Source organism: Varroa jacobsoni, unplaced genomic scaffold, assembly GCF_002532875.2.
Source record: "Varroa jacobsoni isolate VJ856 unplaced genomic scaffold, vjacob_1.0 contig02043, whole genome shotgun sequence".
Taxonomy (NCBI): Eukaryota; Metazoa; Arthropoda; class Arachnida; order Mesostigmata; family Varroidae; genus Varroa; species Varroa jacobsoni.
Window position 1 is genome coordinate 1 of NW_019214745.1, and position 63,946 is coordinate 63,946.

At 38.3% G+C, this 63,946-nt stretch overlaps 9 protein-coding genes, 1 long non-coding RNA gene and 1 other non-coding gene across 19 annotated transcripts; 5 read left to right on the forward strand and 6 right to left on the reverse strand.

Annotated features, from left to right (window-relative positions):
- Window positions 1-14: 14 nt before the first annotated feature.
- On the reverse strand, window positions 15-28,012 carry Sbf (SET domain binding factor). The gene is made up of 27 exons (XM_086973242.1): window positions 27,902-28,012; window positions 20,491-23,136; window positions 17,044-17,467; window positions 16,040-16,268; window positions 15,624-15,771; window positions 15,218-15,304; window positions 14,752-15,008; window positions 13,282-14,347; window positions 12,761-13,036; window positions 12,315-12,548; window positions 11,915-12,105; window positions 9,419-9,615; window positions 9,049-9,204; window positions 7,094-7,191; window positions 6,840-6,942; window positions 6,558-6,700; window positions 6,236-6,329; window positions 5,646-6,088; window positions 5,218-5,492; window positions 4,945-5,095; window positions 4,571-4,644; window positions 4,238-4,354; window positions 3,730-4,044; window positions 2,809-3,077; window positions 1,857-2,059; window positions 1,307-1,524; window positions 15-1,005 (listed from the first exon to the last, which is right to left on the reverse strand). The coding sequence occupies exons 3-27, from the start codon at window positions 17,174-17,176 to the stop codon at window positions 822-824; spliced, it is 5,661 nt and encodes a 1,886-aa protein (XP_086829368.1). The 5' UTR covers window positions 17,177-17,467; window positions 20,491-23,136; window positions 27,902-28,012; the 3' UTR covers window positions 15-821.
- On the forward strand, window positions 20,035-27,456 carry LOC111272344 (uncharacterized). Its single transcript, XM_022853756.2, has 3 exons — window positions 20,035-20,225; window positions 25,608-25,812; window positions 25,955-27,456. Exons 1-3 carry the CDS (start codon window positions 20,119-20,121, stop codon window positions 26,240-26,242), a joined length of 600 nt encoding a protein of 199 aa, XP_022709491.1. The 5' UTR covers window positions 20,035-20,118; the 3' UTR covers window positions 26,243-27,456.
- Window positions 28,013-28,077: 65 nt separating the features above from the next.
- RpS13 (ribosomal protein S13) lies at window positions 28,078-29,579 on the forward strand. 3 transcript variants are annotated; one of them, XM_022853757.2, is made up of 3 exons: window positions 28,078-28,166; window positions 28,716-28,956; window positions 29,339-29,579. In XM_022853757.2, exons 2-3 carry the CDS (start codon window positions 28,729-28,731, stop codon window positions 29,564-29,566), a joined length of 456 nt encoding a protein of 151 aa, XP_022709492.1. In that variant the 5' UTR covers window positions 28,078-28,166; window positions 28,716-28,728; the 3' UTR covers window positions 29,567-29,579. The 3 variants fall into 3 exon arrangements, with proteins under 3 accessions (XP_022709492.1, XP_022709493.1, XP_022709495.1); XM_022853758.2 differs by lacking the exon at window positions 28,078-28,166 and adding an exon at window positions 28,189-28,361; XM_022853760.2 differs by lacking the exon at window positions 28,078-28,166 and adding an exon at window positions 28,378-28,496.
- A 531-nt stretch (window positions 29,580-30,110) lies between these two features.
- Window positions 30,111-30,183, reverse strand: TRNAF-GAA (transfer RNA phenylalanine (anticodon GAA)). The gene has a single exon. It is a non-coding gene; the product is annotated as a tRNA-Phe (tRNA).
- Window positions 30,184-31,876: 1,693 nt separating this feature from the next.
- Window positions 31,877-34,436, reverse strand: mRpL55 (mitochondrial ribosomal protein L55). Its single transcript, XM_022853748.2, has 2 exons — window positions 34,228-34,436; window positions 31,877-32,416 (listed from the first exon to the last, which is right to left on the reverse strand). The coding sequence occupies exons 1-2, from the start codon at window positions 34,419-34,421 to the stop codon at window positions 32,227-32,229; spliced, it is 384 nt and encodes a 127-aa protein (XP_022709483.2). The 5' UTR covers window positions 34,422-34,436; the 3' UTR covers window positions 31,877-32,226.
- A 214-nt stretch (window positions 34,437-34,650) lies between these two features.
- ATPsynC (ATP synthase, subunit C) lies at window positions 34,651-35,608 on the forward strand. The gene has a single exon (XM_022853761.2). It carries the CDS (start codon window positions 34,785-34,787, stop codon window positions 35,211-35,213), a length of 429 nt encoding a protein of 142 aa, XP_022709496.1. The 5' UTR covers window positions 34,651-34,784; the 3' UTR covers window positions 35,214-35,608.
- Window positions 35,609-38,004: 2,396 nt separating this feature from the next.
- Window positions 38,005-46,639, reverse strand: Cbp80 (Nuclear cap-binding protein subunit 1). Its single transcript, XM_022853755.2, has 13 exons — window positions 46,435-46,639; window positions 45,624-45,715; window positions 44,716-44,816; window positions 42,973-43,237; window positions 42,274-42,465; window positions 41,564-41,779; window positions 41,102-41,236; window positions 40,654-40,856; window positions 40,046-40,437; window positions 39,474-39,807; window positions 39,099-39,308; window positions 38,761-38,872; window positions 38,005-38,460 (listed from the first exon to the last, which is right to left on the reverse strand). Exons 1-13 carry the CDS (start codon window positions 46,472-46,474, stop codon window positions 38,347-38,349), a joined length of 2,406 nt encoding a protein of 801 aa, XP_022709490.1. The 5' UTR covers window positions 46,475-46,639; the 3' UTR covers window positions 38,005-38,346.
- A 651-nt stretch (window positions 46,640-47,290) lies between these two features.
- Window positions 47,291-52,757, forward strand: eIF2Balpha (eukaryotic translation initiation factor 2B subunit alpha). The gene is made up of 7 exons (XM_022853749.2): window positions 47,291-47,618; window positions 49,684-49,769; window positions 50,594-50,678; window positions 51,031-51,150; window positions 51,319-51,549; window positions 52,064-52,183; window positions 52,483-52,757. The coding sequence occupies exons 1-7, from the start codon at window positions 47,484-47,486 to the stop codon at window positions 52,597-52,599; spliced, it is 894 nt and encodes a 297-aa protein (XP_022709484.1). The 5' UTR covers window positions 47,291-47,483; the 3' UTR covers window positions 52,600-52,757.
- A 635-nt stretch (window positions 52,758-53,392) lies between these two features.
- Window positions 53,393-57,244, reverse strand: ppl (glycine cleavage system H protein, mitochondrial). Of its 4 annotated transcripts, XM_086973238.1 has the most exons (7): window positions 57,089-57,243; window positions 56,813-56,992; window positions 56,088-56,431; window positions 55,753-55,976; window positions 54,979-55,165; window positions 54,158-54,314; window positions 53,393-53,572 (listed from the first exon to the last, which is right to left on the reverse strand). In XM_086973238.1, the coding sequence occupies exons 5-7, from the start codon at window positions 55,150-55,152 to the stop codon at window positions 53,475-53,477; spliced, it is 429 nt and encodes a 142-aa protein (XP_086829364.1). In that variant the 5' UTR covers window positions 55,153-55,165; window positions 55,753-55,976; window positions 56,088-56,431; window positions 56,813-56,992; window positions 57,089-57,243; the 3' UTR covers window positions 53,393-53,474. The 4 variants fall into 4 exon arrangements, with proteins under 4 accessions (XP_086829364.1, XP_022709487.1, XP_022709485.1 ...); XM_022853752.2 differs by lacking the exon at window positions 55,753-55,976 and having other exon boundaries at window positions 57,089-57,244; XM_022853750.2 differs by lacking the exons at window positions 55,753-55,976; window positions 56,088-56,431.
- A 286-nt stretch (window positions 57,245-57,530) lies between these two features.
- Window positions 57,531-62,778, forward strand: LOC111272341 (essential MCU regulator, mitochondrial). 4 transcript variants are annotated; one of them, XM_086973239.1, is made up of 4 exons: window positions 57,531-57,743; window positions 58,735-58,861; window positions 59,159-59,288; window positions 62,540-62,778. In XM_086973239.1, the coding sequence occupies exons 1-3, from the start codon at window positions 57,730-57,732 to the stop codon at window positions 59,270-59,272; spliced, it is 255 nt and encodes an 84-aa protein (XP_086829365.1). In that variant the 5' UTR covers window positions 57,531-57,729; the 3' UTR covers window positions 59,273-59,288; window positions 62,540-62,778. The 4 variants fall into 4 exon arrangements, with proteins under 4 accessions (XP_086829365.1, XP_022709489.1, XP_086829366.1 ...); XM_086973241.1 differs by lacking the exons at window positions 57,531-57,743; window positions 62,540-62,778 and adding exons at window positions 57,750-57,880; window positions 58,337-58,420 and having other exon boundaries at window positions 59,159-60,867; XM_022853754.2 differs by lacking the exon at window positions 62,540-62,778 and having other exon boundaries at window positions 59,159-60,867.
- Window positions 62,568-63,940, reverse strand: LOC111272342 (uncharacterized). Its single transcript, XR_015315706.1, has 2 exons — window positions 63,663-63,940; window positions 62,568-63,066 (listed from the first exon to the last, which is right to left on the reverse strand). It is a non-coding gene; the product is annotated as an uncharacterized LOC111272342 (long non-coding RNA).
- Between the last annotated feature and the right edge of the window lie 6 nt (window positions 63,941-63,946).

The window sequence follows — 63,946 nt, forward strand, 5'->3', positions numbered from 1 at the left end:
ATATATATATATGAGCGGTAGCTCGTATATATATATAGAAAACAATGCTGAATATAGATTAAACTATTGTAACACTACAAAGTTTTTTGTTTTCTTTTGCTACATGTACGGTGCAGCCCTTTGTATATCATTGCATTGAAGTGAATTGTGTGTTTGAAGCCGCAATAATAGTAACAGGAATATCTGTTATAATAATATTAAAGCATCTGTTTTCACGCTCTCGTTGTCTCCTTGCAGTTTCCCTGTACAGTTATATCTTGAACCACTACAAATTGACGGCTATAGTCCATTATATAGCCGGGCGGTTTGGCCAAAGTATACACTTTGGACATGTGCATGTTTGGTTGGTGCTTTAGAGAAAGTAGACCTCCTAAATGAGTAATAATGATGATACTAATAATGTTTGTGTCAAGCTTTCATCCCCACGCCGTTATGGGCTGTTAACAATACTAAACAAGAGTTTTATCCTTACATTTGAGTTGTACAAAAACATACAGGCGCCAAATACAAAGACATACCCATTTTTGTTTAATTAGTTGCTGGATCAATATGTTTACCTTTTTCATTGCATCAGAACTAAAAGTTTAACGCAAATGGTTAATAAGTGGCCCCTATTTAGATCTCCTCAAATCCGAGAAGATCAATTTCTTGAAGGATGTCCTCATAATCAGATTCGAAGTTGAGCCAATCAGTACCACTTTTTGTCACTTTATTCAGTTTCATCATTTTCGAGTTTTGTCTTTGACCGGCAGAATCACCTTTATCCTCTTGTGCTTGTACTCTGCTTCGACAGTAGCTCTTATTGTTGTTTAAATTTGTTCCTACTGAAGGCAAGCTTGTATCTTCTCGACCCACTCCTGAGCTTTCTTGTCGCTTTCCGCCATGAGGCCATAGTTTCGACTGCGGGTGCGAAGCTCGAACGTGTCGCCGTGCTGAACAACCGATAGAATTTCGCTCAGCTCCACAACGCCCTTGATTGCGGCATCCTCCTGTCCATCGTAATATCTGCAGACGATGCATATAGAAAAAAACGACCAAGTTACTTGTGGCACCGTATCAATTTTGCAAAATACAATCACCACTTCAGACATTATTATAGCAAGTATGAATATGGTTTAAACGCTTTTTTTTTTTTATCGAAGTCATTATCTACCGATTTTTTAGGTTACGAACCAAACTAAATGACAATGATTAACCCTTTTCATCTGATTACTATTGGACCTTGTAAAGATTTGCGTTGTGTGGTTGGTATTCCTATATATCTAGAAAAACGAAGGATTTTTTAGTAAAGTGGCTTAATGCCGACCTGAGTTGGTGTTTGGTGGAGTCCAAAACAAACCATCGCTGCTTCCATCCCTTGAGCAGCGCGCCACGTTTGCATAGGTAACCCTCGAAAGTTTTCGTCTCGATTATTCGCGATGTCAACTGATCGTACGCGGCGGTCGATTCCGTCAATGGAAGAATAGGCAACGCCGTAACGGCCGATGGTTGTGAGTGCCCCACCGAAACCTCTTTCTGTTTGAGCTTCAACAGCGCAACACATAACCAGAAATTAGACGACGTACAAGAATAGGAGCCCTTGTTAAGTGTACTACTTTATCGTTAGACGGCGCTAGATAATACGGGATAATGCCAACTTCTGAAAATTATTATCTAGTCAGTATCGAACCTGTTATTTGTGCAAGTACATTTTTGCATTTATTATTATTATGTGCAAAGAGTGATAGTAATCCAAGTAAATAATTGATTAGCTACACAGTTTATGATTTTGATAATGACTTCGTAGTCGACAAATAAGCGGCCGATAAAAAGGTGACAGCTGAAAGCTCGATATGATACCGGGCGTGCATAAGTACCTTGGTGCAATTTGTGGGCGCGAGATCATGACAACGATCGTGGCAGTTGTATCCACAGTCGAGGCACTTCATGCCGGGCTTAACAAGGCCCAACAGTAACTTCGAGCAGTGATCGCAGTATGTCGGTGTGCTATAGTAATGCCGTTCGAAGCGGTGCGCATGGCTACTAGTACTATTGAAAAAAGACTCCTTATTGCTTAGCCCTGCAACGCCCGTAACAATCAAAAGAAGAGCAAGATGAAGAAGTATTCGTAAGATTTCATGAACGTTCCTAATAAGCAATAATCTCTAAACTACGGATACCGATTAATGATCATGTAATGGTTAGCCAGATTTTCAGGACGATGTGTTGAAGGCTTTTAACGGAGTGACAATCATTTATCGGTTTCGTAATGCTTTCTTGTAAGATTAACACAACTTGAGTGCCACTATGAAAGATCATTGTAAAGAGCAGCAAGAGATTTTTTCCCTCATTTCGTACACCGAGGCTAAATCGATCTATTTTTGGGAGTCTGGGGTGAAACTATTAGCGTTCGGCCTAAGGAAAGCAGCCATATTACGTGACATTGTGATACGCACCGTCTGTTTTTCTATAACCTCTAGTAAGTTTGTCTCTGGTACTGAAGCTTAATGTTACTTCGGTAATGGCCGCAAGCTACATTGACAGGTTTCAATTGAAGCTCACCTTTGTAAATGAACCGTGCGGCAGGATGTAAAACAACTGTATTCAAACAGATTGTCAATTTTGTATCAATTAGTAAAAAATAAAATTTTAAATAAAAATAAAGTAAATATGAAAAAAATTAAAAGCAAGACGAAGCATGCCGGTGTGTAAGTGTAATGTCAGCTTGTGTATTGGTAGATTCATTTTTGTTTGACAGTCTTAATTATATAATTTTTTGGCGAGCTGCCAAGTAGTACATCTAGATATTATATCTATCTGTACGCTCACCTCGAACTAGTACATCGACTTTGCGTACGATCGACGCCCCGAGATCCATCGCAGATGGGCTGAGTAAACCGCGAATGGCGCCCCTTCCGCCCGGACCGGATGATACTACTTCGGGTCCTTGCGATCCCAGAAAAGGAAGATTTTGCGCTTCTAAACGATTCCAGACAACTTTCCATCTCTGTGGACTTCGTGACAGTTCCAGCTCTGCTCGTCGGAGTTCATCCAATAGCAGAGGAAAAGCCGCTTCGTCTTGGACGTTATGGTTGTATCTATAGAAAGGTGATACAGTCATAACAATCAGTTGTATTCTAGGAAGAAATCCCAAGTGTTCTAGTTCTACAGTTGTAACTTTTATCCGAACATATTAAATATTCCAGTTATAATTCCAGGCGAGTAAGCAATCCGTAACCGTTTAAGTTGGTGTAAATAATTCGATTTTATCAGCTGACTATTTCTAGCAAATATTAGTTGCCGTTGCCAGCAATACGAAGGACCTCACAGTCGATACCACTTGCCTTAGTGTGCTTCTTTTAACACGTTAGCGCATTTGCAATTTACAAATAAGTTGCATTTTTTACCAAATGTATTTTGTAGAACGTTATCCATACTATGTTATACCCCCAACGTCATTTCTTTGCCATTATCCAAAACGTGTATTATCGTTTTATCCGTTGTTACCTAATAAACAGTGTCAATAAACTTATTAATATTAACGTATCTTTACCTAATAACTACTTTCTTGTACAAGATGTCACATGTTTGTAAAACGTGAATAATTAATTATTTGAGAACCACTAATTCAATAGGAGGTTTGCCACATCGTCACATATAATCGAGCCAGTTAATACGATATACAAGACTGTTTAGTTGTCTAAAGCTACCCCAAAACAGTAATGCTTTTCTAACAGACGACAGCCTCACCCGTTCATATTAATGCGTCTCTGATACTGTGAAGTCGATCCAGCAGGGTAATTCTGGCCTGCTTTGCCACCTCCTTGCCCACTTTGCTGATCTCCATCTGAACTGGCTTGCGAATTAGGCATATTTGCTGTGCCTTCGCGCTCTTCGGCAGCAGCCTGTTCGCTGTTGCTCTGAGAGCATTCGTTTTCTGCCAGAACGATTTCAAATTCATACGGCGACGCATGGGCAAGATGATCTTCGAGGTAATAGTCCCACACTTCAAGGTTCGCTAAATAGAATTGTGGCCGAAGTACCTCCTCATACTCTGCTACGTACCTAAGCAAAATTCAGCGCCAAGCCCCAAAATCAAATTATAGTAAAACAACTATATTAAAAACAAAAAGAGATAATAGGGTGTCTTTATCTATACCCTACTATAAATGCAGAGATAGAGATGCTTGACAAACTCTCATTATTAGGTACTGCTTCAAAACTCAATCACGTGCGCTTGTGTAACTCAATAATATACCAATAGTTGTGGAAGATAGGCGCATTGGAGTGCACCTTCTGGATATACTCAAAAACATCCGGCGCGTCAGAATCCACTTCAACCGACTGAGCTATCCCGCCATCGTAGATAAATGTTCTGGAAATCGTTTAAATATCGTTGTTTACATATGCCTCCATTACATGCTGTTTTTGCACTAACTAACCTTGCGAACAGACTACTGCAAATTTGTTTAAATCTATATTGCAGTAGTTTCACTTATAATCAACCTATAGTGAACAACTACTGTCCAAGGAACCCCTGTAAAAAGATGTATACGTGAATTTGCGCAAAATTTCTCCAAAACAATTTAACCTGAAGCGCGCCGAAACGCTGTGATAGGCGAGAAATCTCAGATAAAAATGGTTGAATTCGAACGACGTTGGATTCTGCAATATAAAGAAACAAACAATACTATTAAAGAACATTTGCTTTGATGACAGTGTAATGGCATATTGTTTACTCCATCTTGTAAAGTTGCTGCAGAGCTGTTGAGTGCTATTAAAGGTAAACGACTCATATATATATATATATATATATATACACGGAAAATCCTTTTTGTTTTTCTGCTATGATATGACCGAACATTAGACCTCTATTCACGCAGTTTTTTTTAATATTAAATGAAGGAGCCTTGTAATATTACGTAGAGAGTATATATAAGCATGTATATAAATATTCATACCAACCTGATTGAGCAACTGATGAACGCAATCAAGAAATTGCAAAAAGATAGGGGCATATCCAGACGTCGTCTGATTCAGGCCACCGCGTTGGGCAAACCGATGCCCAAATGCTAACCACTCCTTTTCGATTAGTGTCCAGAAGCCGTCTAGCGTTCTGAAAAGTGCAGAAACCGTAAAATCAATTAGGCGCCTGATGAACCTAGCTTTTATACAGCGTTTAGCGTTACTACAGTTCCATCAGTTGTACCCAAAAAATCCCTGAAGCAGCTAACCTACCGGTAGTGAGGGTCTAGGCAAAGTTGAATGAGAGAAGACAGCTGACATGTAACATCCCATCCCTCTTCGAGGCACAACATCGCCGATGCGCCTTCCTCATGTATAAGTTCTACCAACTGAGCGGAGTGGAACATTAGTTCTTGAATAAGCTGGAGCCACCCAGAGTCTTCCAGTCGTGTCATTAACCGACCTCCTCGATGACCTTGCCCGTCCGATTCACTCTCTGCTTGAGCTGGACACACAGCACTACATAGCTGCTTGAATGCCGCTCGAACCTACGGGGCAAAAATAACCCAACAGTAATGAAGTGACTGAAGACTTTTAAGGTACTCTCGGAACGAAATCTTATATATATATTTTTTTGCTGTGCCTCGTGTCTTATATATATAAGAGAGGTACCATAGCAAAAAATCAATTTAAGCACCTACTTTTGCTACTTCGAAGGTATCGACAGCAATGTACTCGGCATTGTAGGGGGGTTTGACACCGCGGCACTGGCTTTTCTCGCTGACAATGTACAGCGATGCACGACTGAAAAAACTACTGGCACTGCTAGTCTCGGCATCGTTACCCCCGCCGGATCCCGACAACATACTCGCTAGTGAGTGTCGGTCAGAAATACTCTCGCGATGTGGCGGTTGGCGGTAGGTCAGTGCTAGGGATTTAGCCCCACCGGACCATCGGTGCGGTCCGCTACGCGTGAACGAACCACCGCTCGAGAAGCCGGACGCTGTCAGGGTACCACCTCCGGAAGCCGTCATCGACTGACTTGCGCCAGCAATAATCGTGCCGACGTACTTTTCTTGCTCGATCCACATAGACGTCTCGCCTTGGGCACCCTGCGCACCGATGCGGTGTGCTAATCCCTTGCCTATGCGCAAAGCCGATAATATTCAAATTAAAACCAAATAAGATCGACGATTGATCCGTGAAACATGTACTTGATATTGAATTGTATACGACCTACGGTGAAAAATGAGGAAGGCAGGGAAGTGCAAGATAGAGGTCTCATTCTTACCATGCAATGCACTTCCGCGTAGCAGTAGTGCTTTGGTTCGTGGGTGCCTCCAGGTTACCACGGGGAAACGGCCATGTCTATAACATTTGGCCACCTAGAAAAACAGCAGGCGATATTACTAACAAAATTACATCAAATATAATTTAAAACTAGTTATTTGGAAGAGGAGCATTACCGTGCATTGCAGAAGAATACAGATATTTTGGCAAGAAACGATAGTCCACGATGCCGTTATTAGGTGCAGCTTAAATGTTTAGTTTGAGCTTCGAAATTATACGTTTTTTGATTGACCTATACACGTGCCATATGACTACCATTTTACCTTTTGTAACCGATCCGAATTTGCAGAAGATGGAACGACCACCAATGGCGGGTAGCTTTTGCAGAGTGTGTGAACATGCCCTATACTTAACAAGCCATTGTGACCTGTAAGCTGTAGACGCTGATAGTCCTTGTTTAGTGTTGCTGAAGCAGAGGGAGCAAAGGATAGTAACGCGATGTCTTCAAAGATAGCAAAAAAAGCCGTCTATGTCATAGGAAACATTTCCTAAAAATGTCGTCTTAGTAAAACGCAAAAAAGGTGGTATATATTTAACTTCTTTACCTTCCCAAGGGGCCATACTAAACGGACCCTCGTCAGGGAGAGTTGCGAGAATTGTCCGATCATTGGGTAACGTCTGCGTTAATGTTGCTGCATAATTTCGTCCCTGCAAGTAACCAAGCAATGAAATATGGCATGAACGATGCACACACTTTGATATCTGAGACTGTGGTCCTAACACGCCAATATTCGAAACGTTTATCTATGGTTTGCTACAGTTGTCCTAAATAATAAATAATCCATGAAATTGAATTTACCTTGGATAGTCCTGCCTTCACCGCTGTCTGAATAATTTTCTTCTTAAATCTCAGCGTATGATGCTTCTCTTTTAATTTCGAGACAACTGAAATTTGACCTGAACGCACAATACGAATATATATATATATAAAGATCGTTTCTGAATGTTCTCCTTTCCAAATATTAGGATTCCAGGAAACAGAAGTACACTTTCGAGACTTGCTCTACTTCGCCTGATTTTGCTGAGATCAAAGAGCTGCCGGAGACCGCAGGATATTTGTGCCGTGTATATGGTACGAACCATGACTGCGTTTAAGAACGCTGGTCGAAGATGGTTGGCAAATTTCAGTAAAGGCATCTTGGCACTACAGCTGTACGTCGGTCGGGTCAGCTATCTAAGGCTAAAGACTTTTTTGAATAAAGATGGTTGATGAAAAAACTTGGTAAATTAGGCGAGCAGACGAACTACACTATATCGACAAACATCTTCAATCTATGGAGCCTAATCAGAGCTTAGAAGCATTGGTACCCCATGAATTGAGCTAAGAGTACAAAGGCCACGGGTTTCTATACAGAATCGTAACTGCTGACGAGAAGTTTATACCGATATAAATCAAAGAAAGGTATAGGTACGTCTGTAAAGCAAGTTTAAGCCCAGAACCAAATTTTCATTATAAAAAGGCCATAATGCGCATTTCATTAAATGTTTTACACTGAAAAATGTTAAAGAAATTAAGGCTGTCAATGAGGATCTGTTTCAATTCAGCGAGGTTATGTAATAAAAACGACTCGATAGAAAAGGCAAACCCATCCTTCCGTACGATAATGGCAAGTCACACATGACAAAGTATGCCAAAGCTGTTCTGTAGCAACTGAGATGAGATATTCGTTCGTGTCTGATGTGTTCTCTGAACTTCGCATCTGCGGAATACTATTTATGTATGGAGGAAAGGTGCAGCTACATAAAGCAAAAACTCAATGGCCTACTTCGACTTTCGTAAGAAAGGGAACGTTAATTCAAAATGATAATATTATCAAAATATTAAAATATTTAGATGAAAATGGGTCAGGTAGTTAGTGTGCCTCAAATTACCGGATTTCTTCGTTAACCGTCGTCTCAAAGAGCGAAACTATTTCGCACCACTGTGTATTTTTTTAATCTTCCATGGGACTTCTGTTAAACGACAAAGGAACAAATATCTGTGACCTACGAACTACTGTATTTCAAGCCTATACTTCGAGTCGGATGGCATCAGTGCAAATTTTATAGAAGAACTGAAAACCGTAAGCAGCCTCAGTTCAATTCAGCCTAGTAAGAATGCTACGTCATGTTAAATTAAGGTAAATTACTAAAGATGATGTTGATAACTTGATTGGTAAAACGCATCGGTCATCATACTGCAAATAATAATAATCGCAGATCAAAATTCATCAGAACCAGCCATGAACGCGGTAGTTCTACAAGTTTCTAATCCAATTAGGAGGAATATTTTTGCTCTCTTCTTGAAATAAATGCCACTCGTGGATGTGTCAATACCTGGGCAAAAGCCGACCCCAAACTGTGCAGTAGAATTTCATGTCAACCTATGCTAGACGAATCATAATCTTTGACTTATCAACTTGCCATAAAGATATCGGTTCACTAACTTCCTTGTACGAAATCATTAGTGACCCGTATGGTCTCTTTATATAAAAGTTCATCGTGTGGGGGCTATATGGACCAGCAAGATAGATGTAGTCAACCGATACTTCGCCGTAAATGAATAAATTAAGGTCAGTTCGACTGGCCACACAGACAAGAGTCTTGGACAAATATAGTGGTACCTCTTTTTTTTCGTGGCAGCGGTATATATATATACACATATAATCCAATGCATGTTAGTTTCACATGAGCTGGAAATGCTTTTAAATAAGTGTTTGAATTATACATAACAATGTGTGCTGAGACAAGCGTCAGTTGAATACGATTTTTTACCCTTGGAGAGAGCGAAGAGTGGCGCCGTATGCCAGTGCTGCCTTAGCATTTCAATCGTCTCGATGCTGACCTCTAAATCTACAGCGATCTTCATAAGCTCGAATGAATGCGAGCGTAACTGTAGACCGTCGCTATGGCATTGCTCCATTTTCAGCTCTGTTAATGGTCAAAATCACAGTGAAATATAATCAATTAGTGTGTCATCATTATACACACATTATTAGAAGCCTATGAATATGTTGCATGTTTTTTGCTACTAATTTGAGTTTACTTCCGTTCATGATGTCCAGCGGTATTGTTGACTGATGCGAAAGTCTCAGAAATATCGTGCAGAGTGCATGCTGACCCTTAATAAACAATGACTGCATACCTTTTGGCAAAGTAAATTTTTTGTCTTTGCTGAGGCTGGCAATGGGAAAAGCTCGAATAACGGTATGTTCACATAGATAGGGATCAATTGGGGTTCCCTTGAACACTATACGGTAATTGGTCGCGAAGAGCGCACCCTCGGCCGGTATAAGCGGCATCACAAGGTCCTCCTGACGACCGTCTGGTATTAAATAGGCCCTAAACGACATACAAAGGGAACAAAAATTGTACATGTATGTTTACGTACATGTAATATAGAAGAGCTATTATAAATAAATAAAACTCGGCAGTCGTAATTTAAACAAATCGTCAGGAAAATATATCTTTGCGTACACCTAAACATTTTTAGATAAGCTTTTTTCATTCAAATATGAATTAGTCATCGATAAGGGTAACGCGATACGATCCTGAAATTCTACATCTAATCGTCTAAGAAACATTATATACCTTGATTAGTTACATTGAGCGGCCCATATAATTCATTCGCCATAGTATGCGTCTACGGTTTTTTACTATAAGGTATATGTTAATGCTTGAAATCAGTAAGACATGGCAGTGCAATATTACCCTTAGAAGACAATAGTGAAGAGTTTATAGTCGCTAAAGAGGATAGATATTCAGATTATTAGGTACGACATAAGACGATCTTAGGCTTGGAAGTATTGTTCACATTCCAATTTTAATTTAATAAAGCCCTAGCTTATAGATATAGCGTGTGTATGTAATACTTGTAGTAAAAAGCCCCTGGCCTCGTTCATCGTTTGAAGCCAGGTATAGTAATTTTAAATATCGTTGATGCTTATCGCCTTTCATGAATGCAGTAATCTGTAGTAAATTCAATTCGGTAACTCCATGACGGTTTAAGAATTAATTAATATCCATAGAGATTTATTTTATTAGAGCGGCATGCAGCCAGCCATTAGGTAATGGATCTACCAATCTACCTTTTTTCATGCTTGCACAAAAAGTAAATCACATATTGTACGCTTGATTACCTAACATGAGGCGATATTAATAATGCTAATTAATAATAATAATAATGGCTAATTATTACCCCTCACCCCGCGTAGTATACGCGGATGGAATCCCTCTAATTGCTTTTAGCATTATAGAGCAGCCACTTCGCTAGGTGAAATGTACTGAATTCAACAATTTAGTTGTCGAAGAAACATCGTTTCAACTTGAAGACGATAAAGGGTGGTTTGTTTTAGAGGACCAGAGTCCTGATAACTGCCTCATAGAAATACATTACGGATATTTTTGAAGTATTCATTTACATAAATTCAATAGCCCTTCTAAATGATTATCGAATACAACAAACGGGTAATCATTGCGTCATTCTTCAAATACGCGTTGGCGGCAGGTCTGCATGCACATAATTGAAATGAAAACAGAATTGAATACATGATTAACCGATTTATTAAATAGAAACTTAATACGCTACTACAAAACCAACGGAAAAAATGCAGATAAACGAGATCGAGGTCTTGCCGTTAGCCAGCAGCCACATTATGCATTGATGACACACATTAACCGTTGTCGTGAAGCGTGAAAAATGCGGAAATAATTTGAAAGAAAACTTTACTTTTGGTATAATTATTTGTGCTTGGTTGACACCTCATGCCTTTTAAGCTGAAAAGTATAATATGCAAAAGTAAAGGGTTCTAGCTAGCGTGGCAAATATTTCGAGGCTTATAAATCTATACCAATACGAGTCAATTTCTTGAACTCAAAGTCGGCGTACAAGGTCGGTTGCGACTGGAATAAGTCTACACTGTGCTGTTTTTGCTCCTAATAAGATATTATCCAATTGGCTTTACCAGCTACAACAACAACAACCTGTAAGAGTCTTATTAAGCTTTTAATTATATTCGAATTGTTTCTACTATAATTCTTTAACAGATTACCATTACGTGTCAGTTTATGGCGAGCTTATAAATTAGTCCATACTGACTTGTCGGCAAGCTGGAGAGAATAAATCGCATTTATGTTAATGAATGCAACAAGACAGAATGAACCGAATACGTTCCGTTTGTTCAACGGAAAAGAAATACTTAAACAAAGAAACTTAGTGGTACAATTACTATTTTCAGTAGACGTAAAGCAGGCCGCGGCTGACAATTGACATTTAAATCTATGTTCATTTGTATTATTCCACTTTTATCTACACAAATAAAAATCGCTTCCATGTGGAATAAGTATTAATAATGGACGTAGGGCACGAAAGAAGTGATGAAACGTAACAATGAGCATATTACTATAAGAGTTATAAGAGATGCTTTTTAATGGGTCGCCCTGGAAATGGATGAAATTTTTCGACACAAAAAAAATAGAACTAATCAAATCATAATCAATACTGCTTTACTAACTTTTATTTTTATTATCCAAGAAGCCGATAATGGCCACTGGTAAGTAAACAGAGTGCGCTCCGCAAAAATCAGCCAAGCTGTTGAAGGTATCGTTTCGAAGACCATTGTCATGGATATCAGCTGCTCACCTTATTCCTACAAAGACAGTTTCACCGGGCAGAAGGCATGGTTGAAGAATTTTGGCCTTAAGGACTGGAGGAAGACGTTGACTTTCTCTGTTAACCTGCCGCATTTCGTCTAACTGCATATCAACGTGTTGTGGGATCATGGAATGCAGCTGTCGCATATGTTCCGGCGTCACTCCGGCGTCAGTGCACACCTGTACAACCATATCGACCCAAAGCCGTTTACCAGTTTGGAGTTTTACACAAAGCTCAACTCACTACCTTCTTTATTTTCTTCACACATTCGTACATTTGATAATTACATGAACGAAATAAGCCGACTTGATATGAGCAAACAAAAATGCCACTTCGGTGTTCTTACGTACGAGTGTGGGAAATGAATACATTGTAAAATAAATCGAACCTTATCGATGAATCGGGAGATGAATTTTATAACACTCTGTTTAAGTGCAAGGCAAGAATCATCTTCTGGAGCGGCAAACGACCCTTCACCATCGACCGAATCGGCATCGCACATCGAGTTACTCTCGCTGCCACCTGCATTCGTTTTGTCACCCCCGCCAACGCCGTGGCCACCTCTCGACGAACGGAGGTCTGGCGGAATTCGGAGACACGTGATCAGGTAGATGTACTCGACCTAAATTAGGGCAGAACAATCCGGCTATATCAAAGTGTACGCGATAATGCTGAAATTGCTGTGTCGTTTTACTGAATATTTCCTTTAGACAAAATTATGCTCTAAAGAACCACATTACGCGCCTTGACGATAATTTCCATACATTAACGATTTCACGTATGCATATTGAAAGAAACTCGAGTACAAACACTGTTACTTAATTGCTTGCTTACCGCTTGGCTATAAACGGTCTGCTCCTCTCGCTGAGCACAAGTATTAATTTGAAACGTATCCGTATTGTTACCCTGAGCAAGCTTTATCTGAGTTGCGCACAACTCGAGAGCTGTAGCTGGAAACTCGTTACTTTCTTGATACAAGGCCACAATATTTCGTTCCACATCCTGATGGAACGCGGCCTGCCAAAACTCGGGGCTTGCCCAAACCGCATGTTCTTGTAAACATGTGTAGGCAAACTGGACAACGTTTTGTGTAAGGCGACGACAGAAGATCTAGCGAGTATAGGCAGCAAACGCAAAGAGGACGAATCACTTATTGATGCAATCCAAATTAAGAAAGACTAATTTTAGAATCTAAAGGTAAAGCCTGATAACGATGATTCAGTATCCGCGCGGGCACTAGTCACTCTAAAATCACGAAGAAGCCTTTTAAAAACGAAGTTTTTGCCTCTGGCCAACAATACTTTTTCGAAAAAAACTGACTTAGCGTGATATAGAACAAACAACACACAGCATACCTGTGTTAGAGGCAGGAGGAGAATAGCGACGCCGATTGTGTTATCCACGTGCGTGTGTGGATCGTCCTGTAGCGCCGCATTCATTAGGCGGATGATCAAATCAAACTGTCCCACATCAAGTTCTACACGATTTGTCCCGCCGACGTGTCGACGCAACTCGTACGATAGAGCGGCCCTAGCTGAGGGACTCTCAAATGCTCGCAACACCCCTGGAAGACACTTCCGGGCTTCAGCAAGATTACGTTCGGCTAGGATACACCTGACACACTGTCGTAGCACGTCCAGCTTCCTCTCCATGGCGGCACCACTCGCCGAGCGTCCGGCTAATCCCGCGTTCGGTACAATCCGAAGTCCTTCACCGCCTTTAGCAGAACCAGTATTTGCCGATGACTTTCCAGTAGCATTCTGTTCAATGATCGCTGTGATCTGCTGGTCGACAAGCCGAGGAAACGGCGGTTGGTGAATACGCGTGAACGCGCCTTGCGTTGGCTGTGGCACCCGTTGCAGCAGCTGGGATCCATGGTGCTCGTTTTCATATAGTAGCTTGCCGATGTCGAGAATATGTTGTTCCCGACTTTTGATTAGCTGTTGCATCTCGACGTAGACCTCATCAAAGAGATCACACGCCCGATATGGCGGACCGCGGGCTTCGACGAACTGTTGGAAAAACATTGACTCGAGTAGTTTCTCGACGAACTCTGATTTATTCTTGGCAACCTCACGTCGACTGAGGAATGCCGCCCGATTGAAAACGACGAGCGATTCGGGATGGACTCGTACAACGGTTAAACAGCATCGATACCCCTGCAGCATTTGGGCAAACATACGCAAAAAGATAGCCCGGATTTGCTTGTCGAGAGCCGCTGGGTCTTCGCGGCCACTCGAGCATCGCTCCCGTCCACCAGTGGTCGGCCCATTACCGCAGCTGTTTACGTCTGAAGGAAACGCGTCGTCTGCAGTTAACAGCTCCGGCTGTAGTGCCGAGCAAAGGTCGGCATGGAGACGCTGTAAAAGCGTGTCTGGCAAGGCGGGAATTCGTACACATTGTGGTACGTCAAGCGACCCACTGCAATAATAGCAACAAAAATAATAAGGAGGCTCATAGAACTGTAAGCTAAATTGTAAGCTTATAGAACTATCGAAGTTCATGAAATATCAAACCGAATCTATAGTTTAAATCTGTTATTTTTTTTTATTGAAGATTAACAAACAAATGAACCAAGCCAGTAACTAAACAAAGCTAACAGAAAAACAGCATTGAACTGTAAGACTCTCAGACAAAGCTGGAGATTTTGATCAGTGAAAGCGATGGTTTTCTAATTGAAAAGTGTCCATTTTGGTCCTAGAATTACACACTTCATCTAATAAATATTCGTGTCATATTCGTTAGTGTATGCTTTCAGTATTTTCGTGTTGTATGTCCAACGGCATTTTTACGTAAGTTACCATAGCTGTACATGTAAAACGTACCTGTCGAGATCAACCATCATCACGTCGTAGATATCGTAGATTTCGTCTCGTAATGAAGCGTGACAGCCCATAATGAACGGCGTCGGTGTATTGAGAACTTCGATTAGCGCTGATGGTAGAAGAGGGATATACACATGTGTATATTGAAACGGATACATCAATGAGATGATCGCATGACAGGACTGTTGTAGGCGCAAATGGCTTTGGGAGAAAAGAACTATTTTGAATTCAGACATCGCTGCACACAATAGTTGAACCTGTAAGCGATGAAGATGATTAAAGCGTACATTCAGCAGAATTACGGAATATTTGGCCCCTATTACCAAATTAACGAGCCCAATTAATCCAAGTAGTCAAAACAATTTTCCCATTTTGCTAATAGCCAACAATAATTTGCCTTTAACAATGAAAAGCTTTTGGAGATGTTAACAGAGATGCCACTGTGATTTTCATTCCGCTCCCATACCACATTGTGTGCCGAAAGCTGTGAAAACAATGAGTAGACACTCGTTCCGGTGACGGGAACTGCAGCAAACTTTCTGGGTTCAATAACCTATAAAACGAATACATATATAAGACATCAATGTATTACCGATGAACACTAACTGTAGTACTTAGATCCGTGCAAAAATTAGTTATTTATTACTGAAAGAGAACAACAACAACAATCAAATAGTGATTCTCAGGTATAACATTTAAGTGCAAATAAACAGGTATATAGAGAAAGTAAATACATTATAAAGTAACCAAAGCACAACAATTGAACCAATTCTTCCAAACTACAGACTCCTTGCTACGGTATACTGCCCGCACATTTATGATTTGAGTTTAAAAGCAACTCACAATAGTACTTCTGGAAAATTTGGTAATACCTGCAAATCGCCAGCTCCGAGTGAAAAGCGTAACGGTGGGGAGCCTGGTGGGGGTACTGTAACAGCCCCGAGGACGTTTCCCACCAAGGTCTCTAAGGGAGCTTGAAGCCGGTCCACGTGCGCCGTGTATATTAAACCCAAACATTGCCTATAGGAGCAGCAAAGTGCACGTTAACGTCTAATGCTAAAATGGAATAAAAGGTAAATCTATGTTTCCAAAGAGTTACAAGCTGTTACAAGCTAGTCATATATAGTACTATATTCTAAGCAAAAACACAGCCACTTGCGTCTGTTTATGTAATTTATGTTTATCCTCGAATTTTATTGTTTCTTATAAACAGTGCTTCCCACATTAGTTTTTGGTTAAGTCACGAATGATCATTAATATTGACTATGTATATTTATTTGTTGGACACCTAAGTATGTTGATGTGAGCGTGTCTCGCAACCAAGACCAGACATCGAGGCGCGTATGTCAGAGAATGCCGTTCATGCTGCTTCTCCAAAGCAACTGGTTCCGTGAAAGCAAATATTGCCGCATTATGCCGCGCCCCCGTAATGTCAGTTAGTACCGCAACGAAAAACGATGGCTTAAGTGGTTGGGTTGCCAGTGACCAGCCTTGTGGCTGGCAGAACGTTTCGATGCCTGCAAATAATATAAGAACACCGTTTGCGTTTATGCGCCTAAATAAAGTTATACGGGGGCTCATTATGATAACTTTTCAGTATCCGTGTCCTGTTAGAATAATTTGCAACAAGACATGTAAATGCTTTATATTGTATTAGAGCACCTTGCACTATATCGATGCCTTCATAACGTGTACTTGGAGTTAACTTCGAGTGTTTATACCAAGGGCTAATCTCTTCGGGGGCTAATCCAATTCCACCGGTCAACTGAGGCGTGTGTAAAAGTAAACTTCGCGTTTTTGGATAACGACATTTGCAGCGAATGTTCTAATGTGGCCCATTAAGGGTACGTAGCTTTCACGACTTTTGAAATTTAGCCCAACTAGGGATTTCTTCCGCTAACAGTAAGCGCAATACTGCTTGGGCAACTGACAAGTATAGACTTCACATTGAAATGATTCCTGAAAGAGCTTTCAACATCGAAGGAAATTTCAATTTACTTCCATTTATCCGACCGTCATTTGAAGAAAACTAGCTTGTTCATGTTAGCGTTTCTTTCCCTATCATGTGTAGACCGATGGGAAGAAGGTCCTCGTGATACATATCCTCGATGATTGGATTTTTATCTATGTTCACCAGTATGTATCGTTTTAACCTAATACTTACTTCATTTATCATTATGTTGTACTTAACAATACGCATAGCATTTTTTAATAACCATAACGTAATACGTGAAATTGTTTGAGGATACTTTTATATGTTACTTGTCATATTTGTTCCTTCTGCAGACTAACCTCGAATGAAGGGCACATCTTTCCAGTCGATAATAGGATATCTCTGCTCGACAATACCTTGACTACTCCCGGAGCGCTCTTTGCAGTGGTCGAAACCGACCACTACGAAATAGTCCGCCAATCGGACTGACATGTTCAGCTCACACTCACATCACACGAGCAGTAGATAGAAGGCATTTGTCATAATTGCATTTGCCATTGACTCTACAGAATAATTTTTTGTGGGGTACGTAACCTTCCTTTCTAAACCCCAAAGACTAATTTGATTTCATAGCAGTTCGGCGTCCTTTAGCCAAGAAACGCTTGAGCACTATGACGAAATCCTTCCAGCACGCGAGTCATCGTCAGGCAGCAAAACCAGCGATTGGTACTGGATAAAGGCAATCACAGGTCACTTCGAATTAGAATTCTATCCGTATAGTCACTGAAAACAGCCGTTAGAGAATATTCAACATATAACAAATCTACCATTCTTCGCTCGCTGTAATCATAAAAAAGTATTTGGTCTAGTAAAAGAAGATAGGGAATTTTTGATAAGGATATTTATTTGTAGCTATTTTGCATAAAATTCGATTGAACAGCTGTAAAACTGTCACTATGTATTATCCTTTTCAGGAAATATATTTACTAACTTAAGTGAGTGTTATAACGAGTTTTATCGTCACAATTAGCTTTTGCATTTTACACGTGAGCTACAGTGGGGATATGGTTCGTCGTACTTTTGAAACTAAAATGACAGTTTATCAGTAATGCCGTAACTGATTATTATTATATGGACTAATATTCACAGTCGCACGCTTTCAAAACAGTAAACAACACTTCAACAAACTAGATATTGACTAAACAAACCATTTAATAACTAAATCGAAATTGTAATTGAGGCGTCTTTTCCATCCCAAAAAAACACTGTGCCTAAAGTTTTACCTTGACAGCAACCATTTGATAAGGAAAGTCAATCTTCAAGGGTACATAGCAATAAACGATTGAAAAGCTTTTCGACTTCCGTAGCCAAAGCCTGAGGTACGAAAACAGGAGAGCTTATTTTGCTTAGCTCTGAAAGTCGCAAGAATATTGAATAAATTATTGCTTTCGGCTAAAAGATACGGCCATCAAAAACTGAAGACTCCTTTTTAAGGGAAATTGACAACAACATCTAACATAATCCCAATAAATAGGGACACAGTATGGTGAAATATTGCACTATGAAGCCCCATGAGCTTGTAACGAACACAGCATATTATTTTTTTTACTTGGAATATTATATTTTTACTCTTGAAAATTCGGAAAAAGCGTTCCGTGACACTGAACAAATGGTGGACGTATTTATGTCCTAGAGTATTTGAACGTTTTTCAACGGTAAACGAAATCTTCCTGTTCCATAGCTCATTGCATTCATTAGATTTAGTGATGTACGCACGGAGCTGCAAGGAACAGTCGAACCTGTTGGACTACACTAATGGTATCCAGAATCGTACAACGGTTCATAACGCCATATACTACACAACACAAAACAGAGCTTAAACAATAGAATATTACAGCCTAGTATCGAGAGAAAATTAATTGAAAGCAGCTTTAATGCTGAATAGGTGACAGTTGCTGCTGCAGTACTACTTTGCATATACACGAGTATGCGTATCTTTATATAGGGGCTTTGCTTGAAAATGTCAAATCGTTCACAACAAATCGTTGAATAAATGAATCAGATTAATATATGAGAAAATATCTTAAAGCCATGGTTCATATTTCGGGCTGATGCCCCATTAAATATTATTAATATCAGTTCTAATAAAAAAAATCTAATAAAAATCTAATAAAAAAAAGAGTAATGCATATTAAATATTGTCTACGAATTTCTGAACGTCGACTTGAGAAATAAGTTTTGCTAACCATTCACTTCTACAGTACCTTTTATAATATGTTTATACAGTACGTTTTAAACAATTTTAGTGTAAAATGTGTTCCAGGGCTATTAAGAGTACTTAATTACAGAAGTACATACAGTTAGTAGTCAATATAGCCTATGCCTGATCTCGTACCACAACTCATAGTGCAATGTACAGTATTTATGTTAACCGACTAATTTAGACATAACGTAACTTACCATCAATGGAGCAAATAAGCTTATTAAGTCAAAGCTATTGTTATTTCGACGAGCTATTGTTATTATATTTTTAACGCCTTGATGAGGTAAACAACCTTAAACACGACGCCAAGCAGCTATTGCTTTATTTACAATATAATAAATTTAAACAACTTCGCGGCATTTATCAACCTGCCCAATTGAGGTTGTGCATGCCGTCCGTATCCAGGTGCCAGGTTCAACTTAATATTTGTTTTTTAATATTCTCATAATTATACAAATATTTAATAGCAGATTTCAATGGCACCGACCTACACATATCAGTTTCATTGTTCAAATATAAATTGCTAATAATCATTTTAACTAGCTCTAATAACGCACTGACAGTTTTCTAAACTTTCCTTCGAGGTAATTAATAAGCTACGAAATCTCCGTTGACTTGCGCGCATAAAATACTAAATGAACGGAGTAAAATGTCTCGAAATATATTGTTACCGTCTATTTTCTTTCATAATTCATTACGCAATGAACAGTATAGTTGTGGTCAGTGTTTTTTTACATACAATCATCTGAAGTTTACTCGAATCACGCCACCATCCCATTGCGCTATTTACGTATATTCTGCTGTACAGGTCACCTGTCTTATGCTTGGAAAGCCTCTGCATTAGCGTTGATGATAATAATAGATTTGATAAGATTAATACCAATGTTCTATAAATCAAAACTAATTAGCTTTTTACACAACACTACCACCAACAGCGCCAACAATAACAGCATCTACCATAATAATAAACAGGAGAAAAACAACTCACACACACACATACACAAACAACATGGACTGCCGATGCCTTCTATGAGCGCCCCCTTTCGGCCCAACAAATATATGAGATTAGTGTCTATATACATACATCTCGTTCCCAGCTATGTTTTAGGATGGCCGCGATCCTGCATCCAAACTGACCGCTTCGTCTCTCTGAACGAGTTGAAGAAGCATCATGGTCGTGGCCGTCATAACGTCCCTTGTGTGTGTGCACGGCGCCGCTGTCGCCCCCCTCCCCCGCCTCTCTACACGCATCTATGTGTCTCGGTGGGTGGATGAGTGGTAAGTTATGTGCCTCTCTCGCTTTCATAATATATCTTTACATTCCCTGCTTTCGACCTCAGTCTCATTGTTACCTCTTGTAAATCAGAAGCACTAGTTATTTCTAAAATACTAGCAGTAATGCGCTACGGGTCCTAAATACATACTTGGACCAGCTGAAGTTGTTATCACACGTTAGACATGCGCGCCCTTATGCACGGCCGTTGCTACGGTACCCATTGCCAGCATCTGCACACGTAAATAAGAAACACAAGCACACACTCACTCAAACGCAACCATCCGCCCATCGAGACATTTGCATCGTCGATATCATCATATCCATGGGGAATATACAGACAGACAAGCAGCTACTAGTCAGATAGCTAATCATGTACGCTCACGTAGACGAGTTCGGTATGATAAAGGCAGAGCGAGAATCGTAATGGCCGTTACTCGCTGGTGATGGTGCTGATGACCCTTATTGGAGGAGAATAGCGGTTACTAGCGGACGCAAATACGAACGGACTGTCGGAGTACAGTCCACAATGGCGGCGACATTTTTCCAAACCGAATCGAGATACAAGAACTAATGCGATCACAACTATTGCCACCGTTGCGGGTCACTTCCAATTAAAGACTGGTGTTGCTTCCTAGCATAGTGCCTAGCAAGCTCGCTAGCATGGCAACTTTTCTACAAGCACAGCTCCGTTCGTCTTGTCCATCTGTTTGTTGATCTGTCGGTCCATCCACCCATCGGCAAACCCAAACGCGCAGAGGAGAAAAAAAATCTAAAAAAGCGTGAAGAACAAGCAGAGGAGAAAAACGCAGCGCACCAGCAGCCGCGTCAAACCGACGACTGCAACAGAGCCGAACAGCATCGATGAGAGTAGTAACCGCACGATTGCTAACAAAACGAAATCCCATGAATTGTTACCACAACGATGTTTCGAGCCCGCTCTAATAGCCAACAAAAAAACAACGCAGCCGTCAAATAAGATGACACTAATTTATTACCTAACTCAACCTTAACTTATGTGTAGTCCAGATTCTTTTTCTGAGGAACAGAAGATCAACCATACAGACAGACTCAATTGGATGGGCAATACTATATAAACATAAAATAACAACAATAAGTAAAGTAAGCCCCTTAAAATGGCTGATAAGCTGTACCAGTACTCGGCAGAAAAAGAATTGAGGTTAACTGTCGATGATCAAGGAAGATACAAGAAGCTTCTTTTTTTTTTATGATCTCGGTCGAAAATATATAATAATTGTTAAGGTACAATAACACAATTCTTTATGGATCAGGTCGAAATAAAAACAAAGTTATCTTCTGTACCGTTGCCTATCCCGCCATTTGCTGCTCTGCCTCGACATAAAAAAAGTGCGAAAGTAGATGAACTGCCAATGGCGCGCGAACATCCATGTATATTTTTGCTTAATTCAACGTTACATAACAAAGTTCTCGCCCAGAGGATCGCTCATCAAGCACATACGATCTGTTATAATAGTACAATGAGCAGTATACGCAAGGGTAAAACTGTAAGATGCCATCAACAAACATGATGCAAATAGTAGGCTTATTTCTCATTACTGAGGAAGCAAGAGATCATACACGTGTGATTTGCCAAGAGGAAATTAGCTAATTACAGACAGAGTAATTTTAGGATGAATGAGATATCATTTGATGTCTTACGCAATTCAGTGGTTTGCAGAATTCAAATGCTGAACCAAAGGTAAATATGAACATTGCCGCGTATTAGCAAATTCCGAAAAAGTTCTGATTGGCCTTAGTGTAATATTGTCTTAGCACCTTTCTTTACGTTACTGGCCAAATCTCTCAGAGAATCAATTCACTTGTAGCATAATGTCGACGACCAGTTTGGGATGGTCCGATCGAGCTTCGAGTTAAGTGACAGTTGACACTCGAAAAGTCGTCACTCCACCTAGTTTACGGTCTAGAGCAAAAAGGAGATGCCCTCGTCATGCAATTTATGCCTCTTTTATTAGTACGTGCCAACTGGTTATAAACATACACAAGTGAAACTCAAATAGCTACATGCGCCGTAAATATCTATCAAAAAAGCTGAGATAGCGTTGAAAAAATATATCCTGTTCCAGCAAAAAAATCTAGGAAGATATCCATATCTCGCAGCCTTGTCGACTATTACAACAGTATTGTTTTAATTAGACAGTACCTTATCTAAACGTTCTTTTACCATATACCACTACATGCGAAGTGACAATGGGTCACCTCTTCTCTTGTTAACGCACAGCTTGAACTGCTGTCCATTAATCAAGCACCAAATCACCTATATTGCCTACGTTAATCAATCGATTATGTTCACACGTAATGACTGGCAAGTGCAAACTACAGGTAACAAGCTGACTTTAAACGCAGCGTCCGTGCAGATATGGCGAGAGAGATACATCGATTTCGATGATATCAACAATAATAGTAACGATACCGTCGGTCCAGGGCACTGTTCGATACTCTATCAGCGCCCTATGAATGGCGGGCCACTGTACTCACATCCTCAGAAGAGACACTTAGACACCGAAACTCGTCTTCATTTTTCTAACTTTACAGAAAACAAACGCACGCATTTTTAGCCAATGATACCGACGTTATTGGGATACGGAGCGACAGGGAGCATCATGCAGACTTGACTTTGATCAGTAGAAATTTCTCCCACCTGCGCCACGCATAACTGCGGAGCACTATTAACTGCCTATCGCACTCTGTCTATTCTAATGCACGGTTCAGCCCCTGTCTATTACAATCAGCCGGCTCGAGTGGGTCCTTTCTCTCTGACTGCTGGCACTGACACCCGCTTGAAGTCGTTATCATAACAACATTTTCACACGAGGCGCCATCTTGCAAACGGCGGGCCGGTAGCCCGCCAAAAATTCATGCAAGTTAGGTGGATAGCTAAACAAAATAAAGGAAAAAAATACATAAATTTTCGTTAGTTTTTTTCCAAATCGGTAAGTAGCACTGTTTGTAGTCTAATAGCTTTGCTATACAATACATAGAGTAACTGAGGGCTGTCTTGAATAAGGTTTCATTTAAAATGCTATGAGGGATTCGACAACACGCAGTTAATGGGAGTATATTATTTATAAAGTTTTATCACACATTTAGCGAAATTTGGCTTGTCGACCAACGTGTTCGACCACAGACAACCACAGCGTCGGCATAGAGATGGCATTGAGACGTACGAGACACAACGCAGTATAGAATGTACAAGTGTTTCACCAATAATAGATCGACTAAGACCGAAGGAAGCATTCACGACAAACGACATTGATAAGCGTAGATGAAGGAGAGATTCGCAAAGCCCCAGACTGAGTGGAGCCCCTCAGAGTTGATGAGGAAGTACCAATAATTGTATAGCTGTAACATGTTTGTCCAATAGACTTATGGACATTTGGCGGGATCACCTAGACTAGGCGTAGACACACAATACTTCGAACTGGACGGCAGAATCCTGAAGCAATGGTTAATCACAATACTGGACTTAAAATAGAAGACATTTATTTAGAATTTGAAAAAGACAGATTGAAAAAAAACGGCCTTGCGTAAGACGATGCTAGAATTCATGGAATTTATCCCCTAACTTTATTTCAATATATGTGCTATAGTTTTAAAATCATAATCACATGTTACCGATTGATTTGCCCGCCCCTCCTCTTGTTCCCCCTAACCAATCACGCTTACCTGTTTCTAAATTCTTCTTAATGCTTCGATGAAACGTTCGCTTTTCATAGGAAATGGTTCAACGTATAATGAAATTTCAGTTCAGAACCTCATCAGAACAATACGTAACAGTAGGCCACATACGAGCGTGATTGATTTTTACTTGTTTCTCTCTATCAGTAATTTTTTTTTACAACAATATGGCTCTTGTTTTTTGTCATTATGTACGTCTTACTCCGCTAAGCAGCTATTTGAGAGAAAGGAAAACGACAGAGAAAATTGCGTATTGTAGAAAATTGTAAAAATCAGATCTGATGTCATGTCATTTTTTGCCGATGCAGGCCAAACATTGTGCTTTCGCAGGAAACCTGTAAACCGGCACTCATTGCAGCAACTTAGCGTCTTAATCCGTTTAAAGTGTCTCCCTGAGTCTAATCCGGCCACACGATTTTCTTTCAAAAAATTGCAGTACTTTTTCTAATAATATCAGTAATTCGTCATGAAAAATATCCCTATTAATTAGCTCTACTCTAATGAGACTAAAGAAATAATAGAACTTAAATTCCATGAATTGTGTAGACCAAGATACTATTCAATGATAGGGTATAATGACGATCATGGAACTCCTGAACTGAAATCAATAATTGGCGCAACGAGCTAGTATTTATATTACCGTAACTAACTAAAAATACTTATATTTATTTATTAAAGCTGAATTTAAGCTTACATGTAGCATGCTGATTATATATCGAAAAAATTTAGCTTGCATGCGTCTCGTTTCCATTTACCGCATAGCTCTAAACGAAAGCTTTATTAAGTTTTACTAAAGACAAATTTTATCCGAGTGCAATCAACAATATGGGAATTAGGAAGATCGGTGTCTCTGTAAAAAGTGTGCATTCAAGGTCTACTATTTTGGAAAGAAAAAACCCACAAACCGGCTGAATTTTACTTATTAAATAATAGCAAGCATTTGCTAGTAGTTAAAAGTAAACGGCGCAGTCCATATTCAGCTTCTTTCCGTTTTTCAGTTTCTTCCAGAACCTTAATCCGTGGTTTATCCATATTTGCAGATTTGCTCAAAAGACCCAGACGGCCTTCGGGCTTATGGCCGAAGTACAGCCCAAACATTATCTATCAGTCTATATTTTTAACATGATCTGTCGAAAGATGTGTGCATCACAAGGGCAATAATACCTTGAACGGCTCGGAACTCAGTACATTGCTGGTGCGGAATGTCAAGCACAGCAAAGGCTAACGCACCGCGGCAGCATGGCGATTACCTTCGCAGCCTTCATAAACACTTCTCGGATATGATTGCCTCAAGAGATACGATACCACGTGCTGTACCCTGTTTCGCTCCAGCGTTAGAAGACGAGGGTCTTAATACAATGCGATATCCCTCAAGAAAACTTCACAATGCGGGACCGAACGCGAGGCCTTTGAAGCCTACAGAACGGGTCCAGATAGGACCTGCAAAGAACTCAAATGCCCCGTCGTTCTGGCACCGGTCTAGATAATATTGTTTAATACATGTATACATACTAGTACACTCTTAATCCAGTGAAGAGACGCTGTTTTGTTAATGACTCTTATAAAAAAAAGGGCGACCTCAACTGCGTTTTTACCATGTCGTATATTATTAAAAAAAAAAGCGTTTACTATAAGCTGCTTTCCGCCTTGTTAATGAAAAGACTGGACAGCTGCTTACAGAGCGTACACGCCATTCCAACGTCGCAGCACAGGTTCCGGAGAGAGCGGCCCACAGAAACGGTGTACAGGATAGTGATCGCCAACCTCAAGAGATCACTTGCCACGCCATATAATCAGCTACACGCGATGCTCGACAACTTCAAGGCAGTCTTCAATTTGGCACTGAAGGACGAGATTAAGCTTACGCTGACTAAGGTTAGGATCCTTGTGAATATGCTTAACCTTCTCGTTGCGATTTTACATTAAAAAAGGTCAAACTTTTGCCGCTCACACGGCGACAGCTGGCCTGGTTCAGAATAACAATGTAAGCTTGCTTTTATTCTTCATTTTGCTGAAGGGCCTCTCCGACAAAATACGACAGCGGAGAAAATTAGTCGAAATCATCTTGTGTGCCAACAACCTGGTGGTATACGGGTCAAACAGGTTTCAAATGCAACAAGCTCTGGCTCGGTTCCATAAAGCATTCACAGCTTTGGGACTAACCGTAAACCTAACAAAGACGGGGGGATCAAGGTTAAAAAGTAAGACAGGGCAACAGCAAACGGGATCCGTACTTGGATTTATTCTTCTCCGAAAACAACAGAAGTTCCACGAAAGATGCAGGAAGGCAGCGTTGACCGCATAAACGATCAAGTTGCCTTTGCTCCTGAGTCGTCGCTTTAAGTTTCTAGCAGCGAAAGTCTCCAAGGAGAACCTTAGAGACTGGGAGCAAAAATATGCGGAAATTGATGGAAATCCTTTGCTTCAGATGCGATAACGAACAATAAGCAAAAAAAGACAAGTTAGCAAAAAAAGGCATGTCCTAAGTCGCTTCGCCGTGCACGGATTCCATCATAGACCCCGTAGGAATAAGGCTTTCCACGAGCCTGCCAATACACGCAGATGCTCCAGACACAGGAAAATTGTGATAATCACCGTGCTGCTCGTTTCCCTCTGGTAAATCTATCGATTTTAAACCAAACACAGCATAGTTCGTAGAACCTAAGAGGCACTACTTTATATAGCTCTGTTTATTCTGTCTAATATTGAAACATTGTATTATTGAGCTGTATATATCAAATCTTTGACTACTGTCAGCAAAGGTAAATGAATAGCATTTGATTTGATTTGAGAAAGTATAAATTCAAACTCTATTGTCTAAACGGGAAAAACATGCAGGTCTGATTTTACCTATAAAACAGTGGTAAACATTTGCTAGTTGTAACGCGGTGTGTATATATACACAGATTTTCTTATAGATAAGTACTAGTAATAACTTAATTGAAAGACAAATCGGCTTGACATTTGCAGTAGAAAAACAGAAACGATATCACAGTACATAAACACTTTCCATATCATGTCTTTCTAAGCGAGCATTTATTCTTTTTCTATGCGTGGCTTTCACATGCAAACATGTTATACTTATTTAGAACATGTATATGGATTATTTTTCTGATATAATACAGGTTATTCACAGGGCACGACAGAAATGCTTCAAAGATAATGACGAAACACTCTTCATAGGTTTTCGTCGCGTGCAGCTTTAATCTCCAGAAGAATTGAGTGTTAATCAATCCTATTTATTTACCCGTGTTAGATTGGTATCACAGAGCTTTAAATTTTAATGTTAGTTCTGAGCTTTAGCAGAAAGGAAAAGATGAAATCGAGTGAAATAAACAGAAATTACTATTCAAGCTTATGACATCGGTATATAATGGTTGAGCAATAATTATGATAAACAAAAGCCTTTCTTGATTTGCATGCATTTTAATTCTATATGTAATGTGCTTGACTAGCAGTATGTAGAGAGCAGGATAATTATCTCAGTTGTGAAGTGCTGCTATGATTTTTCTGGTAGTAACTTAAAGATCTATTTTTAAAGCAAACTAAGCGAGACATCAGCTTCAAAAGTTCTTCTTTCTGTAAAAACTGGATAACTACCTGGACGAGACTTCAGGTGTAAAAGGATTAAAAAACACCAAGCCCATCTTCCAAAAAATTCACCTCAAAATAGTTGGAAAATTTCAACGAATTTGCTAATCTTTCTAATTCACATACTAAGTTTATGTTAACACAGGTTTTGCATCTTTGAAATATAATCATATGACCTCCTTTCTGATTACCCGCATCACATAATTAGCAGTTATTATTATTATTTGTTTAATATCAATTGTGACGAAAATAACCTTATTTATTTCACACCAGACACTATCGTATAGAAGTAGAAAGCCAGTATTTTTTATTGACCAAACTAAAAAATTAGGATTTGTTAGCTTCGATAACAGAGTAAACATATTCCACTTACTTGGGTTATTCTGTATATATCGTTTATGACCATGCGCAATCTATTTATGGGCGATCTATTCATTATGATAACTTTTGTTGACAAACTAATGCGACTACATATGGAGGCGTCTTCTATGATTTTGTATCTCACGGTCCCGCCCGTTCCTGATTTCTTTAAACCCATTTGAACTTTCCCGCCAAATAAATCACTACGCTTTTTTGGAGCGTGCGGGTGGTTTCGGATTCCTTTTTCTGTGGTATTCTTGCACGTGTGAATTGATCAGGTAATTTTTGCGGATTTTCAGCAAAAGTGACAACTACCTGCTGTGAAAGCGTGTTGCATATGTGCTGCCACCGTTATTGAATGATCAGTGTACCTAAAATAATCGGTTTTGTCCTGTTTGTGCGAAAATAGACATGTAACGTTGTAAGGTTTTCCCAGCTAGCTGACGAATTTTTGAGACACATGTTCATGAACCGTACGTTCGATCCAAACCATCCATCTTCTCAGTACCATTAGGAAAAGATTACGATGTTTGTGTTACAGAGTGAATAATCGACTTGTGAGAGAACAGTGACAAATTTAAATGTAAAAAATGCTTATGAAGAAGACGGTACGATGTTGTGTTCATAGTTTTCAGTAAGCACTATCTGTGTAACAAGTACCGGCATCGATCAACTCAACGTAGAAAGCGTCATCTTTTATTACAGTAATTTTTCATTTGACATTGTTTCCTCGCTCTCCAGTTTTTCGAATGGTGCATAGCAGGAATATAGATTAGGTATCCATCTAATTGAGTGTTATATGTGCTTACTTTTCTGTCGTCTTACAGCCAATAGTTCAGGATGGGTCGTATGCACGCTCCCGGTAAAGGTATCTCTCAGAGTGCTATCCCTTACTGTCGATCAGTTCCTAACTGGCTGAAACTCACGGCTGATGATGTGAAGGAGCAGATCTATAAGCTAGCCAAGAAGGGTATGACTCCATCGCAGATCGGTGTAATTCTGAGGGACTCGCACGGCGTGGCCCAAGTTAAATGGATCACCGGCAACAAAATCCTTCGTATTTTGAAGGTAAATACTTTTTTTACAACGTAGGCTATATAGTGAACTAAGTACGGGCCCGTAGATGCCAGAACGTGTCAGTAACATCATCGTTACAACATGACAAACATTACTGCTTAGTGAAAAACAAATACAAAAGCTCTGTTTTTTAATTTTGTCGAGAAATGATACAGTTCATGTTACATGTTTATGTGAGAACAAATGCCATGTATAACCAATCCATTTTATTCACTTCCTTAAATATTAGATTGACAAACGACGATTTGTCGTCCGCCACTTATTAATGGATTACACTGTTTGTGAACTAGTAGGATTTGATGAGCACATTTGGTCTTGAAAACATGCTATCTTTCGAACTCTCGCATGGCTTTCTGAAACTTTCTTCTTACAGAGCAAGGGCCTCGCTCCGGATCTCCCCGAGGATCTGTATCACCTCATCAAAAAGGCTGTGGCAATCCGCAAGCATTTGGAGCGGTTCAGAAAGGATAAAGATTCGAAGTTCCGTCTTATTCTCGTGGAATCACGTATCCATCGTTTGGCTCGTTACTACAAGACCAAGCGCGTATTGGCGCCCACCTGGAGATACCAAAGCTCGACTGCCTCGGCTCTCGTTGCTTAAAAACAAAAATAAATGCTTTTCTCTGCGGCCGATGGTAGCGTCGCCTAGTGTTTGAAAAAAATGTGATGGTTTTTTCATTTCACTAATTCCGGAGTTTTAGAAGTTCTTCCTATTTAGAGACATAGGTACAATAGCACTTCAGCTAGTAACAGGCAAGGCAGGATGGTAGGTATAACAACTTTCTAATCTGCTGTATATATGTGGCACCTTCGCCTAACTTTGGTATATCGTTAAAAAATTAGGCAAGTTACGTAGGTAAAAAAATACGGAAATTACGTGGTTACAATGCGTATATATGAATGCGTAAGAATGATATTTGAATACCTAGATTATCGACAACATAGGATAGAGCACATAATGCGTCAAGAATGATATCTTAATACCTAGATTATCGACAACATAGGATATATTCTAAACGTTCAATTTAGATTTATTTAGTATGTGTAATGATGCAATTTTGTCCCTTGTAGTAGTGAAACGTTGCATTTACTGATGTCGGTAAATTCTATCATTATTCATGGAGAATATCTGAAGCAAAAACTTGTGCCGAAACCCGGGATTGAACCAGGGACCTTTAGATCTTCAGTCTAACGCTCTCCCAACTGAGCTATTTCGGCTACATTGTGCCGTCGGCATAAACGTACATTTATATCAGTGTATTTCAATCTCACCGTAAATATCCTTTTTCCAGCAAACGAAGCTGTAAAGTTGAGAATTAAAAAATATTTAAAACCTATAGCAAAAAAGAAAACAAACTGGGTATGATGCTATTAGAAGTACTGAGTGTAAGATGTGTAACCTATTAAGCTTAAAAAAAATTGTAGATCGGAATGTAAACATATTAAACATTTTAGGCTGTCGAACTATCAAACTAGTCCACAATCAACATACACGTCTGTAATTAGAAAATGCAAGTGGCCTATGTAGCATTTGAGTGATTTGTCGTACTGGAGTTGTATTTAATCAACAAGATCAACATTAATACAAGCTACATTGTTTTTTTTTGCTTATTTCAGGCGAGATTTATAACACAATGTTGACAAGGTTTAAAAGCAAGATGACTGATCGTCTTTTTTTTTAAAACGAACTCCAATTGAGCCTCTGTCTCTTTTTTAATGACAAACGCTGTTCTTCGAAATAATCCATGTACTTAAATTTAGAGGGTACAAATTCTGAATATGAAGTTCTTTTTTCGTTTAACATTCTTGTAATTCAATATACTTCGAGCTGTAAATAGATGTCACTATCTTATGAGTTAAAAACAGTTTTTGTCATTATGTACGAGGAATTTAACTCGCTATTTGTTTGGCTATTGTTTCCCATTTCTAGATATTTTAATTGTTCGAGCGTAATGAGATCTTTGATGCTTGTTCTCATTGCAAGCGGGTAAAAAAAGCTATACTTACAATCTACAACCACGTTTTTTAAGAAGGTAAGGATATATAAATACAGGCTGAAGTTTTAATGTCCAAGTTCTACTAAGTTAGATTATGGAAATTGCACTTAGTTATACCGACTGGTACTAAACAAAATATTGAGATTAATAGGAGATCATAGGTCACTCGCTTTGTTTCCCTCAGCTTTCGCTAAAAGAGTAAAGAAAGGCATGCGGGCGTGGTTCGCTGTTTCTACACTTTATTTCGATATCCATAAGTAACGCAAGATCAAAAAAAATCACTTGCTGAAGAAACCTGAATTTAATCAGGAGCTGCAATAAGGATGATATGGCTACTTGATTAATTATATAGGCTTTAGGTATTGTTATTAATTACGAGTCCTTAGGTCCACTGGAAATTCTAAGCAAGCCGGGTTGACTGAGCCAGCGAATGCCACGATCACCTTGAGGTAATCAGCAAATTACTATACTTCCAGGTGACAATCGGTATTTTCTTCTCGGGACGGTAAATAAGATTTGACATTGCGTCCACATTTGTTTTATTAAAAAAAAAAACTATTACATATGCAAGTTAATCAAATATGAGGTTGTCTGCAAAACGGTTATCACGTGTTATATACTGTTAAAAAGCGCTTCTTGCCTTACAAGATCGTTGTTATCGTCTTCTACAAATCTAATAGCTTGGACCTAAAGGGAGGTATGTGAGCTAAAAAAATTACATGAATTTGATACATCAAATCAACGTCGATGCCAAAAGGATGCGGAAACAATCCTGATGCTTTGTTTTGCGTACGGCAAAAACACTAAAACTAAGAGATATGAACTGATCGAACAGCTGTCTTCTCTTAAAAGTGATTTAACAGATAAGCGCCAAAAAACCAAAAATTAGAAAAGCGAAACAATAAAGAGTGTCATTATTTCCCTGGTAGCTTGATATTTTTTAATTGTTTCTTTGTGATTTATTTACTCATTTCCTCAATGTGCTTCCGCTTTCTAGTAAATTTGTGCATGCATTTTCGATATTGAAATCATCAGTAAAACGGGCATAAAATCAACTTCGTATACTATTTCTTACTGCGTTAACAAACATATAATATAAAATTTTGAAACGTTTAATATAAAAAATCGCTTTTTCCAATATTGTATTTCGTGCACATTTACTAAAACGCTAAACGTTTTTCCGCAATATACGGTTCTTTATCATTACATAATTATAACTAAAAAAACACTTTATTGAACAATAAACATGTTTCACTTCTCGGGATCAGTTGTTTATCGGTTTACGGTTCGTGACGTATTTACGATACTTTTTAGAATCGAAATCCGTCGTGAAAACTATTTTCTTTTCCATTATTTCTTTCGGCCGTCGTTTCAATAATACGATCTGCTTTTCCTCGGGGCTTAGTTCGTCGAATCGAAGGGGCATCTGCACAATCTGGCGGGGTTCATGATACCTGAAGGCAGTTTCAAAAAATTATATAGATAGATAGATTCCACTTTTTTCATGTGTCAACCTTACCAACTTGCTGTTGGCTGAAAAATGGGAATTATATACCTATTGAGAACTTTGTCTTTGACTCTCTACGTCATCTTTCAACTAAAATATATTCTCGTTTCTCAGTGTTGCATCTTTCTTTAAGCACACTTATTTTAAAATTTATCTCTATTCGGTTCGGGGGCGTTATTAATTATCTCGATTTGCCTCCTGATACTCGGAGATAGATTACAGCCTCGGTATTTTAATCCTACAAATAAAAGCATTGGGATTTTGAAAAACCGTGAGAATTCGTCCAGCAACGAACTTTGTGTTAACTCCTTTCGATAAAACCTTTTGCAGGTATTCAGTTATATACTTGAGAAGCATGTATAATTATTATACATCTATAGTTAATTTGGTACCTACTTGGCCAAGTTCAGTATACGAATGTTCGAGCGTTTCTTTTGAAACAACTTCCTTATTTTGCATATTGTTTAAAATGTGACACCACGCATTACGAGACATTACTACAGTAGATTTTATTAGCCAACACACACTTATCATAGGCCTTACAGAAAGAAACTTTTGAAAATTTGTCAAACAGCACACAGATGCATGTTTTTTCCAACGAGACACGTTGCCGGTATGCTTTTGGAAAAAATATGCCTACTGGTTTGTAGCCTTGGTTCAATGTAGTTTACATATTTTATAATTCGAACCACACATTTCACATAGACTATCTGAAATCGTTGGCTGCACTACATATTTTTAACAGAATTAAGCAACACTGACGTTCTACATATAAGCAGCAAAACCAATTTACTTTGTAACGTTTAGTTAGAACTAAATAAAACTATGTAACAAATGGATGAAAAAGGAAATTACTTCATCATTCGATTTGTAATCTTATTTGTTAATGTACACGATTTCACAATTAACAAGCGTAGTTATAGATTAAATATTAATAATAGACCAATTACATTTATGTCATAATTCGGAAAAATCTAACTGGTGCTGCAATAAGCCACAGAATACAGTATCTTGTGCACAATCGTCTCTCTGCAAGAAATGTCTGATGCACCGGTAGTTAAATGAGCCGGTACGAAAGCTTTCGAAAACAGGAGCGATTCAACAGCACCTGGTAAAGTTAATGTATTACTATTATATTCTATTATTGAAAATCTAAGTGTTTACCGCGTTATTATGTATGGGTAGTTAATTCTAATCTTCTGCATTGCACGAATTGGCCACTAGGTTAAATATATTGGCTACAAAATAGACATTGTTATTTAGAGCTATAAACTCTTGTTGGTGACACTGACTATACAGCTAAATCAAAAAAAGTTGATAGCAAGTTATTTTATAAATATATTGCATAAATCATTGTAGTTACGGTAATATAGACTGGTGAGTTTCAAAACATTTTTGAGGTGACAATGGACATTAACTAATTTTCTTAGTCTTGTATTTACCACTACAGCCCTACTAAATTATCTACTGAGAAATGAAAGTGTCTCGCAAAACCGTTCAACAGCTGTTTTCAAATTTTTAGCCGCTATATGTATACATTGTCTTCAAATGTTCATTGAATGGAATCAAATGCAAATCTTCATATTTAAAATAACTGTTTCTGCTGAGGCCACTGCTTGTTTTGGTCGGTGTCCTTCGCATAGCTGAAGATCAACATCGCCAGTGCTTTCGAATTTTATCTTGGGTCAATCCTCGTACTCCGGACACGTTACAATGACGACTTTGAGAGTGGTAGAAATCTACGAAAAAATGGGGTACCTTATTGTGAACGTGGATCCGTCCGGTTGCACCAGCATTGTTGGATAGAGTCTTACGTAAGTGGCTCGTTTCATCTTTGTAATAAACGCCTCATTTGTATTGAATAGTGGTCGATAAACATGAAAAAACTTCTTCAACACGCCATTCATGGAGGTCGCCATCTTGAAATGACGCTTCGCGCAGAGGTGCGGCATGGCGCCCTCTGCCGACCCTTGGGAAATCGGAAAGAACCGTAAGCCTTTTCGTTGATTTCAGCTTATTGACTATTGTCGATACTGAATTTTGTTGTCAAAGATTGGTCTACTCGAGAAATAGCTCTGCGAAAAAAATAGCAGCCCGATTCCGGTAAAAACGCGCGTTTGAGTTTAAAAGGGCTAGCGGGCATTGTGCTCCGCCCTTTCCATGCTCTCCGACCTGCGGTGCCTTTGGCCGGTCGTCCTTCTGGTGTCACACAGGACGCAGACCTCTCCGGGTGGTGATCGTGTGCCCATTGTGTGCTTCTGTGCCTCAGTGTAGTCTTGTCTCGGCGACCGCGGAACTTCTCAGCACCAATAACCATGTTTCTTGCAAGCAAGATTGTCACCCCTGTGGTGTGCAGGAATGTGGCCAATCGTTCATTACCGGCCGCTCAGATTCTGGCGTCATCGCAAAGCACAACAGTTCAACAGCAGCGCAAGCAGATCACGATTGCCCCGATGTCCTCAGTTTTCGGAACGCTGGCTCCCATTCGGCCCTTGCACACTTCGATCGTGTCGCGGGATATCGACTCGGCAGCTAAATTCATCGGTGCCGGAGCTGCGACTGTCGGAGTAGCTGGCTCAGGAGCTGGTATCGGTTCCGTATTCGGTTCGCTCATTATAGGCTATGCCAGGAACCCGTCGCTTAAGCAGCAGCTTTTCGCCTATGCCATTCTCGGCTTTGCCCTATCTGAGGCAATGGGACTGTTCTGTCTCATGATGGCCTTCCTGCTCCTGTTCGCGTTTTAGGTTTTAAAGTTTGACCTTCGTCATCATCAATTATTACAGCAAGTAAGAAATAAAAAAGGAAGCAACGAGTACTGCAACAGCACCAGTGAGACAACCAATAACTAAGAGAAAAAAACAAAAAATAAGCACAGGAATGATGAACTCGTTCCTCTCTAAAGATGCCACACTATTCAAAAGAAAACCTGTCTATTGCTGGCCAGCTGCAGCGAATCATCAATAGGAGAACGGAAGATTTAAACGCTACCAGTTGATATACATATATAATGAAAAGAAAGGAAGTTTGTGCATGGTGTGTGAATGCCATCTAGCACCCAGGTACCATAAAACCATACAACAGAAAGGGTTAGGATGTATGAGAAAATTTTATGAGAATAAACCTCATGCGGAGAGTCGAAGTTAACTGTTTTCATTATCGGTGTTGGTTTTATACAAAAAATATTATAAATGATAATGTTAGATAACTGATAATCTTAAAAGTAGACCAGGATACTGTGGAGGTATAGGGGCAAGCAAGTTAGCAATTAGGAATGCGTTTGTAACCTTTTAACCTTGGCTTTGTATGAAGCAGTAATATAGATAACCGTGTCAGATTTGTGTGGATCGTTATATATCTGGTTAGTGCGATGAGTTTCTGTGTTAATTTATCGACAAATTCAGTTTATATAATGTGGATGATGTAAAAAACCGTTCGCTAGGGACTAACCTCGTGTGGGTAGTCATGTCGGCTAACGTATCGTCGTCTGCTTTCGAACAAAACTGTGCGCGGGACATAATGTATGTCGAACTATAACAGCTAGCAAATTCAAGCAAAATCGAAGATGAAATAGTGAAACATTCTACATAGATAAGAACGCCTTTGTGTGGTGTGACCTTTATACCTAATGTAAGCGTTTTTAACGGTATACGTAATGTAAGCTTTTCTAACGGCTAATACAGATATTTTCCGGTTCGGGGGGCGAACACCGTGAACGTAATTCAGGAAAAACGGACGGTACAGGCGAGTCGCCCTTTACGTACGAAGAACAGGTCGCGCCTCGATTAACTGAATGAAACTCTGTGTATCTAACTTTTGATACTCGATCGGTATTAGATGGCTGAAATAAAGTTATCATCTGTTTATATGTGGTGAAGAATTCACAGTTGCCAAACATCAAAACTCCGACGATTTTTTTCGTAGCAGTAAGGGTGGACACTGAAACCTAAATAGAAGTCTTAAACTAGAATGTAAAATGTTCAGTTAATAATTTTTGGGCTCGTGTACGAGTCGTATTTCCGAATTTCCGGTAAATAATCTTCACCTTTAAGGACACCAAAAATCGAACCAGTAACTAGAAAACCGGCTTGGTGATCTAACTAGCAAAGCTCAGGCAACTTTAAACCTTTAGACAGTAATTTACCCATAGAGTTTTCCTGAGTGAGGAAAATCATGAACTTGAAAACTTGAATTTCCATAGATAATTAGTTTTTTTTCGATATATGTAGAAAAAGGGATACGCATTTAAATGCGTAGAAGTAGCCCCATGTGATACATTATTATCTAGGTATACGCATATTATCTAGAAAGATCAGGTGTTAAAATCCATAACTCGTTTGTTTGGGGAACAGCGGTATGGTTTGGTCGCCACAAGAATACAACTAGGAAGTTAAAGTTACGTAAAATTATACAATTTAATACTTTACTTTGTCCTTGTTCGCCTAAAAAACTCAAACACAGTGAGTTCCTCTATTTCGAGTTTATTATGGGGTATGGGGCTAAGATGCTACAACGCTAAGGCCAACGTCCACATTATCTGTAATTTGACTGTACCTGCTAGAGTGAACGATGTGAAACTCAACATCTTAGTAATATTAGACAGGGTGTTCAAAAAGAGGGACTAACCAAGGTTTGAGGCTGTCTAAAACCACTTTTTACAGATATCTTAGTTTGTATATATGGAGATTGGCCTAAAATATATATACAGAGCTTGAATGCTTGTAACTTCAGTTCTTATTTACACAAAGTTAATCCTTAAATTGCAAAATATTCTACAGAATGTGTAACTTCAATTTCTACCACAGATATTAGAAATTATTGCCGTTTTGGTCTGTGCACAGATGATAACCACGGGATTCAAACTTGAGACTAAATCTGTTTGATTCTAGAAGAATTTCCTAGAAGAATTCTAAAATAGAATAATTTTAGAAGTCGTCAATTTTCCGGCATAAACTTCGTTACGAGAAAAAGCGGGTTGCCGTCAGGTCTGGGCAAGGACCATGATATTCTGTAAGCATTCATTTGAAAAATTCTTATCAGATATACCTTTACAGTATGACAATATTGTGCAGGTGCTCCATTTTGATAGAAACAAAATTTGCCATCATTACTAGTCCTCCCGAATGCGTGATAAAACAGGTTATTGCAGTAAAATCAAGTAATTTGCGTTAGTCACCATGCTGTCAAAAGAGTTGTCCAATTAAGGGAAAGTGTGCATCCTTTTACGGACAGCTTGTTTCTACAAAGTCGTATTAAAACGAACTATGAATCACTTTTTGCTTTCTAGATAGCTGTTTTGAAATTCTTTTTCATTCTTTTATTCTTAATGCACATTTTACAATGCAAAAATTACTTTGGAGCACAAACTAATAATATTTTACATACGAAAGAGTGATTTTTAAGCACCCCGTATGCGCCACCCTGAGCCTTGATTCAGTATGGTACTTCATGTGTGTTCATTCATACTGTGTTGTCATGATAAGATGAAGATAAAAAAAATAGTACAAAATTAAAGGTTGAATAATAAAAGACATCATATCTGTTTATTGGTTTCAACAGTGAGCTACAATGCTTCACTGTTGGGTTACTTTATTTATACGTCCATATTTTCACTTAATTCCCGATACTCCTAGCTTATAGAGCCGTGTCCTCACTCTAATACTATACGCAATAATAGTTGTTACTTTGAATGATGTAAACATATATACGATGGTAATTATATGAATGCGTGCATTGTCGATGGCCAGCATTATGCAGAGTACTAAAACGTGCTTCATTACTGCCCGCTCTGTCATTCGCAATGATATTGTTTGCACAGAAGCTCTCTATCTACTCGATTAAATTCGTTATTTTTGAGCCACTATTTAGGCTTAGCTGATGTTAATTCCTAAGCGCAAGGAACTGTTCGTATACAGCAAGGATGTGCGGGTCAACATCCGATGAAAAAAGCAGACTTTGCAGCGTTGAGATGTAGTTCGCTACATGCTCATGATGCTGAAATAAATACCGATAGCAGTAAAATTAAAAAGACTATCACTTAGCACGAACAAAACTTATACCAAATGTAACGTCTTTTCGTTTTACTCAGTTATAACATGAACCCTTGCGTTGATGAAATTATCATAATTATCGCTATCACGACGTCTTGAACCAACAGTTGTCTACACTACGCTCTTTTACCAGGCATACAATGACGCGTATAGGCCAGGCGACACACAGTTGAAATGTGTTATCGTTTAACACGAAATGCAATTTAAAAATCAGCTTTGCGCCGAATAAACTGCTTGAACTTACCCTAAATAATACTTCAAGTAGCCTGCCCTGCGTTAGCCTGAACCATGGCGTCCTCACGTCCGCACCTTCAGCCTCATTCGTCGAAATATGTTCCGTTAACAACATTATAAATCTATGAAATTCAACCCAACACAAAGCTCGAATACGTTATGCGAAATTGCGAACCGACAAGCCGTAAATGATTCTTGAGTAAATGCAGATATTGGACGATAGCCAAGCAGCTGGCACAATGAGTGAATACAATAATTAATTAGATAAGAGTTCAATTGGACTCCAGTACGATCCACGGCGTTAAAGTAGATGGCATTGCTAAGTACATATGTGTGATAACAACAAACCTCTGCAGTATGATAAGAAAAAGTTTTTTCAGCTCTCCCTGGGCGGTCTCAAGTCGTTCTTCCGCACGCTCGAGGTCCTCAGGGGGAGGGGGTTCATCTTCTTCGGGATCGTCACGGCGCGCGCGGGCTTGATCTAGTTCTGTCTGTAGGCGTTTAACCTGTTTGATTTTGATACGAATTGTAGAGTGCAGGATCTCCCACAGGTATGCCCTTGACCAAATAGAGTGGAATTCATATTACTATAAATGTGTACTAATTAATGGGTACGGGGTTATATATTGGCTTGGTACATATTAGCAATGGTAGCAATGTCTTGGTAGATGTTTATAAAGAACGATTGATAAAGGAGCAAATACTGCACTAAGTTGTACGTACTTCGTGAAGTCGGCTTTTAGTTCTTCGGAGAAAACCCAGTTAGCGACGGCGGATGCATCAATCACTTGGGTCTTGAGCAGTTTGTCGATGATACCCTGCATCATCTGGGGGTGATTTTTCCATATTTCGTAGAGTGATAAAAGAATCTGGACTTGCCTATCAGGGGCGTCCTGGCCCGCTAGCTTTTTCATAACAAAATGGAACTTAGCGATGGCCGCAAACGAATGTGACATTGTTTTACACGCGATTGCCAATAGAGTGTGTACAAATACGTCGATTTTCAGCAGTTCTGGCTTCAGGCCTCCCAAATTCGGCGTTGTGTCCATCATTGCAACTACAACCAACATAAAATCAAAAATGCTCTTGACAGAATTAATCAAAATGCAGACCAGTCATCACTTACTGCTCAAAGCACATCACTGATAAAAGCACAGAATCTACATCAAAATACTCTTTTTAATTACCTAAGGATGATACTATATGATGGATTTCTATATTTTTTTTTGAAAGATTAAAACATAGCAGTTCTAATACCTCGTGAAGGGCATGAGTAGATAATTTTCCAAACCTACCATCTTCATCTGGTCCTCCGCCAGGCTGCAGCTGCTGTTGGGTTTTGGCATTGTCGATTTCATTAAGAATCTCTAAAGCTTCATCTTCTGTACATCGTGATTGAATGGCTTCAGCCAATTTTTTAGATATAGCTAGACCGGGAGTATCCTCGGCCGCTTGTTCTCCATACTTGATAACTGGTAGAGGCGCCGCAGGCACAAACGGCTGAAGCTCAGCTGGAATGATCTCAACAAGTCTCTGGTGATACGACAGGCGAAGGCATTTCGCCAAGGCGCCCTGCACAAACATCGGTTTCGGGTGTAACTGGGGCAATGCAGCTGCATCTAGCCACTCCTCCCAGGTCCATCGAAACTGGAAATTTGAAAGATGGTAGGCAAACCAGCTGCAGAACCTGCATACAAACACACATAAAGAAAACAGAACAAGTAGCCAAATTACGTTAAAGCTCACATATTTTTTCGAAATTTCACCAAGGACGTGAACATAAATGAGCACATTTAATAACATCATGTATATATATATATATATATATGTGTGTGTGCTATTACTACGTATTCTAAGAGATGCGTGTAACATGCATGATGGTTATATTTGGTCATTTGGGTACCTGTCCACACAGCTGACATTCATTGTCTCTAATCGTTCATAAAGTAGTTCGACTGTCTGAGCGAGCACTAGTGGCATCGTGCTCGGTTGAAGCTTGCAGAGCTCGAGCAGTAGACTTCCATAGCAGATTTCGATTTGAGGTGAGTTGGGCAGCTGGAAAAGCTCTGCGAAGATAACTTCAGTTATCATGTACTCGAACGGAACCTGATTAAAATGATCGGAATCAAAAATAAACCTTATATATGTTAAAATATGCCGCGGCTCACATGATTCACAAGCTGAGCATAAAACTCGCAGTGATAAACTCCTTTGGGATAATTCTCTTATAATTATTTTGGCGATATATCCTTTAGTTGAAACTGTATCACCAATGTTACGGCCAACCTTAGGTAATTCTTGGGTGTAATGCCTTGAAAAGACGTCGTTTTCAGAAATTCTTTAAATTTTACCTTGGACTTTCCGGGAAACGAGAGAAGAGCAGCAGCGCAACTCTTGCGCTCGAGGTGATGCACTCGAATAAGCCTGTGAAGGTGTTCTTCGATTAGGAAGCGCTCGATTGAGTGTGCACCGGGAAGTGGCGGACCCTGTACAATGAGAGCAGTTATTCAATTAACTGACCTATCAGTAAGTCCGCATAGAGTAACTGCGCCAATACCAAGATATTAAGCATACAGATGCCCATGAATACAAAACGGTCAAAAACCAGAAAGTTGATTTTTCAATATAACCATAAATATTTTTTACTCGAATTGTAGAACAAGCTTAACTAAAAACATATAAATAAAGCAGCTACGATAAAAATGATTATGACACATATTAGAGGAGGCCAATTGTAAGCATAATGAAATAATGAGTTGTAACAATGCATTATCATTTTGATACAGATTTCATGCCAGCTTAAATGGGCTAACCTCCGGACAGTCGGTATAGTCGAAAAGCCTAAACACTACCCAAGGAAAGGGATAGTGTGTTTCAGGCGAGTGCGGTGGTGGAGCCACAGTAGCGAGACTGTGTTGGAGTGCTTCCGAGAGGACTCCATCGAAAGCAAGGTACGGTCTTGCCAAATGATTTTCTGCCCATTTATCACTGCGCATCTTGCAAATGGCGGACCAAAGGCAATCCAAGTACTGGAGCAGGTCGCAACAATATAAAGGAATGAACTAGCTATGAGTTATCAATGATATCAATAATTTTTTTGCGCCTAACTTACTATGACGATTATATCTTAGCTAACTATTACGAACAAAATACTAAATGTTTGAAAAATAGTTGTTATTATCAAGTCAACTTCATCAAAATATGACACTCAATATTTTTTAAGAATTAACAGTCCATCTACAAGATAATACAACAATTTAGAACAACTTATAGATACATGATGAGTGGGTGACACGAATACGAAACATAATACTTGTGGCGAACGTCCTACCAATATTCATTTTATTGTCATATAATTACAGCTAAATATAGTGTGATCAAATAGTTCGGATATTTTCGAATCCATCTTAGAATAGAACATCTGTACTGAATACTTGATATTATCTAAATGTAATCAGTTTATAGTGTTCACTAAGTCTGCTGAATATATTGATAGTTTAGCTGCAAGGGAATGAGAACTGACCTCTTCTTGCATGTGAGGGCTGTCCGAACTCCAAACCATAAGCGCAGGAACGTGAGTTTTACTCCTTCGCGAGATGTAGGCATCAATAAGGCGCAATAACCGATCGAGTTCCTGTTCTCTTCTTTCATGGAGTTCCCGTCCCACAAGCGGTAAACATGAAAGCACGCACAATACGTACCAGTCCGAACGAACCTAGGCAATCCAAAATGGTCAAATATAAGTTATCAAAAATTATAAAACAAATTAGAAAAAAATCTTAAGCTTTAGCGAAAACATATTTGTGTAACGGCGGAATTACTATAAATATTATATGTCAATATGCACTTAGAGAAATAGATACTTCATCGCTGCCAATATGTTTTTTAAAGAAGGATTAATAACAAGGATTTTCTTGACGATATATTTTTCAATTTTACGTGACAATATTTGTGTAACAATTTAAAACAACAAAGCATGGCGGATAACCTAACCTAACCAGTCGTACACAATTGTAAACTAGAACATTATCTACACTTCGCAAATATCTTTTTTGTTCATTAGGGCATCCATCGTTTACTTCAGCATCAGTAATGCCTTGTCATATGAACTAAACATTTTTGCAAGGTTCAGAACTTCTCAGACGCATCCGATGTAAACCACATAATATATTTCTCTAATGTATTGTGTATACCCTATGGATGCATAGATTAGGTCACTAACCTGTGGGGTATTCTCTTCAGCTGTGACGGAGATAAAGTTCTCCAATAGGGTGACAAGGGATGCAATATCGACGACCTTACAGTTAACGAGGTCAGCTAAGAAGCGGACACAATTACGGGCTGTGTCCCATTCAGCAGCCCTAAGCGCCTCTTTAAGGGCTCGCACTAATGTTTCAACGAGCTCACCACCAAAGGAATAGCTTTTGGCGTTCAATAATCCAACTAGTGTTGAGTAGATTGACGTCTTTTCAGGCATCTTCTGTGCACTGGAAATAGCACAGTCAAGAAAATTACGTTGTTCTGTATTATGTAATCCTGTAAGTATCATCTATAATTACCTGTGTCACAATTAAGCCTCGTTTACATTATTTTCTATTTCGCTAGTGGATAAGACTACACACCATTGAAGTTCATAGTCGGTGTAACTGTGCACACTTGTGCGAAATCCACGATGATGAACTCAATATGAATGCATCAACATATATATAATATGGCTAAGATGGAAGAAAATGCCGCATAACGAGAATTGAAAGAGACTATCATTCAATATATATTTTGATTACAAATTCAAGCCAAAAGATCAGTTAGCTATTGCAGTCCTCTTTAGTACCTAACGATTGACAACATATGTCGATTGGTGAAATTTACTAGATATTACAGCAAAAATACATCTTATTATCTTCCTAACGTATTTCTTTTTATTGTGGATGATTATCGGATGGTAATGAAAAAAGTTTGCTATCTTGTCTAAGCTTGTTGGACTCACTTTGTAATCTATGTAATGTAATAATAAGAGAGAACACTAATTTTACAGAAGAAATGCCGAAGTAGATACAATTCCATACTTGATTATTGTAGTACGCTCAGGCTTGTTGTATATAAAAAGATTAACTAAATATGGAGAGCAGAATAAGAAAGCTGAATTATGATGTTTATATAGCTCTGGCCTATTGGCATTAGATCTCAAGAGTTAGTCGCGCTCTGGATAGTAAAGATGACAATATTCAATCAAGTCCACTCTCTGAGAAAAAGATGGCAAAGTGTCGTTTTTTTAAATGTTCGACTCATGATGTGGACTATTACACAGAATTATATGACTGCGATAGTACAAAAAATATTTTGGGCTGAGAAACTGCGCTTTTTTTTCCAAAATTAACGGCTGTTCACGCAATGTCAAGTTTGCAAAAAATTGCAGTGTATTTACCAAACCTATCTCATTGCAACCCACTTTTCCATATATATATATAGAAAGTTGTATAGCTTCGTTTGCATGTAATAACTTTTTTATTTTATTTTTTTTAATAGTCACATAACTTATGACAAATTTCAATACTTTCAGTTGATTGAATTAAAATGAATAAAAAAATAAAACTTTAGGAAAGTCATAGTAAACCAGATAGATATCAGGTCACCTAAAGTATTAAGCACCTTACTATAAGATTATAAACTATAGCTATATAGGTATAATGGTCATGTTTATATATTTTCAGGTACAAACAGTTAATTTAGTTGTAAAGTTCATCGTGAATCTATGCAAGTATAACGAAGGAACCGTTTGATAGGTCTGAAGGTCTCAGTGTGAATAATACTATACAGTCTATACTTGCTTAAAGTCCTTAAACGAATTTTTGACAGAAATTCCGTCACCAGTTATGGAGATAAATTTCCTATAATTTATATCCCATAAAGTATAATGTTGAAATTTTAAATATAGTAAGCCTAGAAGACTTTCGAATGAGCTTACCAATCGACGAGAATTTTCAAAACATTGGCCTTGAAACTGGATAAATCCGAGAATAAAACTCCCGATAATTGTTCCAAGTTGGACTCTAGCGAAGAAGTACTCTGAAAACATTGATATTGAATGAACATGTATTATATACAACCATCGAGAAATCCTGAATATCGAAAGTTTTGCATTTTGTTATCGTTTTTCGAAAAGAATAAGCGAAGTGTACTGTTTTAAATCGCTTGACGATAGTCAGATTAAGATTTTCAGGCGATTAGCACAGACTACTGATTAGTCTTGGGACATCTGATTATATTCTGCCAGATTGCATAATCCTGCACAGCGAACCGGTCGTAACTATAGAGAATTCAAGAGGAAGTACCTATTACGGTTTACCTTTTAATTTAACTAATATAGGAGGAGAAAGGGAGTACAGAATAATTTCGTAATGTAGTAACGAAGTGCTTATTTCAGCAACAAACCAAATGAAAGTAAACAGCCACAAACCAGTGTACCTAGTTTATTAACAGAGAGAATGTGGTTAAAATTATGAAATCTGGTATTTGTCGATGACGGATATAGTTACTCAAATACTTTGTAATAATAAATGCTATAGTGTTGCAATTCAAGGCTATACCCGCCTAGACAAATGGCGACTCCTACTATCTTATTACGTCAACCCCAGACAATATAACAGATAGTATCACCAACATTTCTTTTGTTGGAAACTAAAAGCTGTATTAGATCAAATGCCGCAGATGATACTTAAATCGTGGAGCGAAACACAGTTGAAACTTATAGAGATTACCAGTAAAGATCACTACTATAATTACAACTACAAAAACGTTCATGCTATCAGGTCGTGTCGAACGATACAATAAATAATGAAGAACGAAATGAAGCACATGCAAATTGTGATCAACCTTTTCGCCAACTCGCAAAATTAATGACTCGAGTTTGTTTTCAATTTCACGAGGTTCTGACACAACGCGCCTTCGCTTTCTGTAGCGAAGATCTGAAATACACAGGATAGAGCATTGAATTTACAAATGTTACTATACAATTTTACATAAAACGCTCATAGATATTATTATCGTCATATTTATGTAAAGTCACATAGACGTAACTGTAACCTATGTACACAGATAATCGTGAAAATGTTGAAGGTCGATTAGTTTCCAAATTTTATAATACCAAGCTGTTTCTGTCGTAACTCGGTATGTAAGTTTGCAAAAATGCAGCTTAATATCAACTGCTAGCTAAGACCTAAATAGAATCTAAGACATGGTGTTCCTTAAAGCACACAGAAATCGAAACTAAAATTCAAATGGAGTTAATAAAAACTACGTTTCCTGTAATTTCAAAATCAGCGGGTTTTATTTACCTCAGTTACTTGGACAACTGCAACTTCGAATTGTTTTGCGTAATCAATTATAGGGTCACCGGTGAGTTCCACTAATCATATACGAAGTATCCTTTTTCACTAATAATATGCAAATATCAATACGTCCTATTAGTTCACTCTACCTAACCATTAAATATTTTTGACAGACCTGAAGTTGTACCTTTAATAGTAGAAATTGACGCTATAATTTACAGTGAGCTACAGTGGCTGAAAGCATAAATCTTAAAAAGATAATTAACATCGCTTTACCGGAAAGTTGACAACCGGCTGGCCGGTCAAAAACTTCTACCTAAAGGAACTCATTAATATACTAGCTGGGAAGTGCTTACCATCGTCATCATCATCTTCATATGACCTCCGACGGCTCATATTCGAGTTTCGTTTGGTTTAAAGATGACACAAATTACACACTGGTCATTCCTGTTTAACGCACAACAACAGCTATAATACGACACGGCGATAAATTTGCGACCGCGGCACCTATAACAACAATAGAATCAGCAGCACGAACAAGCCGCCGGCGTTCGATGCGTGTTTTTGTTTTTGTTAGTATCGTAAACAGACAGACCGTAGCAAAAACAAAGAGGAGGAACTTCGCCTTTTATAGAAGCATAGCTCTAAGTCGATCTTTATATAATTTTAAATCTAGGCTCATGTTTGTTCTAGATTTAACGATTTCGTCTCTTGGTATCTTGACTCGAAAAGACTATCGTAAAAATAGTAGCACACACGGTGGTGTACTAAGGAGTATTTCTGTTAAATGACTCTGCTTTGTATCATTGCGTTGCACCGCATTATAGGCTAGAATCTACCGTAAGTTTTACTGTACTTCTCTCTGAGATTGTTTTGTACTACCTTTCATATCTGTATTTGAAGCGTTCATAAAAACGCACCCGTTCAATGAAAGGACGGATTGCTCCATTTATATTAGAGAAGATTACTTGTGGCAGGCATTGGCTTCACCCTAGCAGATGCCCTATATTTACTGTAATCCTGCATTTGCGTAGTATTTATATATATGTTTATACTATAATATCTAGATGTTTATCGAACATAAATTTCAGATATATTTGTAAGTCAAACGTGTGTATCAACGAAATTAGTGACGATTTTATAGCTAATAGAAAGTTGTTCATTATCCATATAGGTGATAAACAATTATATCACGGTAAAGGTTTCGAGAAACCTTCTGGCTGAATCGAAGTCATCGCTTTTGGAACACGAGGGACCAGCGTAGCCACTAGCGAAAATGCAGACACACTAAAAATCATTGTTCCAAAGTGATAGACTGTTTCCTTTTTATATCTGGAAGCATTTTGGAGGTTATATGAATAATTGCTTACTTTATAATTAATACTAAGTTCGCATCGATAGAACGATGGTTGGAGATTTTGCCAGAGAGTTGGAGAAAAGATGTCAAGAAGAGCCTGACCAGGCTCCAATTGTGCCTGCAGTGAGAATGTTACTTAACTTTGTTAAGGACACCAACTATGGCAGTGTGCAAGAACTCCAGGTAATGATACTGAGTATGCGTTTCATATGCAATATTCGGTTAAAATTCAAGGTGATCATCTAAAAAGGTGATAGAGCTAAGTATTAGTAGATACATATTGTTTTCGAAAACATGAATGACGAAGGAAGCTAACACGTTTGTAGAAAAAGGTCCTGCTTTTCGTTTAATAATATTTTCAATTGCTGGTTAAAAATAATTATAGTAATAGCATTAGTCGAACTATAAAAAATGCTCATTTATTTTGCAGTTTTAAAATCAAATCGATTACATTTTTTCACTGCAGACGCAGAAAAGCTAAAATTCTACTTGTTAGTTAGTTATCCAATTTATGCATTGTTTGATGCCATCCTTATAGCTGCAATCCAAACTCATTATGCTGTTAAAGTGTAAAGTTGGCTTCACGGCTACGCTTTATCCGAGTACAAAATAATAAAGAACGAAATATTAAGAAAGGTGAAAAAAGTACCAAACAAAATGAGATGCAAAGACCTAAGGCAGATCCTGGAAAGAATATGGTTTTATTTAGCTTCGCAAAAACATAAGACTATCGAAATACGTAGGAGGTAAAGTAGTGCGTACTGTTTTGTGTTGTAGTGGTCTATGGCTTGATGATATGTAATAAATATTGCAATTTAATGGTTATTTATAATAATAGTAATAAATATTAATTTGTTAATTAATATTTATTACTATTATTTATATTTATTAAAAAATAATAATAGAACTTCGGTTGTGAGGGGCGAAGGGTACTAACATAACATTTTTTGGTACCAAAACGGCGACCTTGCTTCAGTTGACAGTCGATATCACAAAAATTTTCAAATAAGCTACCGTTAATCGAAATACAGGCTCCATATCGGCAAAAAGGCAATAAATGTTTTAGACGATATTGTGCATATTCAACCCATTAAAACTAACTCATATGAAAAGATCTTTCCTAACATTTGTTTAACAGTGTTAACTTATTCTGACAGCCAGTTGCCTTCATAGTTTAAATCGCATTCAATAGAGTAGATCGCGAAGGCGGTCTCGGAAATGTTTGGTATATTCAAATATGTGCATTGAGGTGCGTCATGGTTAAAAATAGTTATATCGAGCATTTATTGCGATATCGGCAAGAAGCCTAGTAAGAAAACTGACTATTTTCCAAATTTTGCCGAGATAGAAATTTTGGTAATCGAAAACATTCAGGTTACCACCCTCTGTAGCCGAAGCTTGTTTAAATATTTCGTTAGCCTCATTTGGCATTCGAACGGTACCGTATGGAAGAGTAAATTCTCAGGCTTTAAGCCAATACCTGTAGATCTCCGGCCATCAAAAAGCTTTTTGACCATTTAATTTTAAAGCAAAAATAAATAAAAAAAATAAAGAACTTAATAGAATCGAAATCCTTCATTTATCCGCCTATTATGATTGGTTAATTAACTGACTGGATATTGATGTAAAAAGTAAGATCTTGTCTAAACGTATATGGACACACTTTTTCAATCAAGGCGGCATATCTTACGATTTTGTACTTACTGGAGACTTACTGCGAAGTCAGTTTTTCATAAATTTTTGTCTTTATCGGTACAGTGAACATCGGTGCCTTATAAAATTATTCACAAAATACTTCGGTTACGTAGTTCTATCACAAAAAAGTTTATCCTGAGTTTTAAAACACAAATGACAAAATTCTTCTTTCTTATTACCATCTCTGAATTTTTTCTTTCTCTAATCTAGTTTACTTTTCGAAAGTAAGTAATGAATTCGAAACCGCGCAACATCTGCGGTACCGGAAAAAGTAGCGCTATGTCGGTGATCATTGCTCTATAAAATAAACGTTTAATTGCAAAATTCTATTTTATGATTATCGTCTGTCAGTGAGACTAATTTGAGTAGAAAAAGCGCAGTCTTAAAGGATCACCAAAACTTTCTACTGTCAAAGGGTAACAGTTTCATAGATAATTGAAGTTCATAGATAATACTAAAACTTTGTGGTAGGTCTAATAACACTGTTTATTTATTAGTATAATAAATACTTTTGATCAAGTACTGTACTAAATCTTGGTATCATTTCTTGCAGACAAGTTTAGATGATCTATCCAAAGCGTTAGTAAGATCAAGTTGTGCAACTATCGGAGTTGAAAGTGCCTGCCAGTTATTCAAAAGGTGTGTTCATAATTGTGATAAGATTTTTTGGTTTTGTATATAATAAATAAAGTATTTTTTATCCTTAATAAAAATCTTTTATTCAGAAAACTTGACCCACATACAAGTCAAGTCTGAAAAAAATTCCGTATGGTTATGACGTTTACATCATCGTGTACTACGAAATTATCTGCCGCAGCCGCTTTACATATGAATGGACCCAGTAGATTTCCCGTCCAGACTCGACTGCGCAGGCAGGTGACTAGATCTATCGCCTTTCCGTTACTTGCAAAGGGGTATTTTCAAGTGACGTTAAAAACGGTTTGGCTAATTGAAATATAGCATTACAACTAAGCTCATCAAGAATTATCATCCAACATCATAAAAGGATAGACCTACATAGACTCCCAGCTGGATTTCTAGCGTTAACTTTGACAGAAAAAAATAAACATTGAAAATCTGTGCAAAGTGGTATTAAACATGAAAAGATAAGATGGAAAAACCACAAAAATAGCCCATTTAAAAAACGCACGCTATTGTCGGACAACGATATTAGAATTAAGGAAGGATCCTGTTTTCCTTATGTTACATATTTGTTTTACAGCTAGCGAACAGCTAATCGTTAATTGTAATTCCGTGTCTCTGAACACCGCCAACTTAGCCCGCGCGACCACAATCGGTCGCGCATCTGTTTCGCATTTTTACGTAGGCAAGTATGTATTGATATTATATTAATAAACTGAATATAGAGAGTTATATTGGAGCCTAACGCCTACACAGTACCTTTCCGTAAAGGTACTATTATTATAACCTACGAATCAGAAAGAATGCATTTTGTCCCTCAGGTTCATTACACTTACGCAGCTCGATGTAGACCTCCAACAACTTAAACCAGCTCTCGTGGCTCGTGGGGAAGCATTCTTGCAGAAGGTAAAGATATTCTTAGCACCTTGAATATGGCGCTTTGTGTGATACCGCCAAATTTTTAGCTAAAGAAATGTAATCATGCTTTTCAGTAAACAAGAGGGCATCGAATTCTTATCGTAAATCTATTAACGCAGAAAGCACTCCAGCGCGATTAACAATAAACAGCTCAGCACAAAACAGTGTATTTTCTCTATCTCAAAATGTTGCATTGTAATATTTATGTGACACACATATTATGAAATGCGCTTCAAGCGACATACATCCTTCAGTAGTTCTGAGCTAATCTTAAAACCCTCTTGGCCATTAGTGTAGCCTAAAACTTGATGATGACTTAAGTTACTTTTTCTTTTTTTAGATTTCCAAGGATCGTCAGAAAGTTGCATGCCTAGCAGCTCCGTTCATCCTAAACGGACACAGACTGATGGTACATTCGCGTTCCCGAGTTGTTAGGGATGCTCTTCTGGAAGCCGCGAAGGTAGTTTACCGCTAAATAGGGAAAACGACTAGTAGGTACACTTACAAAAATAAAGGTTTTATTCAGCGAAATAGTTTTCGAACTTCCCTTTTCGCACCAAAAGACAAACATCGGAATTAGCAATCACGATCCTAGAAGGTATATATTTAAGACAGGATTTCGTTGTAGATACGCGCAAATTTCATGGTGTATATCACATCATCTGGCGGTGTAGACAACGCTGGCGCCCAGCTTGCTAAAGAACTTAAAGCAGCTGAAGCAGGTGCTGGTACAGTGGAGGTGATGCTCATAGCGGACTCGGCCGTTGGATATTACATGGAAAGAACGGATCTAGTACTCCTCGGAGCAGAAGGAATTGTGGAGTCTGGAGGAATTATTAATCGAATCGGAACATTCCCGGTATTTATTATCTAGATACTCAAGTTCCGATTACTTCAGTGTTTATTAAGTGAAAGCCCCGACCTCAAAGAACAATAATTATGACTCACAATATACGAAATGCAAGGTGTCTATCAACCCTTGATGGTCTGTGCAATCATAATTGACACTACTATCGTTTACTATCAGCCGAATTATTATTTGAGTGGTATTGTTGTACATGAATGCATATCATTGTTTACAGCTCTCCAAAATTAATGTAGCGCAACGTACTGCACGTCACCGACATTACGTAACAAATACATTATATATAAAAAACAGACTGTGAGGTTAAAGACAGTTATATATCTATAATAGCGAATTAGAAAATTTAGATAATTCATGACTTGACTATATTAGATCTTCATACATTAGCACTACTAAACGTCAATTAATGGTATCTAGTTTCCAATTGGTACTGGATTTTATGTAGACATCTAGTGCTTGTGTCTTATCGTCTTAATGTCTTAATGCTAAGATACTTGCCTATTTTCAGATTGCTTTGATGGCTCGAAAGTTAAACGTTCCTGTGTTTGTCCTTGCGGAAAGTGTTAAATGTATACGGTTCTTTCCACTGGCTCAAAAGGACCTTGAGACACTGCCCAACGCCCTTAAGGTTAAGAAGTTTTTCTCTTCTCGAAGCATTTTCTCGAAGCACGCTATGATGTGTTCTATAAAGCCTACCAAACGAATCTACAAAACAAGTTGCGATTGACTTAGGAGGGATTGTTTTCTACGATCTTTTTATTTTTATCTGTGCGATAATTGGTAGCTCAATTATTATATCGTTTACTTCACTAATGATATTACATAACAGTGTGTACATGATGAACATAACCCAGTATTCGTAGTAAGCTTATTCTAAGACAGGCCTGAATACAAGATCTTTGTTCATATGTTGTATCTGTATTTTAGAAGGGCCAACCATGCGTGGACTACACTTCGCCTGACCTCATTCGACTGCTGATTACTGATTTGGGGACTTTGACACCATCAGCTGTCAGTGACGAACTCATCAAACTTTACCTTTAAAAAACTGCAGTGCGTTATGCTACGCTATAAATGGCTAAAGAAGCAAATTTACCTCAATATTCTAAGCTACAAAGAGGTGATGTCATTATGTTCAATGATTTCTTCTAGCAAACGTACAGTTGTGTAAATAAACGTAAAACAGTGTGCGCACAGATAAACCTTGGCCAGTTCCTTAAGTACCAAAATAGTAGGTGACACGAAGCTCTTACCAATACATTGTACTATTGTAGCCTGTGAGCTTATTTCTTATAGGTATTTTGTTAGGACAAGATAATAAAAAAATTATCACGATCGGTTTATCTACACGTCGACAATTTTCTAAAATGCTTTAGTGCAGATTTTGTCTATTTTTCTATGTTTAATCTATGTATTTTGTTCTATGTAGCTATCTTTCTCTACGGAAAAAGAATGCGAACAAATAATTACAATATTCCCTATATAAATTCTAATATCAAATGATCTTTGTAGTTTTATATTAGTTATGCCTTTAATTAGACAAAAAAAGTCGCAACACGGAGTGCACTCTTGAGACAGATAACTTCTGTTGTTAAGCAAAGCCGCAACTATTTAAAAATGCGTTTGTCTGTCTTATTATTATGCTCTTGTCCAAGTAAAGAAACCAACAAACATGAACCTTACAAGATTGCGTACCTCATAATTTTTTTACTTGTAATAACACTGCTTACCACAGAAATTCCGCTCCTTTAAATAGGTAAAATAAAATAATCTCTTACAAAAAGGACTTTTTAAATATGTGCGGCACGTCATACGTCGAATGAAAATAACATTAACGTTCATTAAAATACTAATACGGTATTTACAATTTATTTCCTTATAGATCCACCTTCAGAAACGTTTATGACAATGTAAATGCGCTAGTGAGCGGTAGTTTTAAGATAATTTTCGTACACTTTTTCATTCATTAAGCTCTCAAGCTCCTCAGGTTTGCTGAGCCTCAGCTTAAAGATCCACCCTGAAAGGACGTGCGCATTGCACCGGCCATTTAATAAATGTGCATATTGACTGCTACATGAGGGAACAGTACCTTTGGTATCTACACCGTATACCATTGTTGTTTCATGTTACTGTGGCCAGTGAAGCAGGCACAGTTTTCATAATAATTTTAGGATATTTTCGAGAACATGTTTTATTATTTTGTATTTTGTAGTAGGACGAGTTCTTCGAAGTATCTAAAGGATTACGTCAGACCAAACGTCTCAAGGTGTCAAATAGCTTTTAGAAAGGGTACTGGTATTATATGGTTTCAAAACCAAAAAAGCATTTTCTAAGCCAAGTTTCGCTTATTCCTTGAGTAACTAACATGCGTGAATATTAAAAGGGGCAGCAGAGCTTTGTTAATTCCATGCATTATTACAATGCTTTGCAAGATGCGAAATACATTAATAGATATGCGGGTAATTCACATGGAGGCAACGGTAAAAACACTCCGCCCGTGGTATTTTGACATTTTGTTTGTTTGGCCCTGACCTACTTTTCTAGTCACGAATCGATACCTAAATATCATGAAAGATAGAATGAAACATACACATCTACATACCATCTTTGTAACAGGAAGAGTTAATCAATGCGGGTTTATCCTCGAGTGCTTTGTTGATCTCTTCTACGACGCCCGATACGGGTGAGTAAATTTCTGATGCTGCCTTCACGGACTCGACAGCACCACATTCGGAACCCTGACACAGCTCTTGGCCGATCTGATTTTCAAGTAATTCGATTCAAATTAACTTATATTTACCAACTACTATGACTACAAAGTGATCCATTGCGGCAAAAACTGGATAATTAATGTTGTCCCTTAGCTTTTGAAAAGCAGAAAAGAAATAATCGAGAACATCCTGCAGTTTACCCAATACATACTAGCCAGCCTGTTCCCAAAGGGGCACGAGATGTTATGGAATAAAACCCAGAAGTATTTTGCAAAAACAAAGGGGTCAATGCATAGTATTGGTAAGCAATCAAAAGCCAGCGGTAAGCAATCAAAAGCCAGCTAGGAACTTCCCTTTCAGAAAATTTTGTTACGAATACGAATGAGAAACACGCTAATACATCTCTTTCAAGTATTAGCCGAAAGCGACGTTGGTTAATTTGCATCGTCTTTAATACAAAGGTAGTTTACATGTTTTACTATCTAGAAGTTCTTTAATGGCCACCTAATAAAGTTGATGTTAGGAAAATGAATTATCACACAATATTCGAGCCTTGAATGTGGAGACATCTTGCAAACAAACGTATTTAAAACCTTCAACCGAAAAACAAGTAACGCTGAGATGTATTAAGGAGATTTCTGTTAACACTACAAAAAAAAAACGCTAAACCTAGCCCTATATATAGAAAATAGAATACTTCGTATCTGCGTACTTCGGGCGGTTGCACGTAGACGACATCTCCAAGAGCTTCCTGGGCGTGATCTGAGATACCAACCGTACCCAAGCCGTCATTCACTTCTACCCATTCGTGTTTCTCAGTAAACAATCGCTCGAAACAACAGGAGCTCGTCGCGATGCCATGGTAACCCCAGAGTTTCCTCGTCATTGGACCGGCAATCCTGTTGACAATGGCAGCAAAAGTGCCTCTAAATTAGATAATCCATGGTACTAATAATGACGGGATATACTAGAAACCAAGAGCATTCTACATAACTTTCATAACTAACTAACCTTAGTTTATACAGTTAGTTGGTTACAAGTCGTAATGTAGTTCTTTAGAATATTGAAAAACCAAGATTATTTTGAAATGATTTAGAGGTAATACCACTCTTTAAGATAATGCTAGCTCTCTCACTTTTCAATTAACAAAAACAACTGATCAATGCTACAAACCAAACATTTGTGAGAAAAAGACCTCGCAACGTAGCCTTCGTAAATGTTAAACAATATTTAAAATATCTAGCGTCGTGCTTCCAAAGTCGAAGCGTCTTAAATTGGGTATTTGACATTTTGTGCACGGTTTTACTTGTTGATTTTATTTAAATTATTATTAACCAAAACTTCTAAGGACGTCTACCCTGAGATTAACCCATAGCAGGAAGCATTGACTTTTTGCTAAGTAAGTTGCACCAAGAAGTACAACTTTCAATACAACTTCTCCCACTATAATCATAGATGATGTTGAGCTTAAATATCGAGGACTTGCCTTAAGTAACACAAGGTGATCTGCAGCAGTATCCTTGCAAGGGTGCCTTCAGTTTTTTATCTCATAGAAGTGTTAGTCAAAAAAAATGTAATAAATAGAACTAATGGCTAAAGTTAATGTGGCAGTCCACTAAATTCGCTAATGAAGGGCAAAGAAAGCTTCTCGACACGACATATCCGTTCACAATACAATAACACGGGCTTTTGACGAAGCTGAGGAAAATCCTGCAATAGGATAATAAATGGGAATGGGAGTACCGTACTAGATCTAAAACGAACTTTTTAACATAACGGTCTGGTCAAAACCACACATGATATGATATATGTTCTTACTACCTGGATTCGACACTTCTCCGTTTGTCCGTTTGGTGACAATACTCTTTAACCGCTGTTTAAAAAAGATGTACAAAGCACTCTTCTTTTCTTCTCAAAGTATCATCAAAATGGCGTAGAGCATTACTACTTATAGGAACAGCAATTCAAGCTTAAATGTATGGCCATAGACCGTTAGTTGAACCTTCTATATGTGTATTATTGTACTGAGCTTCTATCGTAGCTAGTTTGGTTCCTGCACAACGCTGCTTTAATAGACTTTGTTTGTCATATCCATATATTTTTCAGCTAATTAAACGATTTGCCATGCAGAACTCCTGCTCCTTGGAACATGTTCATCAATGCAACTGAAAATGTATTTACAAAACAAAATTGGCACTCAGTCATTGGACAGAATAAATGAGCAAAATATTTGTGAGCAAAAAAAATATAGCACTAGAAAAAGCAACTCACTTTATTTGAATTACAAACTTAAAACACCGAGGGTATAATTGTCGAGGCAATGTAATTCTTACGTCTTATAGGAAGTAGATTAGGAAAAAGTAATCGTGCTGCGTCGAAACGTTTTTGTTAGTAATTCGCCTTATATGATAGGAATGAATAGCAAAGTAAAATGGCTAAATATTGATGCACAATATCTTCGACTGATTTCAAGTAGAACGAGTGTTCAAGTAAAACAGATAAATTTATGTTCGCTCGGATTTTTACGTTTTTGTGTGTAAACTCACCGGGGCGCAAACAATATCTTGCACAGGGACATGGTCACCAACAAGAGTCACACTAAGGTCGACAAGCAAAAAATGCCTTACTCCGCTGCTCGACTCAATGCGCGGTATGTCTCGATATTCTAAATACACGGTTGCTAGTGCAGAGCACGCAGAAACGAAGTCTGCGGCGGACAGTCCAACCTAGATTATCACGATGATGATTAGATAAACTTTTAAATAGATACACAGATAACTACTAGATGAATAGATTGGTTTCACAATCAAATAACTACCTACTTGAAAAAGAGATAAGATACTAAAGATTGCGGGCCCGGTACAGTTCTTCGACTATCAACCGGCGGCATATCAAAACAAGATAAAGTGCTTCAATTTATCACGTCCTGCACAATTTTATATCATCTTCATCTGTGCTTTTCCATGTGTCCATGCTGACTTAGGACTGTATGGATTATTAACAGGTGTGTTATGGCAATACGTCTGAAAGGAGAGTTAGCTAAATATGGTATAAAATTCAGTGATGCGCTCTTGGGTGATGCCCACTGTTCGACCGCTATTTCATTGTGCAGTCGATAGCTGAGCGCGCTCCGAGCAAAAAATATACGAGAGGAGATCCGCTCTGATAGAAGCTTCAATCCACAGTTTTTTCAGGGTGGACGACGCTGTTTCTGTTGCTTTTTATCGGATATGACCTGACACAGGTCTCTATTGCAACTGATCCGAGTTCAAATCACATCTGAACTCGTGAAGTTGTACCAGAATTATTGGACAGTATCAAGATTGCACGCAAAAACAATAATTTTGTGAATGTGTCCACAAACCAAAATCGAAGCTTCCATTTCGAACGTAAACTGTACATCTAAAAAGTGCACAGTGTGATTTCGACGAACAAGGCCGTACGTTGCAGTTGCGTCGGAGGGATGTCGCTCGGAGGGTAAGTTGTGACAGAACAACTACCTGCTCAACTGACCCACTGAGACCAATTGCAGCTAATTGAATTGAACGAGGGGGACACGTCGGAGCCAGCTGTGTAGCATCCTTCTGAGAAGGAAAACTCTACCTTTGTGGCTCGTGGGTAAAAGATTCTCATTTTATAAACATGGTTTTGTTTTTAATATGAATGCACATCCATTAAATATGTTTGATGAATAAACAGCGTAGAAATGTCCACATTCGCGGATTTTTCTGTTAGAATAAGATACTGATGCAACATACGATTCGATGTAGTTCATTAGCCAGCTAATGAAACTGCCCCCTTACATCGGTTAAGATTGTTGAGCGCTATTTTAAAAAGGGTAAACGGAATACGTGTACTAACTATATTAATCACCGAAATGGGTATGTAATCAATTCAAATGTATGTCGTAGCTTTACTATTGCATAAATCACAGCGCTTCCTCCTATACGCGAAAGGTTGGGGTCAAAAGACAAATGTATTTTAGTCATTTGGAAGATACATTGCTAATTTGCTAGCCATCATCGCCACGAAGTGTCAGTATTTTATTTAAGGAGCAGCTGGAATTTTAGTCGCTACTTATTTAGGTTGAACCAACACGGGTTACTCCGAGAGTCGATCTCGTGAGCACACTGCTGCAGCTTAACCTCTGCGAGGTAACTTTTTCCTTCATGTCAGTTATGTTCTGCTAGAACCTTGTAGAAAATATGCTGGCAGTACAACGAGTATCTACAAAAGTGATTTCCATACAACAATACCTGGAATCTAACGCTAGTATGTTCTCAGCCTATATTGTTACAGTATGAGGATTTGTTATACTGCCAACCATCATGCTAATGTGTGATGTTATATATATATATATATATATATATATTGCTAACAGTGCTATTCATGCTTTGTTCTACAGAGTTAAGATGGTTATTGAGTCACATGTGGAACTAATCTGATTATCGCAATTATTTGTTTGCAGCCTCTTCCAGATTTTGGGTCGCCAAATGAATCGAGCGTTCCACGTTAAACCTTACGAAGGCATGGTAGCTACCAGGACAGGCGCCTACAGGCCCGCGCCAGACCTCATGAGTTTTCCACTTACTAAGGTGAAATCTCTTGTGCTGAAGCGTACCTTATTTTCAAAGACCTTTGTTAGATAACACATTTAAATTAAAAAAGTTAAATTAAAAATACTCCTAAAATTGGGTGCTGAAGTTCCGCTTCGGGTATCTGGCTACTTCGCACCGCACGGCTACTATGAAAAGCAATGGGGAAATATGCAGAGTATAAGTGCTTTAATAGAAAATCGCTACACCTTTATAAAGACCCACATTAGCTTAGTCCGAGAAAACGACACAAAATCAAAGTTGGTAATTCGTTCAACTACTTTCTGTTGATTGCAGGTGTTTTTGGTGGTGATCCCAGGCGTGACAATTGGCGCGTCGATCTCAAAGTACGGGGCCGCTTTCCTCGAAGAGCACGACATATTCGTACCCTCCGACGATGATGACGACTAAATAGAAAAAAAAACATGTAACAATTTTCTACCTTATGTTTATTTGATCATTTAAGCGGATCATTTGTTAGAATCAATGCACGTTGCAGTGAGTTATCTAGAATGAATGTTTGTATTTTGTAGTGGCAAAGACATTTAATGGTTTGCCAATCGAAACGTAAGCAGTATAAAATTTGTTGTTTCTATGTTAGGGACAATTCTGGCGAAAAACGAAATATTAATCGCAACAATTATGCTGATTTCAATTCGCTTTAGCCTTTGCTCGATGATAAATGACGTGATGATCGTAGAAGAGGAACCAATGAAAGCGAAATTTGGCTTTCTCGAAGATTTTAAGATGTATCTTACAGAATGTTTGTCAAAAATCTAGTGGCTTTTTAAAAACGTCATTCAACACGTTTTCAAGAAAATCAATTAATATTACGTATGGGACAAAGTGATCAAGCAGATTCAATGAGCTGTCTTACGGACGATGCTGGTTTCGTTCAAAGCGAACCTTGACTTACCAATAAATGTATAGTTCATCTAGACTATATACACATGTTCACGGAGTGTCAACTTTAAACCTTTTAAATCTAGCCAAGCATGTGCAGCGAGCAAGCATTGCAGCTGCACTAATAGTAAAGTATTGTGAAAATGGAGAATTAGAAAAGGCTTCTTACGAAACAAAAATGATTTAAGACTGTAAATTCTGTTGAGGCTATCGTTACTTGAACGAATTTACTCAAAAAATATTTCAAAGTAAAAACGATACTAACATCATCGAAAACGAATCCATAGCTAAGTAAATTATCAATTTTTTTGTAAATTATCTGTGATGTGAGAATGATCTAGTCAGCATCATAGTGCTACAGGTCATGCGAGTCGTAAAATAATTGCGTGTAACGAATGAGACGTAGTTAATGGCGGCACTGTAGATTTTCCTCAACGTAACTCTCAAAAACTAGCTTCTCTTAAGTCATTTATGAACTAAACGTATAAACGTGTTTGAAGCCGGCATACTGTCATTTAGCCAAACAAATGAGTGTCGATAAAATTATGATAATATATTAAATATGTAAACTTTTTATTAAGGCTGCAATAGGTGAAGCAATGTTGTATCACTAATCCTACTTTAGATATTGAATATCGGAGAAATAGTAAGGTGTTCGACATGCCTCTAAAGGGTGTTTTGCGTAAATGTTCATCCATCGTTCATAGAAACTAGCACTTTATAGTTAGGCAGTGTTCGATATCTCGATATATCCAATGCGAAAATATTGGAATTTTTTCCTACGGGAAGATTTCTTATTAGGAAAGTTGATGATATATCGGAGATTCCCAACACACAGTAACTTTAGAGAACCTTTAGGTTTTTTTTTATTTAGGTTAGATCCAGCAATCGAGTTGGGTAATCGAAGCATACAATAACGACCATAAATAAAGTCGCAAGTATCTCCTATTTAGGACGCTGCATCTTCGAGAATCTGTGTCCTAGAAAATTCATCTAATTGTTGTAATTATCTGTAGATGCCTCATTATTTTAGCTGTCTCCGGAATATACGTGAATAAAACAGAAATTGTCAAAAGTGAGCCAATAAATGTTGAGTGTGAGAAGTATGTTATCTCAATTTAGGTGTACCTGGGACAACACGCATTCGGTAAAATTGACATCCACAGATAGGCTTGCAACGAGCCTTGTGACAGCCACTTACCTTCACTAAAGATAGACTCCCTAAAAGCGCACAGTATAAAAGCTACATTACATGTCATCATAGGTATTCTTCCTATGTACATAACTACATATAAAGGAGATGATGAATCACAGAAATAATGGCAATGGACAGCAGAACACTTTGTTCTGACGCTGCCTCATGTAGCTGAAATGTAATCTTCGTTATCACATGAAACAGATCCCCTGATGTAAAAGTAGAAATAACATGTTAGTTATTATAACTTCAGTGCATATATATGTGTATGAATATTCAAATTTCAGGAGCATCTTGAATAGCACTACTAACGTTTCTCCCTTCCAAGATACAAAACCCGATATGGTAATGTAAAAAGAGAATGACAAAGAAGAAAGGCTAGTTACATAACCAACCTACACGAAAAAAACTCTACGACTCTTAATTAGAGTCGTAGCGTTTTTTTCGTTAGTTAGACATATAAAATAATTCAACAAACACGTATTTGCGGAAATATTTAGAAATATCAGGGCATTGGACGTGCGAGCAAGGATAAGTAACTATTTTATTCGAAATTGCAAGATGCGGTGTTTAATACGGAAGCTAGACGCATTTCATGATTGGAAGGCCATTTTAACAACAAGTACAAGATAATATGACTTAGTATATGCCATTAAATGACAAGCAGATTATTGAATTTTTTCCTATTTATTAGTCAAATTAATTTGGTATGATTGGGGTTACAAGAATCTGAGCGTAGTTTACGAATGAAAGGCTCTATTTTGGACAGCTGTGCAACTTTTTAGCCCAAAAAGGCGTTCGCCATCACGGGTGTTACAGATGGCTACAGAAAGCGCGTGCTTCTCTGATTCTTGTTTTTTCATTTGACGCTTTTAGTTGTTGATCCTTACGTGAACAAGTTCTCAGAATCATCTATTTCTTGTATAGCATTGACGACTTGCCCCTATCAGAAGTGTAACTGAGGCAGACCTTGCTATACTTAGGCGGGGCTTCTGCAGCAAATATATGAAATACCATTGCAACCATACAAGTAAACTATCGATACAATTACCAAATAGTAATATTCTATTCTCCTTAATCCCTCACCTTTGCCTTGTTTCTTTTTGTTCTAATTATTGACATCTAAACTAGTTTGGTAGCATCTTTGTTAGTTATGGTTACCACGGCAATGCATTGAAAAATGTACGCATTATCCTTCCATATGATGATGCCTTTTTTCTGATACATGATCGTTAGTCAGTTCAAAAGAAATAGTAAAAGAGTATTCAACATTTATCATTGACAACATATGAATTAACACAAAATTCTCGACCGAAAGTTAGCTAAGACAGAGCACACTTATTGGATAGATGTCAACTGTCAGACTTGCGTTAATTACAAAGAAGTGTTATTGATACGGCCGCCGTGAGTCCAGAATTGTTTCGCCGTTTCTAAAATTATATCAGCAGGATATTATTTTTTGTTGTTTGGAAACGTCGGTTAAGTATTTAGGCTAAAGTATAAAATATAGGCTGTGTTCAGTGTACTGTAAGCTTTTCATTGATGTTAATAGTGATGATATTAACTCATTTCTCGCTTAGTCATGGTGTCTGCACGCCTACATGACTGTTCTACCCGAGAGACAGGGTAAGTCGGACGAAACGAGAAGAAGTGAGACAGCGGACGGACTATTATGTTTGTACCACCGGAATCGCTGGCAGGACGAGAAACGTACAACGCAGTAAAATGAAAATGCGAAACGTTTTTTCCAGCATTATTTATTTACGATAGAACCTGTCATACGTGTAAATAAACAGAAAATGGGAAACATGTTTTTGTAGTCGTATCGTTTTGTCTTTGACGCTATGTATATTGGGAAACACGTGCATCATAACACAATAATTAGAAACGTGTAATTGCTATATTAGTAGAAAGAAATTAGTAACCCCACAGCTGCAACACTAATAACAATAATAATAACTGTGCGAAGATCGAAGAAATTAGGGGAAACACGTGCGAAGGGATACCGGCGGCGATGTCTATCCGTGTTATGGTGCCGTTCTATTATTAAAACTGCATATGCTTAACAGGCGAGCGCGAAATCAATGATGTCGGAACCGCTGTTCACCTACCTAGAAAAACCATATTGAATCGACGTTACTTAAAAAAGCCTAGAAACATTCATATAAATGCTAAAAATACGATTACTTGTTGTCACATACCGGAATCTTCGATTCTGAAACTGCATCAGAATAACCCCATTTCTCATAGAGTCACTTAATATTTGGCTCCATTGGTGACAAATGATAGGAACGCAAGTTGGAACACCCGTTATAGCGTGTCTTTCGCTATGCAACAAAAATACAATCGTTACTTAGCCGTTACTTAATTGATCATATCTGTTGCAGATGCTGGATGTTCGAAAAAAGAATAAGCAGAACTTTTGCAACGACATCGGCTTTATATATCTGACATCTCGTTTGTTGTTCTTGGTTTATCATTTCAGATCTTCAATCAAGAAGCGGCAAGAGTGTTATGTGACTCTGCGGTGCCTAATTGCCGAAAACCGGTCTCTACATCTCGTGAAAGAGTACGGTAAGCGTTCAAGAAGTCTGGCAAAAGCTTAACTATGAAAAGCCTGATTATCTCACAGAATTTCGTAGAAGAAAACAAGACAGTAGAAAACAACTAACTTACTCAAGTAGAACTTCGCAATATAGAGACCTACCTTTACGTTTGATCATGCGAAAGCAAAGTTTTGTTGTTTTGGTGTCGGAGGCTTACTGTGATACACCTCTAAAATGTCCTTTTCTAATATTTATGATTACAGAAAAGCAGAAAGTGGGCGTGCGATCACCACAAGACCAAAAGTTCGGCTACATCTTTGTAGAGAACAATCTTATGCTCAAGCAAGTTCGCAACCTTCTTTGGGAGCAACTATTAAGTGAATTGCCAAAGGGACAGGACGTGCCCAGTGGACCCCATTGCTTCGACTTTCTCGACTCGAA

Bases quoted from the DNA above. Each gene is read 5' to 3' on its own strand.
- Sbf (XM_086973242.1), bottom strand. From the start codon at position 17,176: ATGTCAGTCCGATTGGCGGACTATTTCGTAGTGGTCGGTTTCGACCAC. The intron at 15,009-15,217 runs GTATGGGAGCGG...CATCGCTTACAG, and splicing joins AGCTTTCGGCACACAATGTG to GTTCAACTATTGTGTGCAGC. The intron at 12,106-12,314 runs GTTCGATTTATT...ATGGTTGTACAG, and splicing joins TCTCCCGATTCATCGATAAG to GTGTGCACTGACGCCGGAGT.
- LOC111272344 (XM_022853756.2), top strand. From the start codon at position 20,119: ATGGTCGTGGCCGTCATAACGTCCCTTGTGTGTGTGCACGGCGCCGCT. The intron at 20,226-25,607 runs GTAAGTTATGTG...AAGACTGGACAG, and splicing joins TCTCGGTGGGTGGATGAGTG to CTGCTTACAGAGCGTACACG. The intron at 25,813-25,954 runs GTTAGGATCCTT...ATTTTGCTGAAG, and splicing joins TTAAGCTTACGCTGACTAAG to GGCCTCTCCGACAAAATACG.
- RpS13 (XM_022853757.2), top strand. From the start codon at position 28,729: ATGGGTCGTATGCACGCTCCCGGTAAAGGTATCTCTCAGAGTGCTATC. The intron at 28,957-29,338 runs GTAAATACTTTT...TTCTTCTTACAG, and splicing joins AAATCCTTCGTATTTTGAAG to AGCAAGGGCCTCGCTCCGGA.
- mRpL55 (XM_022853748.2), bottom strand. From the start codon at position 34,421: ATGCCGCACCTCTGCGCGAAGCGTCATTTCAAGATGGCGACCTCCATG. The intron at 32,417-34,227 runs GTACCCCATTTT...AACTGCCTTCAG, and splicing joins GGATCCACGTTCACAATAAG to GTATCATGAACCCCGCCAGA.
- ATPsynC (XM_022853761.2), top strand. From the start codon at position 34,785: ATGTTTCTTGCAAGCAAGATTGTCACCCCTGTGGTGTGCAGGAATGTG.
- Cbp80 (XM_022853755.2), bottom strand. From the start codon at position 46,474: ATGAGCCGTCGGAGGTCATATGAAGATGATGATGACGATG. The intron at 45,716-46,434 runs GTAAGCACTTCC...TGTGTATTTCAG, and splicing joins TGAAGATGATGATGACGATG to ATCTTCGCTACAGAAAGCGA. The intron at 43,238-44,715 runs GTAAGCTCATTC...TGCTATTTCCAG, and splicing joins TTGAAAATTCTCGTCGATTG to TGCACAGAAGATGCCTGAAA.
- eIF2Balpha (XM_022853749.2), top strand. From the start codon at position 47,484: ATGGTTGGAGATTTTGCCAGAGAGTTGGAGAAAAGATGTCAAGAAGAG. The intron at 49,770-50,593 runs GTGTGTTCATAA...TTTGTCCCTCAG, and splicing joins GCCTGCCAGTTATTCAAAAG to GTTCATTACACTTACGCAGC. The intron at 52,184-52,482 runs GTTAAGAAGTTT...TCTGTATTTTAG, and splicing joins CACTGCCCAACGCCCTTAAG to AAGGGCCAACCATGCGTGGA.
- ppl (XM_022853750.2), bottom strand. From the start codon at position 56,844: ATGTCCCTGTGCAAGATATTGTTTGCGCCCCG. The intron at 55,166-56,812 runs GTGAGTTTACAC...CATTGTCAACAG, and splicing joins AAGATATTGTTTGCGCCCCG to GATTGCCGGTCCAATGACGA. The intron at 53,573-54,157 runs GTATGTAGATGT...ACGTCCTTTCAG, and splicing joins CTCTTCCTGTTACAAAGATG to GGTGGATCTTTAAGCTGAGG.
- LOC111272341 (XM_086973239.1), top strand. The intron at 58,862-59,158 runs GTGAAATCTCTT...TGTTGATTGCAG, and splicing joins TGAGTTTTCCACTTACTAAG to GTGTTTTTGGTGGTGATCCC.